Source organism: Pseudonaja textilis, chromosome 12, assembly GCF_049901715.1.
Source record: "Pseudonaja textilis isolate UNSWEBS1 chromosome 12, rPseTex1.2, whole genome shotgun sequence".
Classification (NCBI taxonomy): domain Eukaryota; kingdom Metazoa; phylum Chordata; class Lepidosauria; order Squamata; family Elapidae; genus Pseudonaja; species Pseudonaja textilis.
Window position 1 is genome coordinate 18,081,404 of NC_142001.1, and position 70,339 is coordinate 18,151,742.

Here is a 70,339-nt window from a genome sequence, read left to right on the forward strand (position 1 = left end):
GAGCTGAGCAGCTTCTCCTGCGCAGAAGAAGCTGAGCAGTTGAAGGACATGCCGGATAAGAGGCCTCAAGGCTGAGATTCCGACCAAAAAGTACAGCTAACAGAAGGGCACCATCTAACGGTTTGAGACTTTAACTGCAGGACTGGGAGCCAGATCAAGTGGCTTTAAGAGCCGCTCCTCGTGATTGGCAGGCTGGAGATTTTCCTTTTGGCTTCCTGAAACGGGAAAAATCATCTCTAATCTTATTAGAGGCAATGATGATGATGATGATGATGATGATGATGATGATATCCATTCAGTCATGTCCGACTCCTGGCAATCCTGTGGTCAGGTCTCTCTATATTTTCTGATCTTGCATTGCATAGAGTAGAGTAGAGTAGAGTAGAGTAGAGTAGAGTAGAGTAGAATACAAATAGAATAGAATAGAATAGAATAAGAAATGAATAGAATAAGGAATGAATAGAACAGAATAACAGAGTTGGAAGGGACCTTGGAGGTCTTCTAGTCCAACCCTCTGCTCATGCAGGAAACCCTATGCCATTTCAGACAAATGATTGTCCAATCTCTTCTTAAAAACTTCCAGTGTTGGAGCATTTACAACTTCTGGAAGCAAGGAGTTCCATTGGTTAATTGTTCTCACTGTCAGGAAGTTTCTGCTTAGTTCTAGGCTGCTTCTCTCCTTGACCAGTTTCCACCCATCGCTTCTTGTCCTGCCCTCAAGCGCTTTAGAGAATAGCTTGACTCCCTCTTCTTTGGGGCAGCCCCTGAGATATCAGAACACGGCTACCATACCACTTCTTTTTGAGTTGTTCTATGCTCTTGCCTGGTGTCAGCTTTGATGGTGTCCAGCCATTGTGTTCTTGGTGGGCCTGGTTTCCTTTGACCACTAGGTCTTCCCAACATAATTTGCTTTCTCCGGTGAATTCCCCCACGTAACATGGTTTGTTTATACTGGTCTCCAAACTGAAGGTGAACCTCATTGATTTATTGAAAGGCGCTGCAGCCAGCCAGATAAATCCATTGGGGAAAAAAAAAAATAGTTCTCCTGCTAAGCAGACACAGGACAAAAAAAGTGTAGGAGTTGCCCAGCTCAAACCTGAAATCTGGTTGAAAGCTAAGGCTTATTATACCCTTACGGTACTTAATCAATGATGGGGTTTTGCAGGAAACTCTGGTATAAATCAGGTCCTTTTGCTCTCTCGTTCTCTCTCCTCTGATATTTCCTCAATTCAGACATTCCTTTGGCTGTCCTGAGCAAAAGGCACTTGTGTAGCCTTATATTTCCTAATGTCTGTGAGAAAGAAATACCGGCCTACTATTTGAAGGGCCAGTAAGAGACACTGTGTACTTAACAAAAACTAGTCAACGATTTATTGGAGAGGCTACAATCCCAGGAATAGGGAAATCAAACAATTGGGAGGTTGGGGTGGCATGAAATGCTAACTTCTCGCTTTCATTGGCTTCCAAGAGGTTCATCCTTTTGCTACACAACTCTCTTCCTTGCCAACTTCTTGACCATCAGCTAAGCAGACACACCGATCTCCAGGAAATCAGTATTGATTTTTCTGCTCCATATAACCAAAGATAGTGGTACAGTCTCTTAACTGTAAGGAGAGAGGCTTAAAATCTACCTGTTGCTCTTATCCACCATTTTAACCATCATTGTCCGCCTTATTACTTCCGTACAACAGCGAATAAAAACTCAAATATTGAAAGGTTGACCCATTGCTACTGTTCAACCTCTGTGCAACCCTATCTGAAGACCACCTCATCTTCCGTAGTCAAAGCGGCAACCTTAAATCCATCTGTCTCCAAACAAGGTGCCCAGGAGAAAAAAATAATAACTGTTTTAAAACCAAAACGAGAAAATGTACACTGGAGGTAGGAAGATTACTGTTTTGTGCCTTCTTTTGAAGGCTTCAGTGACTAATGCTAACATTAAGTTGTCAATAATTCAGCAGGCCATCCAAACAGGTGACGTGTTTGTGAGCAAACACATTTTCATCTCAAGGAATGTGAGGGTTGCCCTGAAGAGATTAAAAAACAACAACAGGCAAATTCATGTTTATTATGTCTGTGTGGTAGGCCTGTGTTCCAGATGTTTCTCTCTTAGATTCAAGATTCAGTTCAGCTGAGAAAGGAGGAACAGAATTTGCAGATTAGAAGAACGAAAAGAAGAGGAAGGGGGAAAAAAAAACTAAGCAGAGATTAGAAGGTCCCACTACAAGGCCATCTTAGACTTCCAAGATCTCACCTTACATTATGCAATTTTGTTTACTGATGGAGCTAAATTTTAACTCTTCCTTCATCCAGGAGATATAAATTGGCCTATATGTTGGCTTTTTAGTTGTTTTCCTGCAGATCTTTCACTACCAGGTTAATATGAACTTCGTTAGTACAATTAACCTAGATATCTCTGTGGACCTTTGTCTGAATGGGCAGCATTATCTTGAAGCTGAATACTACTATCCATGGTGTCTATCACTTCTGTTTCTTGGATAAATATGAGTGACATGATCTGGATAAAAATACAAGAAGTCCCAGATTCAAGACTCATCAAACTCATCGTCTTTTTTCAATGATGGTCAACCAAAGATCCACAGAAAGTCCACAAGAAGAACCTGTGTAACTATCTTCAATTTGGCTTCCTGGCTTCCTTGTCTTCCTGGCAAGTGGTACTGAAAGATGTACTGTCTCTAACAGGAGATATAATATTTTAGAACTACAGCTAATGGTAGCCACATCCTCACGAATGTCTCCAATCTTTTGAAGTCATTCAAGTTCATTAACCTTCATTAAATCTTGGTAGATGCAAGAGTTCTTTCCATAAAATGTTGTTTCTTCTCCATCCTGATTTCATTTCATAATCTCTTTTAGTATTGGATGGACATTTTCTTTAAATTTGAGTGACTTCCTTGAAAATGAGCTGCACCACAGATTTTCCAAAATATATTTAAGAACATCACTTAGGTTCAACCTTTAACTGCAACATATGGAAAGAATGAGCAAACATAGGTTTGATTTTCATTTGCAAATTATATTAGTATAAAACAGAACTAACCCTTTAAGCTTAACTATTCAGAGGTATATTATATTGAATTCAATAGCCCTTATTCTTAGGTCAACAAGATACGTATCGCAAGGCAAAACTGGTTTACATTTGTTCATCTATTCATTTAGCTAAATAATTTCATCATTTGGGAGAGGCCATATACCATTTCATAAAAAACAATTACATATTTTGCATGGAACGATCAAAGAGCTATTCAGTTCACAAAAACACAACCCAGATTTAAACATGGGTTGGCCAAAATGTGGCTGGTTTTTTTTTTTTTTTTAAGAAACAAGCTTTGTATTACATTGCCTTAATAAACCACCTACAATCTGTCTTTTCTTTGCTTGTATATAAATGTAAAATCAATTAAAGGCTAGTTCAATAAGTAGCAACATTTCCTGCGGGTTTAACAGCCCTCCTCATAACCCAAGATGAAGAGAAAAAGACATACAATAACCTTTAAAAAATAGGTTTTGTATGTGGCTCTCTATATCATATAGTTATGATTAAATATACATTTCAACCAAAATCCCCAATAAACAAAAAATTTTTACATCCTATGCCACAGTTTTAATATATTCCATCTTGCCCCTAAGGAAGAGTTCCTTTGAGGATACAGTGACACAAAGTTGAGAATCTGGTTTCTATGAATGGTTATTACAAGTCCTAACCAAACAAAGGAACTACAAAAAAATATCTTGTTTCCTACTGTACATCGACAATGCTGACAATATATTCCAGACTTCTTAGATAAAAGATCACAATGGATAAAAAAGGTGGTTTTCTTTTTTTGTTTGTTTCACCAAGAATGAGGAATTGTACTCTTTGAAATGCAGTACTGCTTTATACTGTGCTGGTGAGACCAGCTCAGAATACCGTGTCCAGTTCACAGTCCATCACGATATAAAAATGATGTTGAGAGGCTAAGAAGGGTGCAGAGAAGAGCAATGAAGATGACTAAGGGGTTTGGAAGTTAAACCATACAATGAACGATTGCAGGAACTAGCTAGGCCTTGTATTGACCCAAGGGGGCATTGGCACAAAAGGCAACAGAGTCAAATAAGCAAGTAAGAGTCCCTTTAATACCTCCAACTTTGCCCCTAATGTATCAATAATATGAAAGTTAATGGTTTAGCAATATCTTTGTATGTATGGTATATGTAATACCAAAATGGCAGCATCGTTGCATATTTACAGTTATAAACAATAAATATATATATATATAGAAAAGAAGAGAAGGACTAGGGGAGACATGATAGCAGTGTTTCAATAGTTCAGGGGCTGCCCCAAAGAAGAGGGAGTCAAGCTCTTCTCCAAAGCACCTGAAGGCAGGACAAAAAGCAATGAATGGAAACTAATCAAGGAGAGAAACAACTTAGAACTAGGGAGAAATTCCCTGACAGTGAGAACAATGAATTAGTGGAAGAGCTTGCCTTCAAAAGTTGTAAGTGCTCCATCACTGGAGCTGTTGGACAGCCATTGGTCTGGAAGGGTGTAGGGCTTCCTGCTTGGGTAGGGGGTTGGACTAGACGACCTCCAAAGTCCCTTCCTATCCTATTATTCTGTATTTGGAAGACCCCCCCCACCCTAGAGTAAGAATTGCATCTGGAAGGCACCCAAACGGAGACGCTGACTATAAAAGGTTTATCTAACACGAACAATCCCATTTCTCCAAATGCTTTGATAATATCTGCTCCCTGAAGCTCAAAAATAGGATAAAACAATCACCTACTAAACTATCAGGATTCTCTTAGGATATTGAGTCTTTGCAACTGAGAAATAAATTTATTCGACTTCGTTGGCCCTGAAGAATTTGTCATTAGAATTCAAAAGAATTCCATTGCTTTTAACGTTTGTAAAGCAAAATGTTGGTGAACGGTATTGAAATTTGCATATCCTAATACTGTGTAGACATTTACAAGCCGTAGCAGGAAGTATACAAATGTAATACATGTTTAAACTGGTGCAATTTTAATTATGGATGAATTGCATTTTGTTTGCATGTTGGTTTGTAAAAGGCACACAATCTTTCAGTGTTAGTGAGGGCTTTGTAAAGCTTGCCTTGAGATTTGGTACAGATATGGAACAAGATGATCAAAGATGTATTGGAAAAAAAAAACCAATAATGTCACCAGCCAGATTAAGCCCCAGGATGAAAGAATTTAATCTTGTCCTATCTCCTGGTCAAAGCACATGGGACCTTCTTAGGTCTGTATGGAACTTCATGGATATCCTGATATCTCTTCTCTCTTTGTGTGTGTGTGTGTGATGGCAGTCAGTAAGGAGTGATTTTAGTTGAACATTTGCATTTGCTGAAATGAAATTATGAGCCAACAAGTCTTTGGGACAATTACAACCTAGAGGTCCATTCAAATCTATATCTTTCTCAATGGATTTTGGTTGCTCCAGATCCTGAACCCAGCTTGGAGCGGGGAGCACAGCTTAAACGTTTTTGTTAAATAAATTATTATTAAGATGCTCATAATATAAAACACAAATGAAAATAAAGGGGGTGGGGGGGAAAGGGGGAAAGAAAAAATGTGAAATAAAGGAGAAGAGAGGGAGAAAAAAAGCATTGACTTCCAACTTTGTTTTTAGCACAGTAAAACTACGAAATAAAACGGCAGCCTCAACATTCAACTTGTACACACTTAATAAGCAGGTAAACATTAAAATTAGGGCCTAAACTTTTGGTCCTGGCTCTTTCCAAAATAGGTAGTTCTGAAGACCGTCTCAAGGTGTCTTCCAACTGCTTTTAAGGACGTAACTAATGTTTAGAGATCTGCACTTTGTGTGTGTGTGTGTGTGTGTATGTGTGTTTGTGCATGTCATTCCACAAAAGCAAACCCTTTCTGAAAATTTCAACTGCCGGTTGGTGCAAAAAAAGAAAGCTAGGAAAATAAAAAAGAAGACTTCCTTGAGCGTGTGTACGTACGAGCTTTGAGTTGTGGTTTCAATGGACAATTTTTTTCGCGGGGGAGGCTTTGATAATCCTCTATCACTCTCAGCCCCTATTTGAATGCATGTCCCTACAAGTCACTCAACCCACAACTGTTTTCTGCCCCTCTGCTCCGCCTGGGTAAATGGATTCCCCGTGATTAAAAATCTTGAGCTCTCCATGGTTATCACGCACACAAGTATGCATTACACACACACCCTGTCACAGCAGGTTGTCATTATGTAGTCGCAGGCTAGGAAAAATAAATGCCTCGTTGAACAAGGTAGGGAAGGCAGAGATTTTTCACCGGCGGGGCGGAAAAAGCATGAACAACCGAGAGACAAGATAAAGCCCTGTTCCTTTTTAATCCCTGTTTTCGGAATATTTACGGAGGGAGAAAAATAAATACTTTAGGGGAGGAAAAAAGGGCTCCTTGGGGGTCTTAGCCTAAGCAGATTTACTCACTGCTCGCCTGTTGATGAGATTGTGGTTCCTTTCCTTTATGAGTTGTGCTTTTTTTTCTTTTCTTTTGAAAGCTGGGACTACACATTGTGACACCTGTGTCAACGCATAAAACATTCCTATGCCTGTTTCAGTAGTTGCCATAAAAAGGGGGGGGGAGGAAAGAAATCTGGAAGAGCAGTGCATTTTGAAATCGAAAGTACATCCCAACTCTTATCTTTAAAAGATTGTAACTAAACTACCAGAGCTTTTGCCCGTGAATAAATTTAATTGGAGAACGTGATTGATGACACCCAGCTCGTGAAGGTGCTCAATTGGAGAATCTGATTTATGACACACCCAGGAGGGAGGGGGAAAACAAGGTCACAGGGGACTGTAAATGATGGATGCCAGAGTTGGCTTCACGCACGGCAGTGCCAGTTTGTCGCCTCTAATGAATCCTTTGAAGTTTTTTGAAGTTTGGCTCAAGAATCGTGATTTAATTAGAGTGATTGCTGGAATGCTGACAACCTGCGTGAGTTGTTAGTTCAGGCTAAAGGGGGAAATATCCACTGATCCTTTAATGTTTCAATATTCTGAGTAGAAAACATGAAAAAATGGTGCTGCAGAAAGTTGCTAAAAGGTGGAGCGGTCTAATGTTGCAGTATATATTGAGACAAACACCAGTACGCACCCACACTAGCACACAATCCGTTGCTTAGAGAAGGGAAAGCTGAAAATCTATTGTTTCCCAATGTTGATTAAGGGCCCTATCGCAAAGATGAACTTAATAGAATATCAGGTTTATAGATTCCATGTGGAGAAAAACCAGATTTGTTAACCGATTGGAACCAGGAAGTTAAGACTTGTAGATAAATAAACAGATGGATGAATAGATGACAGATAGATGATAGATGGATAATACGTAGACAATAGAAGGATGGATAACTAGCTAGAGATAGATGATATATGATAGATAGATACATAGATAACAGATAGATAGCAATACACAAATGATAGAAGATGGAGATAGATAGATAGATAGATAGATAGATAGATAGATAGATAGATAGATAGATAGATAGATAGATAGATATACATAGATGACAGATATAGTAATACATAAATGATAGAAGATCGACAGAGATAGATAGATGGGTGGACGGATGGATGGATGGATGGATGAATGGATGCAAATAACAAATAAAAAGAAAATAACTTACATAGATTCAAACCTATCCAGAAATTCTACTTGGACACACAAATGGACACTGAGTGTCACCAAGCTTTTATGCTGTTTTTTTCTGAAAGGATTTTTGGGTAATGTATATGTTGACCAGCATCCAATCTTAAAGGCTGTTCTGTAAAATAGTTTTTTTTAAAAAAAAAAGTTTTATTTTTTTAGACAAACATAAACAAACACAACATAAAAACATCAAGCCATCTTCCACATACATACATACAGTGTGTCGGTTGGTTTACAAACTGTTTTGTGCATCTACTTCATAGTCATCACTTACAATTGCTTGTATATGTTCTCATATTATCTATCAAATATTCCTAAATACATTGATATCATTATTAATCAATCATTTGACTATGCTATTATTCATTCATGTTTTGCAAGATAATCCATATTTTAATTGATTTATTTTATGACAATTCATATTATCATTAAAATAGTTGAAGCGGAGAGAGTTTGACTAGCTTCAGTGATTACAGAATCATTTTGCTATCCAAAAGGGATTCAGGGACTCCAGAGAAATATAATGACCTCCAGCTTGGCTGTCCAACACCATCAAAGGAGATCTTTCCCACCTTTCCCGAAGTTGAAGGACTTCTTCAAGATCAACCGACATTCTAATTCTAATTCCTATACATATATTGCATGCAGGTCCCATGACATGAGAACAATGCCCCCCCCTCCCCAGTACAATATGATAAATAGAATTAATAACGTTGCTAAAATAAGATCCAGCCAACACGGCTAAAAATACAATCTCTCTCCATAAAATGTTCTTGGCTCCTGAACAATGTGGAGCAACAGAGTACAAATTGAAATGGTTTATTTGTGTCTATTCAGAGACGTTCCTTCCATCATAAATGGATTTGTCAAACATCATTAGCCTTGCCCTTTCAAACCAAAACCAATAAAACTTTTATTTGATTTGCTGGCCGTATATTCTTGGACACTCAGTAAAGTACATCTGTGGAATTAGTGTTACGAGTTTATTTTCTGAAACTGCCGTTTGGATATCATCGCGTTTCCTTGGGGTTCTGTCCCTCTTGATGTCGACGTCTACAAAGCAGGGGTCTGTTGTGGTTGTGCGGACGGCAGTGGAATTGGACAGTGGGGAAGAACGGGGACCAGTCCGGGAGTCTGGAGAGGACTCGGACAAAGGTCCTGCATCCGATGTAGGGATGGGGCCAGGATCATCTGGGAGTGGGGTGCTACCTTCGGAGCTTTGGAGTCCGGCAGCAGCGAGGCAGAGGAACCAGGGGAGCCTGTTCCCAATGTGCACTTGCACAGAGCTGCCAGAAGGCAAGAGCAGCTGAGACAAAAGGGGCAACTCGGGAGTAAGGCTTGGAGGTGATTGCCCCTCCCCTGAGGTATAAAGGAGGTGCAAAGGTAGAGGAAGCTTTGCAGGAAGCAAAGTCGTTCATTCTGTTCAGATTAATCCTTGATGTTCTGTGTGGACTTTGTACTTTGGTTGGTTTTTTTTGTAGTTCATTTGGCACGTTAGTTGTTGGCAGCAATTCAAAGGAGAGAAAGGTGGGTGTGCTTATCTCGAGGAACTGTTTGGGACTCATTAGGGGCTGGGAATGTACATAATTCCCAGCGTTGAAATAAAACAAGTGTTGTTTGGACTAAGCATGTGGTTAATTATGGTCTCAGGAAGCCTTACTCAGAACAGGATCTCCATATTTGACACCTTTAAGACTTGTGGACTTCAACTCCCAGAATTCCTTAGCTGGCTTGGGGAATTCTGGGAGTTGAAGTCCACAAGTCTTAAAGTTACCAACGTTGAAGATTCCTGCTCTAAGGTCATCACTGATCCAGCTCCTCGCAAACCTAGATCCCAAGACTGAGGCATTTCATCAGGATGTGTCAATACAGGAAGTCCTCGAATAACGACCGCAATTCAGTCCAACATTTTTGTTGTTAAGTGAGACAGTTGCTAAGTGAGTTTTGCTCCACTTCACAAACTTTCTTGCCACAGTTCTTAAGAGAATCACTGAGTTAAATTAGTAACATGCTTGTTAAGTGAATCTGGCTTCTCTATTGACTTTGCTTCTCAGAAGGACACAAAAGGGGATTAGATGACTCTGGGACATGCCAACTGTCATAAATATGAGTTGCCAAGTGGTCTGAATTTTGATTACATGACCACAGGGACGGTGCAACAGTCGTAAGAGTGAAAAAACGGTTGTAAGTCACTTTTTTCAGTGCTGTTGAACCTTCGGATGGTCACTAAATGAACTGTTGTAAGCTCAAGACTGCCTGGGAAGTCAAGATGGTTCCCCTAATGGGATGATCAGAGTTCCTTCTGTTTTATATCTGTATCTTTGACCACTCCAGTAAAGAGAAATCATTCCTTGGCTTCTGCGAAATCTCAAAAGTGCTTCCTTTCATTATTCTCCAACACACCAGCAATTTTCCCCCCTTTTTTCTTTTCAAAGTACAAGTTTATCTGTTTAACACAAATTGATACAATGGGGAGTAAGTTAATCCTATTAGTTCCCTGAAGATTCCCAGCTACAATTGAAGATTAGGGCTAATCTCAGTGATTGGCACTAATGTTATTGTTTTATTGTGTTGGCTTTTATACTTACTTTTTACTCGTATGTGTCTGTCTGTCTGTCTGTCTATCTATCTATCTATCTATCTATCTATCTATCTATCTATCTATCTATCTATCTATCTATCTATCTATCTATCATCTATCTTGTATATGTATCTACTTTCTTTCTATCTATCTTATATCTATTATCTATCACTCTAAGTTTGCACAACTCATCCACTGGTCATATCAGAAGATTTTCTTTTGTTCTGTTGAAAAGGATGTCAGAAATGGTTCATTTAATATCTGACTTCAGAATGACACTCCCGTTGTTTGCAAAAAAGCAAATAAATAAATCTTCCAGTTCCACTAGAAATGCAATCTATCAAAATAAAAAATAAAGATGAAAGAAAGGTAGGGTGGGAAAGAGAGAGAAACATATATATTTTTTTGCTTTAGCTGCCTGAGGCATACTTTAGTATTTGGTTGGTTGCCAAGCTCAATTTATTTCACTGTTTCACTTTTAATCGCTCACTTAGTTGAACGTAAGTAAAACACACACGCAGTCTTTGTTTTCAGAGTAGTTTCCTTGCCGCTGCTTCTGTCTAAATATATTGCTCGCAGCCTCACAAGCTGTAATAATTTGCTTTAAATTCTGCAGGAGTGAAATAAATGATTCCTTGTTCATTTTCACAGAACCAGGGTACCACAGTGTGGCTCAGAACCACGTCCTGAAGTAAGACAAGTTTTATTTCTGTGAAACACCACCACCACCACCAAAGCTTTGCATGGCCAGCACTTGGAAAACGTTGAAGGAAAACGTGATAACAACTTGACACGGGCATGGCTTTAAGATGGGAACTTAAAGAAAGAAACGGAAGGTTTAATACTTGTGGCTCAAGAACAAGCACAACAAAAATGAATGAAAACCACTGACAATCCAAACGGCCAACTTTGCAATGAGACCTTCAAGAAGAGATTGGACTGCCATTTGTCAGAAATGGTGTAGAGTCTCCCAGTTGTGTGTGAGGGTTGGATTAGATGACCTACAAGGTCCCTTCCAACTCTGATTATCTGTTATCTGCAATGACAAAGTTAAAACTGTTTCACATTTAATATGTGAGTGCAGCAAAATCGCACACACTGATTCCAAAGCTACATACGAACCGAGTTGCTAAATTAATCCACTGGTCATTATATAAAAAAATACCATTTACCTATATCTGAAAATTCATGGGAACACAAAGTGGAAAAAGTTGTCAGAACTTTTTGAGACGGTGAAGATCTTTGTGGGACTTTCGAATGAATACAGACGGATCGTCGTTTGGAACACAATGTGCCAGATATCAGAGTTGTCGAAAACCAAAGCGTACAATTCATTGATATCCCCGTAGCAGGAGACACCAGACTCGAAGAAAAAGCACTGGTGGGGGGTGCGGGGGAATCACCAAATATCGTGACCTGGCCATAGAAACTAGGGGATTATGGATGAAACATGTGACAGTGATACAATTGATATTGTTTTATTTGTTCCCTAGTATGATTTGACCTTTTATTAGTAACATACGACTATTACTAAGTGTTGTATCTTATGATTCTTGATGAATGTATTTTATTTTTTCTTTATGTGCACTGAGAGCCTATGCACCAAAGACAAATTCCTTGTATGTCCAATCACACTTGGCCAATAAAGAATTCTACATTCTACATAACAACAACAATAACAATATTTTGGGCATCAACCACTAGCATCAGTCAATGGTATTTGTGATGCGTTTTTGAATGTTCAGTTGACTGAGTTTCATGTTTAATGAATGAAATATATAATAGTAATACTTGGTTGATACCTAGGATGCTGGGAACAACCCAAATCAACCACCAATGCCAGTCAATGATATTTGTGATACATCTTTAAAATGTTCAGTTGACAGAGTTTCATGTTGAATGAATAAAAGCTTACGACAATAATAATAATTATAATAATAATTCAGGTAAACCTACGCCTAGGCAATGGGTAGCGGGGAGTTCGAGTTCTGCCTTAACTATGAAAGCTACCCAGGGGGCCTTGAGCTGGTCATTTCTCTCAGCCCAACTCACCTCACAGGGTTGTTGTTATGGGGGGAGGGAGAAGCCATATTGTATATGTTCGCTGCCTTTCAGTATTTGCAAAAATAACAACAAGCAGGATATGAATAAATAGATGTCAACTGGAAAAGGAGTTTCTCCTGTTATTTTTTTCTTTTTAAAGCTGTTTGCAGGGGGAGCAAAACAGTTCCAAGCCCTTTTTCCTTCCTCCCTCCTCAACGTGGTCTACCTCGCAGGGTTGGGGTTGTGTTTGCCTTCCCTTCCCATATAGGCAGATTGCTGGAAGGAGGAAGGAGGGGGAAGGCCCATTCTGCTCCCTCAGCCAGTTTGCATGGCTCCCTCCTTGGGACGACAAGTCCCATCCTCCACCACCACCACCTGGAGCAGCAGGATGCTCCGCTAAGGACGAGGTTGGGAATAAATAGGTGGTTCCCCCGGGGAGGAGCCCCCCCCCACGAACTACAACTCCCGGCGTGCCTCGCTAACGTCCTGCGGCGCAAAGGTTTCTGGGAGGTGTAGTTCGCTTACAGCTGGAGCCCGCTCGCAGGACAAGGAAGACGGGAAGGTCGCTTCTGTGGCTTCTTTCCAAGGTAGACTGCCTCTGGATGGGGAGGTGCAGCGTGCAGACACCCCTCCCCGTTCTCTCCAAGCTCCCCCGCCCCCGGGAAAGGTCCTTGAATCCAAATCAAACGGGAAGGGTTGCTTTCCAAGCTTCTCCTTGGCTTTCAAGCCTCTTCCTTTTGCAAAAAAACCAAAAACCCTCTGCAATGCAAATCTCGTCCTCCCCCCCGCCCATATTGCAAATTTGCAAAATTGCAAATCTCTCTCCCCCCCAAAAAGTGCATTTTTGCCTGTTGCAATTGATAGGAATTTTTTTCCCCCCAGCAGAGAAGGACTCCCAAGAGACCTGTGGGAGGTTGCAAACTTTCTTTTTTTTTGCAGCTGGTAAAGACTCTTGGGATACTGTAGGGCTGAGAGCAAAAACAGAGCAAGTAAAATGTAAATCTCTTTTTTTAATCTTCTGTACTTTATTTCAGTTTGCAAGGGTGTGTGGCCTTGCAGCTCTCCTTTGCAAATGCTGTGTCCCCAGTTGTATTTATGCTGGGTTGTGGGCTTGGAATGCAGAAGTGGGAAGGGTCAGATGGCTAAAAAAATGAGGGGGAAACATTATTTCAATGCAGGAAAATGCTATCTAATAAGGGACGGATTTTATTTGCAAAGGAAACTGTTTATTGCCTCCATAAAGTGATCAACTATCAAAACAATAATAAGCAACATCTGTCAAGGCCAATTGATTTTCCACAGGTTTGAAGCTCTTGCTCTGGGACAGTTCAGAAATGTAAAAACATAATTAAATAAAATTATGGTTGAGGTGGGCCCCAAATTGTAAATATCAAGTTGTTTCGAAGCTCTCTGTTTTTAAGATAAAAGATGGTAATGTATGAGTTGTTTTTTTCTAAACTAAACCCTCAGTATCAGGTTAAATGTATACATGAACATTTGGGTATCATTCATATTAATACAAATAGCCATAATAATATTAATATTTGTGACATTAGTCACTTATGCAGTCCTAGTATTAATACACGCGTTCATTTTAAAATACTTACTCAGTGTTTCAGTGTGCTTCTCTTCATGCCAATCACAATATTATTTGAGCAAGCATAGTAATGCCATCCTTCAACCTCTAATCTTTTCATCTAATTGTTGCATTTATTCTATTATATAAAAAAATCACTGTGCTGTGATTTGCTAAACATCCATCGCCGAGAAGTCCTAAAATTGGGCGTGATTTGTTTAACATCACCTTGGGTTTTTAGCAAAGGAAATTCTGTTTTCTGTTACCTTTGTAAGTCGAGAACTACCTAGTCCTTTAATTCTGATTTTATTCTCTTTGGGGTGTGTGTGTAGCAGAGGGAGAGGATAACCCCACGGGAAAATGAAGTTTGCCTGCCTCTCCTTCCGACAACCGTACGCCGGGCTGGTATTGAACAACGTCAAGACCATTGAGAGCCGTTGGCGTCCGGTGTTGGCCAGCCACCAAGATGGCACTCTTGCCGTCCACATCGCTTTCAGAGATTGGGAGGATGACAGCTGGAGAGATGTTCTCCTCAACAGACTTGGTTGGACTTCAGCTCAGATTGACGGTCTGTTAGCGGAGGGGGAGAAATTCGGCCGAGGGGTTATTGCTGGTGAGTCCAAATTTCCCGAATGCCATCACTCTGATTAACAAATAATTCCCTCAACACTGTCAAACTATTTACTAAGTTCAATCCTAGATAGCGACAGGTTTTGTTTTTTTTCCCCGCTGTGGGCGCAAGGAGAAAATATCTGTTGTGAACTCTGCATAGGTGTTAGGAAGGGCATCTGGCCAGTAAATTCTCATCTGAATCCCGTCGCCCTACCCCACCTCGATGCAAGGGATTGCAGGGTTGTTAAAATTTTTAAAAAAGATTGTCAAAAGAGAAAAAGAAATTATTTTTTGTGGGGGGGAATTAAATCGTGGCTTTGGGTCTTCAAATACAGGTCTCATTGACATCGGCGAGACTTTTCAGTGCGCTGACTGTTTGCCACCTGAAGACATTTTACAGTTGGAAAATAAAGCGGTTCTCCGGGATCTGGAAGGAAAATACTTGACGGTGATTTCCAACCCCAGATGGCTGCAGAAAGCCGTTCCTGCACGAGGACACAAGGACATCTGGGAGGTAGACATCCCAGAAGATCTGATTCCTACCCGTTGAATCTGGTTGAACTTTTCCCCTCAGAGTCGCTCTCCTGCTTGTGATGGGACTGAACGAAACAACCGTTCTCGGTTTCTATCACGGCAAATTTAACTGTACAGCTGTGTGATTCCTCATCGTTGGACTTGGGATAAATTCAAGTCTCCAGGGAACTCCAAACTATTCCAAAAGTGTTATGATTAGATGGCTATAAAACTGAAGTTCATTGAATTAGAAGCACAGAATCATTTTTTTATTTTAAAACATGAACTCTCTTCTTCCATGTGTACGTTATACAGTAACTTACATATCGTAACATCAAAGATCTGTTGAAGCAGTTGTTATTTATATTTTTAGACTTCAAATCGTGGGTGCACAATATTACTACAGGATGTCCCAAAGGTGCCTTTTCAAGAGACATCTTGACTTTCTGGTTTTTCTTTGAAGATGTTTCGTTTCTCACCCAAGAAGCTTCTTCAGTTCTGAGAGAAACTGAAGAAGCTTCTGAGAGTAGCTGAGGAAGCTTCTTGGATGAGAAGTGAAATCTCTTCAGAGAAAAACCAGAAAGTCCAGTTGCCTCTTGGAAAAAAACACACCTTTGAGGCAACCATGACCTGAATGACTGAGAATCTCCACACACATTACTATAGGATTCCCTTTGCTCAATTTAATGCTCCTTGACTTAAGACCAATGACTGAGCAAAGTTCTGATGGATCCCTTGCTGGAGAAGCCTACAAACCAAATAATACCCAAGGAGGAGAAATTTGTGGCCTTCCAGAATTGTTGACCTCCCCAACTCTTTGCATTCATACAGGCTATGTCATCTGGGAAGTCTTTCAGACACGTTTGTAGGACCTCAAGTTCCCCACTACTCATCCTGGGCATGCTTAGAATGGAAGAGTCAATTTTTCTCCCATATATTAAGACAAGCAATGGAGCCTCCAAAACTTATGGAATTAATGCTGTTTGTGTACTACTTTTTAATCTAACGGAACCCTATTCAAAATGCTAGGCATTCAAATCTCTCTCTCTCTCTCTCTCTTTCTCCCTCCATCCCTCCCTCCCTCTCTCTCTGTCTCTCTACAGTTTCATGTCCTATTTTTAATAGGTGCTTCTATAGTGTCTGTGTAAACACTTGAAAGCAATGGGAGAATTTGGCAGCGCTGAGGGAATTCTTCAAGTCTGAACAAATTAGTCTGAATCCACACTTTTCAAATATTCCCCCAGTGCCTTAAATTAGAGGGCTCTGAAGCTCTCAAATCGGTGAGCTGGAAAGGAAGTTTCAGCAATTCAAATGTAAATATAATTTGACTTTTTTTTTCCCCCACAGAACTTGCTCTCCTGCTTGTGAAGGATTTAGCAGAACAATGGGTCTCAATTTAGATCAGGGCATTTACGATGGACGTGTGATTCCTTATCGTTGGATGTGGAATAAATACAGAGCCCAGGGAATTCTGAAGAAAGCTTTAGATAGCATAAGGCTGGAGTTCATTTAATTAAAAAGCACTGATTAATTTATTTTATTTCAAAACATATTTTCTCTTCCTCCCCGTGCATACATTATCCGCTAACCTACATTCTTATCACATTGGTAGGGGTCATCTGCTTTGAAGCATTTCGTTATTCGCATTTTAGATTTCAAATCATCAGCACAATATTGCTACCGGATTTTATTTTATTTTTTGCCAAATTTAATGTTATTAGCACCATGTCAAGTAAAATAAAGACTTTTACTGCTGATAAAACGAACTCCCGCTTTGTTAATACGTAGCTGAAAAATTAGGAAAGTAAGTTGAAGTAATGTCTCTTTTAAGGCGACAAATGTTAATTGAAGAATGGCCCCATGGTTTATAAATAATGTGTCAGAGGTGACTTCCCATCCAAACTAAATATTTGCTAGGATTACAATACTCGGTTCTTAGCTCACAGCCTGCAATTCTTGATGTTAATTTTTGTCTAGCATTTTTATTAAAGAAATAAAAGTTCAAGTTTGTAACAGCCATGAATCTCGAAAGAAATGCATTTCAGGGAAAGCTAACTAAACTCCGAATCCTTTAGCCAATTTAAATACATTTAGAGTAAATTGTGCTTCAGGCTGCTCAAACTTTAACTTGCTGTATTAAAAAAGAAAGGAAGAAAGAAAAAAAACCCTAATAAACTGAACAGAAGAAAAAGATGAGCATTATTAAAACCAGTCACTACTTCATCCAAGACGAACTTGTCCTGTTGGACTTCACCAGATCTTCAAACTTGATTAAGCCCAGATCCAAGCTGAGAATTTATAAATTCTGAACAGGAAGGTCACAATAGCAAGAAGTTAAAATATATTGAGGAATTCACTGTTGGTCCTTTGACTTCCCACTGTCTTGGACTTCACCAGGTTCAATAAACTTTCCCCCCCATCTTTTAGAACACGTGAGCAAGATCTAGACACACAATAAAAATCTTATCGTTCAGCCAATTTTCATTAAACGAATCTCTGTCCCTTAAGCAACGAATTACACCATTTTAATAATAGGTGTATAATAACAACCTTAAGATCGAAATCTGTTCTGGTGATTGTTTTCTTGTTATGTAAACCCGTCAGATCCCAGTAGACTGAAAAGATTCGTAATAAGAACTTAGGAAGTGGTTAACTTTTAGGGATTCTCAACCTTGACTTGAAGATATGTGGACTTCAATGCCCAGAATTCCCCAACCATCACCCAGAATTCCCTAGCCATCACCCAGAATTCCCCAGCCATGGGGAATTCTGGGCATTGAAGTCCACATATCTTCCAAGTGGCCAAAATTGAAAAACACAGTTTCATTCTCCAGGATACTTACCTTGAGAATTGGAAGGGCAAGGTTCCCCAACGAATGGCAATGCCAACCCACAGGTAATTGTGATTCACCCACTGCAATACCATGTCACATATTGTTCCCAGAATCGATCTTTGCAAGCATCCTTCACACTTCTTTCCTTTCCAAGTTCTGGCACCACTGCCAATTCTCTAGAGTTTATAACCGGTCAAATTCTCAGTGATCTCATCTGCAGATTTTTAAAAACCCTTTAGGTGGCCGGCAGCTATTTTACATCAAATATTCCTAACCACAATCGGCCAACTTCAAAATGCTGCCTGCACAGGCCAAGAACTCTGAAATGAGTAGAGTAGAGTAGGAGTAGGAGTAGAGTACAATAGAATAGAATAGATATTGGAATGGATAGGATAGAACAGAATAAATGTTGAAATGAAGAATAGAACAGAATAACAGAGTTGGAAGAGACCTCAGAGGTCCTCTAGTCCAACCCCCATCTTAGGCAGGAAACCCTACACCACTTCAGACAAAGGGTTATCCAATCTCTTCTTAAAAACTTCCAGTGTTGGGGGATTTACAACTTCTGGAGGCAAGGAGTTCCACTGATTGATTGTTCTCACTATCAGGAAATTTCTCCTTAGTTCTAAGTTGCTTCTCTCCTTGATTAGTTTCTACCCCCCAAAATGATGTTTGTTTAGACTTAAACCCATGGCAACAGAAGTGGAAAGCTATCAATCCATATCAATGCAATTCCTTCCCTAGATTATTTCTCCTCAATCTATGCATTTAAAGAAGGAAACTTTTGAAGTTTCCCTCCTGTGTTATCCATGGTGAAAGAAATACAAAGAAAGTCCACCTAGGTAAACCAGACAGGAAGAACAAAGTTTATTCTTCAGCCCAGGCCACGGTTGGATTCCCTGATTTTTTATTTTTTTTTAAGTAGATGCAAAAACGCCTGCAGAAATTCTCCTCTCCCTTATTATTATTATTATTTTTTATCGATGGTACCCGGCATAGTCTGCTGTTTTGGGTCCGGGTCCTTTGGAAGCGGATGGAGGGTTGGACGTACAGTTGCAGTTAGGACAATGGTGGTACGAAGGAGTTCGGTGGTGATGGGAAGACCTGGACATAGAAATCGCCGAAGCGGCCGCTATCATCGGCATGGAGAACCACGGGTTGCAAAAGGGAAGGATGCTGGCCCAATGAGCTTGCATGGCGGATAAGTCCGGATACATGGTCGGGAAGGTGGGCAGCCCCATCATTGGCGCGAAGGGGCTGTTGGGGACGGGAGGTATGACGTGATACAAAGAGGTAGCCGAAGTAGTCGTGGTGGAATCAATCTCGTGGGTGTTGACTCGAGCGTGGTTGGGGTGTTGGGGCAAGTGGAAAGGTGCCAGCTGGTTGATCTTGTTCTCCGTGTCCTCAGGTGGCCCCTGGTCTGAAGACCTCAACGGAGCTGGAGAAGGAGCGAACCCACTTCTGAGACGGCCTAGTGTCCCACCAAGGCTTTTGGTCACGGGTGGCTTCCGGAGACCCAGTTTGTGCATCTTATCTTTGGGAGAAGTGCTCAGGAAACTATTTTCCCGGGAAGGAGATCCCAGGGAAGGTGGACCTTCTGGGCTTCCAGATCTGCTCTTCAGACAGATTTCGCCAAAATCTTCCTCTAGCGAGAAAGCAACGGGCGGCATGTTTTTGATTCCAACTCTTCGCTTGCACCTCGCGAGGAGGTGAGGACATCCTCTCTTAAAATTGGGGTTATGGTAGAACTGGAGCTAGAGATGGTGGGGGGGAAAATGGGAGGTGGTTAATCTTCTAAGGCAAAAGGAAAATGCGTAATCTCTGGTGTAAGGAAAGGAAGTAACGAAAAGCCAATTAAAAGTTTCCTTTGAGTTCATCGTGTCTTGATTTTTTTAACTTCTGACCCTGAGTAGAGGACATTTTTCCCAATCTCCCAACGTAAATCGCTTTGGGTCCTACACTCAGAGCAGCATGTAAATTCAGAATTCTTGGACACTGTCCAGTGAAGCTAAGGACTGAGGTTTCTAAAGTTTTGTGAAAAACCTATGGTAAACATCAGCTCAGATGGACGTGTTTTTAGAAGATGTAAATCTCTCTTAGGAGGACTGTGATGACCCTGTCGGAATCTGACTTGGAGGGGGAAGCTGAGCAGCTGACAGGGAGTGGGAGTGTGGCTCCATTGGCTGTGGAAGAAACTGGGGAAGGGCAAAGTCCGGCTGGGCAGAGCAGGGGAGAGGTGGAGCAAGGGAGAGGGAGTTCAGAGGAAGAATCAGGCCCACCCCCTCTTCATCCTAGGGCACACAGGGAGGAATGAAGAAGGGAACAACATGAGTTGCGTGGCTTACGGGGGAGGAAAGGGCCCTGATTCCCTTCATTAGCTGCAGCTGGGAACTGTATAAAAGAGGAAGCTGCGCACAGCAAACTGTTGGGAAAAAATGTGAATCTATTTTGTACTGTCGTGGCTTATCTGTGTTCCTGGCATCTTCCCAACTGTGTGAGTTTTGCCGTGCTTTCAAGTCTGAAATTCCTTCTCCTGCCCTGTCAAGCTAATTACTTCAGCTTGGTTTGTTTGGATTTTTAGTTACAGTTGTGTGCAACCCTTTTCTTGAAGAGAGAGGGGTATTGTAGCCTACAGAATAACAGGAGTCTAAAGTTAGTGGTGTTGCCCAAATGTTAGAGCAGTTTGTAATATTAAAAGATAAGGCAAGTGCTCTCTACAGAATGGAGGAGGATTTGGGAGAACAGCTAAAAGCCACCGAATTGTCTGCTCGATGGAAAATTATTAATTTAGCCGACATGAGCCACTTCAAAAATGATATATCCAAAACAAGACAAAGAGGCACATGCCCTGATATTGCCCTTATCCAGTGTCCTGTATCAAAATAATTATTCACCAGGATATTGAATCCTGAAGATGGATTATACCGCTATTAGTGCAATGCAATATAAAACGGGACATTTTTTTTAAATGTTCGCTCTACAAGTTATAATTGCAACACGAGTGTGCCTGAAGTACACTAGTCCAACCAACTTGAGCAAAACTAGCACCCAAGAGTTGTCTTAATGGCTTAGCAGAATGGGCTCCAGCTTTACTAAAATAAACCATCTTTATGGTGGTTTAATGGTAATGACTCACAGGTTGGAATAATCCTGCACACGAAGGCAGAGGACACTTACCTTTAGAAAAAAAGCTGTAAATGTCTGGGTTCACACAATCTATTGAGCCACTTTGCGTGAATTTAGCCACAATCAAGATATCTAGTAGGTCGTAAGAAACCTATCCTGCATTCAGTTAGCATCTTCCCTATGTTTGATTAAACAAATCTTCCATTTATGGGCATAGATCTTAGGAGAGGACCAGGAAAGATCCTGTTCCTTTGTCCATTAATTTCATGCATGTACTGGATGTTTTTTTGAATTGTGTTCATTCACAACGTCGACAATTCTTTTTGCCAGGAACCGCTGGCATTCTGTATCCGTGGGAGAAGGAAAGTGATGGTGTGAACCCAGCGTGATGGATACAAGAGGTGGAACCACCATTACTGGTCTGGCAAAAGACAGTGTGAACCCAACATGGTCGACACAAGAAGTGAAACCATTACTGGTTTGGCAAAAGACGGCATGAACCCATCGTGGTGGATACAGAAGGGGGAGCCATTGTTACTGGTTTGGCAAATGATGGTGTGAGCCCAACGTGGTGGACACAAGAGGGTGGAACCAGCATTACTGGTTTGGCAAAAGACGGCATGAATCCATCGTGGATACAAGAAGTGAAACCACCAATACTGATCTAGCAAAAGATGACGTGGACCCATTGTGGTGGATACAAGAAGTGGAGCCAGCAATACTGGTATGGCAAGAGAGGACGTGAACCCATCATGACGGATACAAGAGGGTGGAACCACCGTTAACGGGTTTGGTGAACGGCCTTACCTTGCTGAAGGCGTACGCGGCCTTTTCTTCCGCTAAAAACTCGACCAGGGAGGCCGACCGTTGGAAGTTCTGCCTCATCTTGCTGAAGCCATAGAGGTTCAGCTGGCGGATGAAGCTCTTCATGCAGTCCGTCTCAAAGATGCGCATAGGCCCTTTGCGCTCCAGCACCTCCTTCTTGAACAGCTCTTCGTCAATCACCACGCAGCTGCCCTCGTCATCCCACCAGAGAGACTTGAACTGGTCGCTCTCCACAATCTTCCAGAGCTTCTTGGGGAACGTGAGCGAGAGGAAATCGTTGTCTTCCAGACCGACTTCCTCGCAGAGCGACAGGCGGGGCCGCTTCGCCCAGGGCCCGTCGCTCAACGCTTGGAAGGCGTTCTCTTCAAGCATCGACCGCAGGGCGAAGTCACCGGCGGCGGTTTTGTCGTGCAGGGGGGTGGCGGGGAGGGGAATCGTGGGAGGAACGGCCGCCTCATCTTCGTCTGAAGCGGGATGAGTCTGCACAGCCGGAAGAGCGTCCAATTCCCGGTGATCAGCCAGGTAACTTTCAGCGGTCGCCATTATTATGCTGGTTGTCGAACCATGCCGGAGTAAAGTGCCGGCAGGTCTATTTAAAAAAAAATATAGAGGCTATCCAGCAGGAGCTTCAGGAAAGAGTTCTAGAACATCACAATGCTTTTAGCTGGGGACGGGGTGTGACATCACACAATGTATGCTGGTTTCCTAGCAAACGAGATCACAATGACAGGAGGCTTATGTTGCAGCTGCGCTTTAAGGAGAAGAGGGGATTTTTTTTGGGGGGGGGCGAGAGGAAGAGAGAGGAGGTGGACTAAGGACCTTAAAATTGCCATTAAAAGAACAACCACCAGCACCATATAAGATGTTTGAGGCCGAGAGTGGAGACATGGCAAGATCCCACACCAGGGATTTTTCCTATGCGCTGTGGACTCTGAAAAGGAAATCCAGACAAGAATTCTGCATCTTGCCTCCAAGCCAACCTCATTTAGCGTTTGCTAAGAAGGTGCAAGTTGATAAAGAAATAAGATTTGGGCATCTAAATGTACTTTTCAGTGCTAAAGGCAGTGGTGAGATTATAACAACCAGTTTCGTGTGCATGCCCAACATTTAGAAAAGGCAATTCTTAGCTATAATACTTACCTTCTGCTGCAGCCCCAGTGAGTAAAACAGCTGATGTGTGTGAAAAACCATTCTGCCGCACGAATCAGCTATGCGCAAAAGGAAGGAAATAAAAGCCCAGGAAAAGGGCAGAGACCAAATGATCACTGGAACTACCGGTTCGCCTGAACCAGTATAACCCCATCCTTGGCGAAAGGGCATTTTCCCAGGAGTATCCAACTGTGGCAACTTTTAAGACTTGTGGACTTCAACTCCCAGAATGCAACTTTAAAGCACAGCTGACTCCGGAACTCTGGGTGTTGAAGTCCACAAGTCTTAAACCGCTAAAGGTTGGACACCCCAGATCTAGAAGCTAAAGGTTGCCCGACGGATGCTGCATCAAACGAAGCGTCTTTTTCCATTAAGGGTATTGTAGTGATCCCCAATTCTCATTACGACTTCTCTTTCTGTCCTCTCTTGTGTATTCTCCTACGGGACACATTTTCCTAGCAGCTTTTCCAAAGCACCTGAAAGCCAGACAAAGGATGGAAACTCATCAAGAGGAGATTCAACCTAGAAATAAGGTTGAGAACCATCAACCCATGGAACAGAAGAACCCTCAACCCATGGAACAGAAGTTGTCCTTGGAAGTTGTGAGAGCGTCATCACTGGAGGCTTTCAAGAAGAGACTGGACTGCCCTCGGTCAGAAATGATGTAGGATCTCCTACTTGGGTGGGGAATTGGACTAGATGACCTACAACTCTGTAAATCTGTTAAATGTCCTTTCTCGTTCTCCCCACGTCACATTCATTTTTCTGATCCTGATGGAAAAGTTCTACCAAACTCTCACGCCAGTAAAATCCTCCTCCTATAATAGCTCTTGCTGACCCTTCTACCCCAGATATTTGAGCTGGTTAAGCCACTGCAGGCTGACATTTTTCACTGTTTGCAAGAAAAAAGGCTTGCAAAAATCCCGCAGGTGGGTAAGCTTGACACAAAAACACACCACTCAAAAAAAAGAAAAAAAACCCTTGGGGATGCTTTATTGAACAGGTCAAAAGGTGAGGCTGTGAGAAATCAGCCTTTGCCCAAATGTAGTGTGGAAATTTTTTAAAAAGAGCTGAAAGCCTCTCTCCACCCCACCGCAGATGGTACAAAGATTGAGGCTATTCACAGAAAAATTTACATACCTCTTCTGAGCCCAATTTAATCCAGAATGAGAAGTGCCAACAATCCTAGGCGAAGACTCACGTCTGAATAGTAGTTCATGGGCTCGAGGGGGGAAAATTCGAAAGGTGTGAACGACTTTTGCCTAAGGTACTTCAACCCGAAATAGAAACCGAGAGGAACACTCAACGGGGCCACGCACCAGAGATTACGCATTCCGTACAGCCTTTTAAAAAATACTTTTTACATACATATTTATAATGTACAGACTCATCTCCGCCCCCCCCCAGCCCCAATATATTACATGGCCAAGAGTTTATATAAATACTATATACAGGAAAACATGACTTCCACCAAGGAGGAAGGTTCGTACGTGAAGAAACCTTTTCTGCTTTCTCCAAAATACACACCCATCCTCTGCAGGAGTGTGTGAGCGCAAAGCCCTACGTGGGCCTTTGTCCAGGGGGAACTGTGGACAGGAAAAACTCGGGATAGGTGGGACTGTGAAGCGGTATTAGCAGTGGCAATCTATGACTTGGATGCCGAGAACTGAACTCAAACCTAAGGCTGCCGTTCTGTGAACAGGGACTCAGCCGTTCCCACTGCTGAACCCGGCCAGATTTACTTCCTGCTTTTACTAGGTGATATTTTGCACCCCAGGATGGACACTTGTTAAGGGAACGACATGAGTGCACATCCACAGTGGCCCCAATCCCTACCCATCCAACCAAGTAAAACCAAGGCATGAATTAAAAAATAATAAGGGTTGGCCGCGGATACCCAGAGGCGATTAATCGCGGGGAGACATTCCGTCCTGTGCAAAAAGTTCCATTTTTAATCCGGCATGTCGATGTTCAGTTTGGGCGGCGGGATGACGTACTTCCCGGGGCTCTGCGTAATCACCACCCCGGCTTTCTTCCGAAACATCGGAGCGATTTTGGGAGCTTCCGGAACCGGCGTTTCTTCCGTTTCCTCGTTATCTTCGTGATGCAGGTCATAAGAAATGTTGCCATACTCCCTCAGGAATGGGAAGATCTCGAGCAGGAACTGGCAGAAGTCTTTGCGAATTCCGAACCACCCTGCAGGGAGGAACCGGTTGGCAAAGTCACTCGCCCGTCCAACCTGGGAAGTCCTGCCTCTTCCCCCTCTTTGGGGGAAGGGTCCTTGGTGCTCTCTGAGCTTGGTTTGTTTTCTTGCAGGCGTTTCGTGACCCAACTAAGTAACACAATCAGCGCTGGTAAGGGGTGGGTTTTTGCTCTCAAGTTTATATTACAAAGTCTGCACTATTATTAGTGTTAATCTTCTTATCACTCCTTATCATCCATCCCCTCCCACTTGTGATTGTAGGACTGTAACTTTGCGCTTGTATCCTTACGATTTATATTGACTGTTTCCTAGTATGATTTGATGGCTGATTGTACCCTATGACTTTTATTAAGTGTTGTACGTTGTGATTCTTGATTTTTAATGAATGTATCTTTTCTTTTATGTATACTGAGAGTGTTTACACCAAGACAAATTCCTTGTGTGTCCAATCACACTTGGCCAATACTCTATTCTATTCTATTCTATTCTATTCTATTCTATTCTATTCTATTCTATTCTATTCTATTCTATTCTAATTACTCTACTCTACTCTACTCTACTCTACTCTACTCTACTCTACTCTACTCTACTCTACTCTACTCTAGTGCTTGCCCCATCAGTCTTGGAGATCCTTTGGTTGGGCTGTTTACTGGCAGGGAAAGGCACTAGAATGTAAACTGAGAGCAAACTCCGCTCCTTACTGGCACTGATGATGTTACTTAGACTAGATGGGTAATGAAACATCAGCAAGAAAACCACCAAGCTCAGAAAGCACCAAGGACCCCACGGTTGTCTCCCTCCTTCTCCTCTCTGCCAACCCCGCTCCCTTCTAGCACTGATGATGTTACCTAGGTGGATCACAAAACGTCTGCAAGAAAACCGCCAAGCTCAGAGAGCACCAAGCACCCCGCGGCATTCTCTCCCTCCTCTCTACACATCTCTCGCCCTTCTAGCACTGACATTACCTACTTGGGTAATGAAATGTCTACATTCTACAAGAAAACTGCCAAGCTCAGAGAGGACCAAGGGCCCCAGAGTTCAACCCCGAGCTACATCACATTATCCTTTATTCTTCCCCTTGAATCAGGGTTGGCAGAAGGAGACTGAGTTCTGCCGTTGCATACTTACAATGATTGCCCCCCTTCTGGCCAAAGGTGGTTGCCATCAAAGTTATGAGCGAAAGCCACAGCGGAACGAATACAGGAATGTAGGAGAAAGTGTTATGGCCATCCAGCCTGTGCACCAGCAGGATCTAAAGCAACAAAAGGACGGCTTCAGTAATCTGGAGGGAGCAGAAACTTCGCTAGCAATAAATCCTTGCAAGCCGTAGAAATAATGGGGCAGTTTTTGAGAGGAGGAACCGTGAACAATATTCACAAGATTACTGATAGATAGATAGGTAGGTAGGTAGATAGATAGACAGACATAGACAGACATATATAGACAGATATAGAGATAGATAGATAGATAGATAGATAGATAGATAGATAGATAGATAGATAGAAGATAGGTAGACAGACAGACATAGACAGACAGACATATATAGACAGATATAGAGATAGATAGATAGATAGATATGGTTCAACCTACTTCGAAGGTGAGCAACGGAACCACGATCGTCATCCAACTGACGGCCATCGTAATGTGTGTTCTTCTCTGTTCGGCAATCACGTCCATTGAGCGTAAGAACAAGACTGACCAAACGATATAATATAGCACAACCAAACAGAGAAAGGACATCAGGATCCACAGAGGGACACAAACAACCTGGAAATTAAAACAGGTGGGAGAGGGCAGAGAGAGAGAGAGACACTTGTCACTCAAAAGGACCGCTCATTTCCATTCTATGCATCCAACGTTTGAAAATCTAGGTTCTAACAATGAGTAGGAATATGCTTTGAAATATTTGTGTGGGGGTTCCGTTTAACATTGATGACGTTACATAGTTGGGTCATGAAATGGCTGCAAGGTGACAGCCAAGCTCAGAGAGCACCAAGGACCCCACAGTCATTGTCCTCCTCCTCTTCCAGTCTGGAAATCCTACTTCCTTCTAGCACTAATGGTGTTGCCTGTGGTCATGAAAGATCTACTCAAGCTCAGAGAGCACCAGACCCCATTTGGCAAATCCTACTTCCTCCTAGCACTGATGATGTTACCTAGTTGGGTCATGAAACATCTACAAGGTAACAACCAAGCTCAGAGAGCACCAAACCCCCAGTTCAACCTTGCAACTACAAAAATTCTTTTCTATTGAGGTGTTTATTTTGGGCAAGGATGATGATTATTATTATTATCTAATCCCATTAAATGCTTCCTCTACCATTGTACCTCCAGTCTCACCTACAGGCTGGAATTTCCAAGAGGAATATCGTTCAAGTACTCATTAGATCTTCCCTTACTTAACTTGCTCGGGTGACGAGGTCGAATTAGGCGCATTAAGTTCGCCACTCCAAAGGATTCCTCTGCAACTACGTCAGAATGTCAAAACCTATACATTGCTTATTTTGGCGTGCCAGCCACAACACCGACCTAAAAACCCTGACATTCTGAAAAGAGAACGAGGTGTAATCGCAGTTTACGTACAAGCCATGGCCACTTGATGATTTCGTCCAATCGGAGGGCAATAAATATGAACTGGAGTATATTGACGGAGCACAGGATTTCCAGCTAGGAGAGAACATAAAAAGCAAACGTAGTTAAGGGTCAAATGGATTTTGCCGCAACCAGCAACAAGTGTCTTGCTTGAGGTAGCAAAGCTACAAGTACCTAGCAATTTAATACAGGTAGTCCTCAAACTACGACCACAATGGAGCCCAAAATTTATGTCGCTGAGTGAGAAATTAGTCAAGGGAATTGTGGCCCCATTTTTACGACTTCTCTGGCCACATCTGTTAAGTGAATCGCCGCAGTTGTTAAATTAGTAATCTGGTTGTTAAGTGAATCTGGTCTCTCCATTAATTTTGCCAGAAGGTTGCAAAAGGGAATGACGTGACCATGGGACACCGGCAACTGTCATGTGAGTCGGTTGGCAAGCATCCAAATGCAAATTAATTATGTAGAAGAATATATTGAAAATAGCATTTTGTAATGTATAGATAGATGATTCATGAGGTGTTTGAGAAAATATAATGCGGAATCTGAAAAAAATATATTTGTGTTATATACTAGATAGGGAGATTGATATTAAGGTAGAAGGAAGGTGGTTAGCTTGAATTATTAACCAGAGGGGACAATTATATTTACAGATAAAGATTGGTAAAATGACAAATGTGACAGATAAAAGTAATATGAGAAACAGAAATGAGATGAGAATTTTAGATAACATTGTAAAATAGGATATGAGAATGTATTAAGATAACATGAATTGGAATAGCTTAATGTTTAACAATAATGATGATGCAATATGAAACTAAACAAATATGACAAACAGGTAACTATGGTCGTGTTTGTATTGAGATGGGAAACCTGGAACCAGACTGCTTGCCAAATGAGAATTTTTTATTTTAAAAAAATAAGAAGCAGGGAGCAAACGCAAATTACGTGAGCATAGGAATGCTGCAACGGCCGTGTGAAAAATGGCCATAAGCCATGCTTTTCAGTGCCGTAACATCGGTCACAAAGTGAACTGTTGTAAGTCGAGGACTACCTGTTCATCATGAGTCCTTTATGAATCTTCAAAAGATGATTTGCAAAAAAGGCTCCGCTGCCTCTCTAGCCTCTGGGAAACAGCCACCCCTCTTCCTAGGAATCCAGACTACATTCCACCCCACAGGTAGCCCGATACTTCTAAAGGTGTCCCACCGTCCCACAGAGCCAATCAATCATGCACATCTGTGTACAAAACAAAGAACCTTTCACAACCTCACTAAAATTCAGGACTAGCTTTGAATGATGACCCACTCCTCAAGTTTTCTGACGTGGACCCTCCTCACCTCCAGAGACCGGTCATGGCGGAAGCCCCACACGCAAGCAGCCACTGATACCGGAGACACGAAGAAGAGGGGCATGAAGACCAGCAGCCAGAAACGGGTCCCTCGCTCGATTCCGTCGCAGACCAGAACTTCAAACATCAGCAGGAGGAGGTGGATGCCAACGGCAATTAACATGGCTTTGAACTCCACACACGTTTCCCCTTCTGCTCTAAAGAGTTAAAAAATAAATAAATTCAATTCCGCTAGTTCACCCCTACTACAGGTTCACCCAAGCGTTTCCTGACATTGGACTGAGCTTCGTCCCTGGAAAATGACCCATTTCTATATAGTAAGCAGGCGGAAAGAAACAATGAAAACAATCTCAAACAATGAAAAAACAATAGCAATAGCCCTTAGACTTATATACCGCTTCACAGTGCTTTACAGCCCTCTCTAAGCTGTTTACAGAGTCATCCTGTTGCCTCCCCCCACCCAACCATCTGGGTCCTCAATTTAACGACCTCGGAAGGATGAAAGGCTGAGTCAACCTTGAGCCAGTCAGGATCAAACTCCTGACAGTGAGTAGTCTGCAATACTGCATTCTAACCACTGGGAGGGCGGGAAGGAAGGAAGGAATAGCAATAGCACTTAAGACTTATATACCGCTTCACAGTGCTTTTACAGCCCTCTCTAAGCAGTTTACAGAGTCAGCCTCTTGCCCCTCCAACAATCTGGATCTTCATTTTACCCACCTCGGAAGGATAGAAGGCTGAGTCAACCTTGAGCCTGGTGAGATTTGAACTGCCAAATTTCAGGCAGCCAATAGTCAGCAGAAGTAGCTTGCAGTACTGCACTCTAACCACTGAGCCGCTGAGGCTCAACAAAACAACAATGCAAATCTTAGGTCTATGGAAGAGGCGATGCCCAGCACAGAAAATGAATTATGGATGGATTCACACAAAGTTTTAAAGATAGTGCTTGGATTCCCGTTGCATGCTGAATAACAAACTGCAATAAACCTGTTTCCATTTAGGCTGTGGTACCTAGTGTGAATCTAGTCTATTTATTTAGTTTGAACAAAAAAAATCACATCCAAGGGATATTTCCTAGACCAGTAGCTGCAGTTATATACCAAGTCAAAGATGAACCAGCTTCTTTGGTAGCTGGATCACAAAATGTCTACTTTAACAGGTAGCCCTTGACATACGACCATAATTGAAGCCAAAACTTTGGTCACTAAATGAACTATTGTAAGTCAAGATGGGTCTTACCTGAATCTTCAAAAGAATTTGCAAAAAAACCCAAGACTTGTAAAATACATTTGCAAAGCAAGTACGTGTCCCACTTACCGATATTGTGGGTTCCGGGCCCATACGCCAGTCCCTACGGAGGCACCCACTATAACCATTAACTTCCACAGCCATATCGGAGCAAACACAGCCCAGTAGCTCCATTCGATCTTGTCATCCAGCCGGAGAGACAGCAAAATTGAGAACAGCAGCAGGCAGGCATAAATAAGAAATTTGCTGTGGAAGAGGGAAAAAAGGGGGAAAAAAAGAGGGAAGATCAATTTATGACATTATCGCCTTTGGAATTGTGGTGCGTAGTTTGTGTTTCGAAAACAATGTCATTCAGAAGAGGTGAACAAAAGGAGACAACCAAAGTTTTTAACAGACATTTAACAGATTAATAGAGTTGCTAATAACTTGAAACGTCTGATTTTAAAACCCTTCCGGCAGCTGCCAGGGCACTTTTAAATTATAATCTTAATTTCCCATTTATGCAAGACCAAAGATAAGTTTTAAGATCAACATTTCCCAACTGTAAATATTTAAAGGTATCTAAACTTCAACTCCCAAAATTCCCCAGCCAGCATAGACTGGATTCACACTAGGCACCACAGCCTAAGTGGGGTTGTACAGCTGGCTATTCAGTGTCTAACGGGAATCCAAGCACTGTCTTAAAACATGGTGTGAATCTGGCTATCACGTCCACCCACAATTCGTTTTCCATGTTACAACTGTGGTCGTTAGTCCAGGGCAGCAATTATTTCATCACACCAAAATATTATCTCTCAGCTCCACAAATGGATTTTGTGGTATCCTACACAACATGAGTGGTAAAATCAGACGTCAGGTCCTGATATAATCTCCCTTTAATGCCATGTTTGCCTTCCTCTCCGTTTGGAAAAAAAAAGGAAAATTCATTAGCAGGGAACACTGGCTTCATTCCAATGCCTCCCACCAGGAAGCTGACTCACACACACAGCAGCTGTCTTCAAACTGTCATTATTCAGTCAACACAAAGGAAGGAAGATGATGAGCTAGGAAGCCCAGGCAGAGAAGCTCCGATTCAGCAGCAATTACAGATGTGCGACGAACAAGAGGCTTGCAAGGGCGACAAGGTGACAGCGAAGCGATAGAAAAAGCTCGGGAGATGGATTCTTGCGGTGGTTTGCTCTGTTGCTTTAGGCTCCTTATGATTATAAGTGAAGGGATTTTGCGGGGTTATTGCCACTTCTCTTGCAATTCTGTATTTACTGTAGTTTCGTACGAGCCAAGAATGGGAGGTTTCTGAATGGAGGACAATGAGCAAACCTGGAGACGCTCTTCGAGGGTAATAAGCCAGGTTGGTAATTTTTGGGGAGGGCCAGAGGTGTCAAGGGCTGGAACAACCCTGATGGGGAGTCGAAGGAAGTGCTTGGGCAAGGTCAACCTAGAGACACCCAGTTAATAGATCGTCTTAAATTCCTTAGGCCTATGGCAAAGAGATGGAGCACTTTGCGCTCTCGGAGCTTGGTGGTTTTCTTGCAGACCGTTTCATGACCCAACTAGGTAACATTATCAGCGTTCATGCATTTGGGGTTTGCTTTGCTCTCTGTTTAAGACTAGAACACATCGCCCTCTCCAGTAGCCAGAATTCAGATAAACAGGGATTAACCCCTGACAAACGATCAAGCAGGAAACAATCTCCCAAATCAGGGCTCTTCAAAATTGACAGCTTTAAGACTGGTGGACTTCAACTCCCAGCATTCCTGAGCTAACATGACTGGAGGAGGAATTCTTGTGATAGATGATACATAGATTGATAGATAGGTAAATAGGTCGGTAGGTACAGAGAGAGAGATGATAAATTGATAGGTGATAGATCAGGGGTCTTCAAACTTGACAGCTTTAAGGCTGGTGGACTTCAACTCCCAGAATTCCTCCTCCAGTCATGTTAGCTCAGGAATTCTGGGAGCTGAAGTCCACAAGTCTTAAACTTGCCAAGTTTGAAGACCCTTACCCTAAATCATGATTATAGTCATCAGAAAAATACATTCATCACAAATCATGAGATATATTACTTAGTGATAGTCACAGGGTTAAAATAAACTTAGGGTTTAAATAAAATTAAAATTTAAAAAAAGAGAACAATCTTCCCAATGAAAAGCAATAATTTGCATGGACAGGGTCTCTTCTTCCTTGTTCAGTTCCCACAAAGCTATGGCAGTGACACAACTGGGAAACTTTGTTTAGAAGAGCCAAGCCAACTCCAAAGGCACAATTTGTATTCCACACTTGAGCCGTTGTGTAAAAACTGCTTTAATTCAATAGCCTGTTCTTTTTTCTTTTTTGTCAGAAGGCTGAAGAGGCCAGGAATGACTCTTAAATGAGTGAAAATGAAGGAGGATAGAAAGTGTACAGGGTGTAAAGAGAAAAGGGAATCGACATTTTTTAAAAACAATATCCCTTTTATGAGAAAAGCAGGAAGGTTTTATCTGTCTCTGGAAGGCAGAAGCAGAAACGCTCTTCCATGTGAGAGAATAAAAAAGGGGAAACCACCAATCCTGAAAGCACCTTCCTGTTTAATTCTTTTATTTGCATCGTTTCTTCTATCCCAAGGACACAGTGTGAAGTTCTACGACTGCTGGTTGAAACTACAGTTTTACTCTGTAAAAAAAAAGGCAGTCTACGCTCTCTCAATGTTTGATATTCCCCCCAAATGCTACAAGCATGATCAAAATCTGTGCTACTATTCTGACACCAGAATCATGCTTTAAAATAAAAATTTTAAATGCAGTGCATTGTTTTTAGATGGTTTTCTTGGTGCAATCGACATACTCTATATTCCAACAGGTAAGAAAAAAAAAATACTGGCTGTGGTTTATGGGAATTGTAATCCAGACCTACCCCATAGGTTGGATCTCTTTCCCCCACCAGCCCTAAATACTGGCTGTGCTTTATGGGATTATAATCCAGATCTACCCGATAGGGATGGGTCTCTTTCCCCTACCAGACCCAGATACTGGCTGTGCCTTATGGGGACTATAATCCAGACCTATTCCATAGAGATGGGTCTCTTTCCCCTACCAGACCCAGATACTGGCTGTGCCTTATGGGGACTATAATCTAGACCTATCCCAATGGGATGGATCTCTCCCCCCAGCCCAATATTGGCTGTGCCTTATGGGGATGATAATTCAGATCTACCCGATAGGGATGGGTCTTTCCCCCACCAGACCCAAATACTGGCTGTGCCTTATGGGGATTATAATCCAGATCTACCCTATAGGGATGGGTCTCTTTCCCCCACCAGACCCAAATACTGGCTGTGCCTTATGGGGATTATAATCCAGACCTATTCCATAGAGATGGGTCTCTTTCCCCTACCAGACCCAGATACTGGCTGTGCCTTATGGGGACTATAATCTAGACCTATCCCAATGGGATGGGTCTCTTCCCCCCCAGCCCCAAATACAGGTCGCCTTTCCACACATCCCCCACTCTCAATTGCCCCTCCCCCTCTGACCCCGCCCCTTTCTCCAGGCCCCGCCCCTTTCCGGCCTCCCCCTCACCTCGGGTTAAAATCTTGAAACAGGCCCCTCAGGTTCATGGCGCTCCTCCTCCCGCCCTCGCCGGTCCCTCTGCTCGGTCACCACGGCCCCATGGCGGCTCCAGTCCGAAGCCTCCCGGCGAAGGGTGGGGAAAAAACGAGAAGAAACCCGGCTCCCGCCTCAGCTCAGCCGACCATCCGCCACCTCCCCTTGCCTGCGCCGACTGGGTCTCACTGCGGCTGCGTCGAAGCCGGATCGCGCACGCGCGAGGGGGGGGCCCGCTCAGAACCTCGGGGGAGGTCCCGCCCAGCCCCGACCTCTCAAGCGTCGGGGAGTCTTTCCTTCCGCGCCTTGGCGCTCCGCCCCCCTCGCTTGTGACGTAAGAACGCCTCGAAGCCGTGCCCTCTTATGGGCAGCCCGTTGCAAGGGCTGGCAGCCTTCCTGTGCCAGGATGGGTTTTTCTTTTTTAAAAGGCAGATTCCGACAAGTGTCCAAATACGTGTCTGGAGAGCATGCTGTTTGATTTGGGGGTGGGGTGGGGGTCAGCAGAAGAGGAATGCATTTTGTTTATTGCAGAGGGGAAGCATGGCAATTTAAAATAAAAATAAAAAGAGGACTGATCACGCATTCCTGGAATTCCTGGATGAAAAGAATGCAAATGCAACAGGGAAATAAAATAATCGGATTGCCAAACATGGTCGGAAAAGATATTTCTGAGAGGTAAGATCCCGATTTTGTCTTGTTCGAATGAGTTGATTGCATTTCTATGCTGACTTTTCTCTGATGTGCAAACCTGTCCATTTTATCTCTCTTCTAAATTCTCTTTTTTCTTCTTCCAAATTTGCCTGCGACAGCTATAAGTATCAGGGTTGCTGTAGGTGTTTATTGATTCGTGGGGGCAAATGAATGGAACCATCCAATGCCAACAGTTGTGAGCCTCAACCTTCTCATAGAACAGCTCAGCAGGGCTGGTTCTTTGGGGGATGAGTGCCACCTGGTGATCCTCGGGTAGAAGGACCGATAGAAGAGAATCTGCAAGAAAACAAGCAAGCTGAGAGACCACCAAGGGACCCCTGGCTTCAACCCTGAGTTACAAATATTCTCCTTCGTTGGAAACCACAATGCCCAAACTTGCTTGCTGGTGGATTGCCAGTATTGGTGGAGATATGATTGTTCTTCCTGGCATTTCCTTGATTAGAGGGATTATTTTCTGCTTGATGGTTTTGTCAGGGGTTAATTCAACCTGGAAAAAAGGAGAAATTTCAACCCATGGAACAGAAGTTGCCTTCGGAAATGGTGGGAGCTTCATTGCTGGAAGCTTTCAAGAATAGAATAGAATAGAATAGAATAGAATAGAATAGAATAGAATTCTTTATTGGCCAAGTGTGATTGGACACACAAGGAATTTGTCTTGGTGCAAATGCTCTCAGTGTACAGAAAAGAAAAGATACATTTGTCAAGAGTCAAGAATCATAAGGTACAACACTTAATTATAGTCATAGGGTACAATAGAATAGAATAGAATAGAATAGAATAGAATAGAATAGAAAGCAGAACAACAGAAGAGAACAGAACAGAATTCTTTATAGGCCAAGTGTGATTGGACACACAAGGAATTTGTCGTGGTGCAAATGCTCTCAGTGTCCAGAAAAGGAAAGATACATTTATCAAGAGTCAAGAATCATAAGGTAATACACTTAATGATAGTCATCAGGTACAATAAGCAATCAAATTGGACTGCCATCTGTCAGAAGAAGAGATTGGACTCCCACCTGTCAGAAATGGTGTAGAGTATCCTGCTGGGGCGGAGGGTTGGACTAGATGACCTACAAGGTCCCTTCCAACTCTGTTATTCTGTTATTATTATTCGGAAGATAGCAAGTAGAAGATAGATACTGTAGAGCAGGGGTCTTCAAACGTGGCAGCTTTAAGACTCGTGGACTTCCACTCCCAGAATTCCTCCTCCTCCAGTCATGTTAGCTCAGGAATTCTGGGAGTTTGAAGCCCACAAGTCTCAAACTTGCCAGGTCGGAAGACCCTTGCTCTGTCTATCGTGTAACCCACTCCCCAAGTTCTACTTCTAGAACGGGCACCTTGGTGAGGGTTTGGGGACCAGGGAGAAGCAGGTGACTTCTAACTTAGTGCTTTTAAAAGGGGAGGCCTTTCATCCTTTAAGAATAACCGGAGAATTCCCACCCGCCCCCGTCCGATATGTCCCAGGTCTTTTTTTGACCTGAAGGCACCCCCCCGCCCCTCCCCCCCCCCCGACACGCGTGTGCTGGGCTCCCACGAAAAGATTTGCAGAGACAAAGCTTGGGCGCGCACCGGCGCTTCGTGCGCGCAAGCCAGCTCGCTTTGCAACCTCAGCCGCCGCCCCGCGGGTCGGGGTGGCGCTTGGGAAGCCCTGCCCGCCGCCACCGTTTCCTCCTCCTCCTCCTCCCTCCTCCTCCGGAGCCTGCCTGGCTGGCTGGCCGGCGAACACCTTCCCCGGCGGGGCTATGGCTCCGGCGAGGCTCCAGCTCGGGTTCCTTGGCGCCTTCTGGGTCTGGCTGGGCTCCCTGATGGGCGGAGGTGATGCGCCTCTCGGATCCGTCCGGTTGGGTGGATGGGTGGAAGGAAAGCCTGCGCACCCACGGGCGGGGGCGAGGCGGTGACCCCCCCACCCCCGAGAAGGTTCCCACGACCCTCGGGGAGCCACCCGCTCTCTGCAAGCAGGAATCTGGGCAGGGGGAGATGCCGTTTGGGAGGTGGGGGAGAGAAAGAAAGAGCAAGGGAGGGAAAGGTTCAGGAAAGGTCCCTTCCAACTCTGTGACAATTTTCTTTTTCTTTTTTTTCCTGCGATTGCTACTTTTCTTTTTTGTCTCCTGCGATTGCGACGTTCTTTTTTTTTTTTTATTTCCCTGCTTCTTTCGGATCAGACGGATTTGCATATTTGCAAAGTGGGAGCGTTAAAATTGGGCTTGCAAATGGATTCGAAGCTGCCCCGCTGGAGGGTGCTTGCTTTGCCTTAGCAACGGTGTTATTGGTTTAACGACTGCATTGATTCGCTTAACGATTTCATTGGACTGCCATTGGAACAGCTTGGCCCTTGGAAGTTGTGGGAACACCATCACTGGAGACTTTTAAGAAGAGATTGGACTGCTATTTGTCAGAAATGGCGTTGGGTCTCCTGCTTGTGGGGGGGGGAGTTGGACTAGATGACCTACAAGACCCCTTCCAACTCTGATTATCTGTATTATCTGTATCTGTATAATCTGTACCTGAATGCAGAAGTAGACGAGCAATTTAACCACTGTGGGTGGCTGTGAGCAGCTGGTCTCAGCCGCAGCTAAATAACTCTCTTCTTTTATTTTGGTCAGCGATTAAAACCAAATTCATCTTTTTGGGTTGTTCCATTTCAGCGTTCAAAGCCACTGACTCTTCCAGGGGTCTTCTGTTAGGCTATACTTTTAATAAATGTGTTTAGAAATATCTCTCTCCTCCCACAAGAGTGCTTAAAAATGTAGGGATGATTCATAATAACATGATAAAACCACTGTTCACTTAAACCAGGAAATATGCAGAAACTGCTCAAAAATTTCCCTGTGTTAAATTCCTCTGGCAGTGTCTCTAAAGCAGAAGTGAAGATTTTTTGGGAATTGTAGCTCCCCTCTCTTCTCAACAGTTTCCCTTCCCTTCTCAATAGTCTTCCTTTCCTTTCCTTTCCTTTCCTTTCCTCTCCTCTCTCCTCTCCTCTCCTTTCCTTTCCTTTCCTCTCTTCTCCTCTCCTCTCCTCTCCTTTCCTATTTTCCTTTTCCTTTCCTTTCCTTTCCTTTCCTTTCCTTTCCTTTCCTTTCCTTTCCTTTCCTTTCCTTTCCTTTCCTTTCCTCTCCTCTCCTCTCCTCTCCTCTCCTCTCCTCTCCTTCTGTAGGGCAATTCGAAGAGATGATTAAAAGATCCAAATCCAATCTGATGAACTCTGTGCATTATCCCATTTGAAGTACGTTGTTTATTTTTTGCCATGCCTAAAACCTGCTTCCTGAAGTTTAGAGAAATAAATCATCTTCACCGCACGGTACTTTAAAAAAAAAAAAACCAGAAAAAAAGAGAGTTAAGAAGCTTAAAATGATCCGCTTCACCTTAGCACCCTGTTCCTGATTCCCCCATTAGGATTGGCTGAGGATGCCCAGAGGCCCATCCGTGAAGGCTTAAATGTTCTCTTTGTGGTGGTGGATGACTTGCGCCCTGCCTTGGGGTCTTACGGGGACCCCCTGGTGAGATCACCCAACATTGATCAGCTGGCTTCCAGAAGCATGGTGTTCCAGAATGCTTTTGCCCAGGTAACGGATGGTCATCTTCATCATTTATTTCATTTTCGTGGGAGAGGGTGGTGTCTTGGTTAGTGCCTGGCTGTCTGGAGCATCGTCACAAATCAGGTTTTCCTTCCTCCTGTCATGCCTCTGTTGGGATCTGATTCCGAGGGGGAAGTCGAGCAGCTGACAGGGATTGGGAGTGTGGTTCTGGTGGCTGTGGAAGAAACTGGGAAAGGACACAGTCCGGCTGGGCCTGCAGAGAAAGACCCAGGGCCACCTCTTCTTCATCCTAGGGCACACAGGGAGGAACAGATAAGGGAGCAACGTGGGTTATGGGGGAGAAAAGGGCCCTGATTCCCTTCATTAGCTGCAGCTGGGAAAACAGGATATAAAAAGGGTGTTTGCACACAACTCCTTGCTGGAAGCAAAGCGTGAATTATCTTTGTCAAGTCTTATCTGGTTTCCAAGTCCTCCCAACTGTGTGTGTTTCCTTATCATGCCCTGTCTTGTTAATTGCTGCAGCGTGGTTTGTGTTGGTTTTTATTTATAATCTATATGTACTTTGGGTTTGGACTGAATTTCTTCCCTTTAAAAACTGTTCTTGGGAGAGTTTTTTTTCTCTTCCAGCTGATGATAACTGGACATTCGGGGCCAAGTTGGAGGAATTCAAGGGACTTTACCTACTTTTGTTGCTTTTGTGCCATGCCCTGGGTCATCACACCTCCAGATCAACCTGTGGGCTGTGACTGGTTTCCAATCGGGTCTCAGAAATGGCCGACGAGCACGAAACCATCCAGGGGTGGGATGCAAAAATCCCAGCAACTGATTCTCTGCCAGGTTGCTGGGTGTCAACTCATCAAATATTCCTCTGGTCTTTTCAGAGTTGCCAACAGAAAGGTAGCGGGGAGCAGTGCGGCAGCTTGGAAACCGCAGGTGCATTCCATAAATAGTTTTTCAAAGATAGTAATTAGGTGACCGAAGTTTCTGCCGTGCAAAATTCTAACTAGAGAACACGATTGATGACTGTTGGCTCTCTCTCTCTCTCTCTCTGTTTTTTTCTTTTTTTGCCTCCAGCAAGCTGTCTGTGCCCCAAGCAGAGTCTCCTTCCTCACAGGCCGCCGACCAGATTCCACCAGGCTGTATGACTTCAACTCGTACTGGCGAACCCACGCAGGAAACTTCACCACATTGCCGCAGTACTTCAAGGAAAACGGCTACATCACCATGTCCATTGGGAAGGTGTTCCACCCAGGTGAGCTTTCCCAAGACCTGCCCTTCCCACCCCCCCACCCCAGGAAAGGGTTTGAGACCCCAATCCAAGGATTGGGTCCAGCTTTACCTGCGTTTCACCTTTCTGTTTCCCAGGCATCTCCTCAAACCACAGTGACGATTATCCGTACAGTTGGTCCTTTCCGGCTTTCCACCCGTCTTCTGAAAAATACGAGAACACGAAGGTAGACGGACGCGCTGTGGTCGTAGACAGTCTGTGGTCATACAGGTAGTCCTCGACCTACAACCACAACTGAGCCCAAAATTTCTGTTGCTAAGTGAGGCATTGTTGAGTTTTTGCCCCATTTTAAGACCTTTCTCGCCCCAAGTGGTTCAGTGAGTTGCTGCACTGGTTAAGTCAGGGACACGGTCGTTAAGTGCATCAGGCTTCCCCGTGGACTTTGCTCATTAGAAAGTCACAAAAAGGGAATCACGTGACACCCCGCCCCCCGGATGCTATAATGGTCATAAGTAAGAATCAGCGGCAATGCGTCCAAATTTTGACCACGTGACTGTCGGGATATTGCAATGGTTGAAGGTATGAAAAACAGCCGTCCGTCACTTTTTTCAGTCCTGTTGCAAGTTAAACGACCCCATAATCCCTTGCGGGATGGAATCGGGGCAGCTGAACGGAGCTGAGTGTTTACTGGCCGGATGCCCTTCCTGTCACCAGTATAGAGTTCTATTCAGCAGATATATTCTCATTGTGCTCAGAGAGAGAAATACCTGCTTCTACCTAGGATCGAACTCACGCGGCCTCCTGACGGTGAGGCTGACTCCTGCAGTCTTTCTGTAGGCTTGTTAAGTTTGCCCTGGTCTCCTTCCAACGGCCAGATTTGTTTTACGACGGTTGCTGTTTGCCTTCCAGGTTTGCAAAGGCAAAGATGGAAAGCTTCACGCCAATTTGATCTGTCCTGTGGAGGTTGCCGAGATGCCCGAGGCTACTTTGCCAGATATCCAGAGTACCGAGGAGGCCATCCACTTGTTGAAGAGTCTGCAGGGAATCAAGAGGAAGTTTTTTCTGGCTGTCGGCTATCATAAACCCCACATCCCATTCAGATACCCTCAGGTAAGAAGGTTTCTCTGCAGGGGGGAAAAAGGGGAGATCTTCCCAGGAAGAGTCTCCAAAAAGTTCCCTCCCAGAAGGGTATAGGAATAGAATAGAAATAGAAATAAGAACAGAACAGAATACATATTGGAATGTAGAATAGAATGGAGTGGAGTGGAGTAGAGTAGAGTAGAGTAGAGTAGAGTAGAGTAGAGTAGAGTAGAGTAGAGTAGAGTAGAGTAGAGTAGAGTAGAGTAGAGTAGAATACAGGAATAGAATAGAATAGAATAGAATAGAATAGAATAGAATAGAATAGAATAGAATAGAATAGGTATTGGAATGTAGAATAATAGAATTAGAATAGAATAGGAATAGAATTAGAATAGAATAGGAATAGAATAGAACAGAACAGAACAGAACACATCACATATTGGAATGTAGAGTAGAATAGGATAGGATAGGATAGGATAGGATAGGATAGGATAGGATAGAAATAGGAATAGGGAATAGAATAGAACAGAATACATATTGGAAAGTAGAATAGAATAGAATAGAATAGAATAGAATAGAATAGAATAGAATAGAATAGAATAGAATAGAACACATCACATATTGGAATGTAGAGTAGGATAGGATAGGATAGGATAGAAATAGGAATAGGAATAGGGAATAGAATAGAATAGAATAGAATAGAATACGTATTGGAATGTAGAATAATAGAATTAGAATAGAATAGGAATAGAATAGGAATAGAATTAGAATAGAATAGGAATAGAATAGAACAGAACAGAACACATCACATATTGGAATGTAGAGTAGAATAGGATAGGATAGGATAGGATAGGATAGGATAGAAATAGGGAATAGAATAGAACAGAATACATATTGGAAAGTAGAATAGAATAGAATAGAACACATCACATATTGGAATGTAGAATAGAATAGAAATAGAAATAGAATAGAATAATAGAGTTATATAATGGATATAACTATGATGTACAAATGCCACATATTTTTTTTTTAAGAGACTATACTGTATGACTATGAGAATAATGGTTATGATTATGGTGTATAATACTACAGATATTTAAAAAGGATTTGATACAGCCAGTATTCTGTTGTTGCAAAACTGGAAATGGGAGGTAGAATAAAGGAAAACATGCAATAAAAATATTTATTAAAAAAGAAAAGAAAAGAAAAAGCCAGTTTGGATTATCGCTTCTCTCCAGAAATTTCTCAAATTGTACCCGTTGGAAAATGTCACCTTGGCTCCTGACCCAGCAGTTCCTAAAAAACTTCCTTCCGTCGCCTACAATCCCTGGACAGACCTAAGGCGGAGAGAGGACGTGGCTGCCTTCAATCTCAGTTTCCCTTATGGGCCCATTCCAGAACACTTCCAGGTAGAGTTTCCCTTACGGGCCCCTTCGGTTGCGTTTCCATGAGATGATGGTTTGGCTGTGGTCTGAAAGACGCCGGTGGGATAAGGGAGTTGGATGTCCAGTCTCCCATTTTCCTCCTTCTGGTAGTCCTCGACTTACAACAGTTTCCTTCAGCAACTGTTTGAACGCCACTGTTCTCTGCCCGGTTGCTGGGTGGGTGTGGCCATGGTGGGTGTGGAGTTCACTCAACAACGGCAGCAAAGACAAGTTGTAAAACTCACTTCACGCAGTCTTGCTTTGCCCCAGTCGCTTAGCTGTGGTCATAAGACAAGGACTATCTGTATTAATGATGCACAGACGGGTGCATTACAAACCAATTACATCCTGAAAGACCTTCTAAGGCCTCTCAGGGGGCAGTTTTTATTGATGACCTATCAGCCACCACTCATTTTTTTGGTCCCCTATTTTGCAAACTTGTTTTGTAGCGGAAGATTCGCCAGAGTTATTTTGCCTCCGTCTCCTACGTCGATACCCTGGTGGGAAAGTTGTTGAATGCCCTGGATGAGGCAGAGCTATCTCACAACACCATGGTGGTTTTCACCGCGGACCACGGTAAGACCTCCGTGCAGCTTGGTGGACGGGGGAAGGGAAGTCCAAATAAGGAAAGAGGGAGCCTGGCTAAGGATTTGCCTGCGATTGCTCACGCATACGATGGAGACCATGTCTTTTGTCCCTGCATTCAGTCTACAAATATCATTTCAAATAGTTGTTGAGGCTGCCGAAGTGGTGGCCATAGCATCAGGCACACCGTTCGCCTGTTCTGTACCTATCAGGTGCGAACAAACAAAACACGTGTAGAGTATGAAATAGCAACTTTATTGCATAACGCCTATTTCACAGGAATCTTCCCAGGACTAGATAAGGTTAAACGTCATTCAAGAGGGGTGGAACTTGCGGAGTGGTGCGGTGGCCTCGAGGTGGAATTCTCGCCTCACAATCGGGAGGCTGGGAGTTTGATCTTAAGTAGAGGCAGATATTTCTCTGGGCATTATGGAAATATATCTACTGAACAAAACTCATTGGTGTCAGGAAGGGCATCCGGCCATTTAGCACTCTTATGCTTACGTAATGATTCCAGGCTAATTCCCTGCTTGACTCGTCTCTGCAACTCAGCCATTCTCTTTCCGAGATCAGCTCCTACCTCGTTCTAAGGTTGGCTGAAGAGCTTTGGAGATTTTAAAAGCCTGGTTGTTCTTTGATGTCGATCCTAATTAATGTTTTATATCCAACTCTTGATTCTTCGTTTTTTTTCCTGGATGGATCCACAGGATCTCTCTCAGTGCTGTCTCCCCTTCATGGTTCTTGATTTCATTTAGGCTGGTCATTGGGTGAGCATGGCGAGTGGGCGAAATACAGCAACTTTGACGTAGCCACCCGAGTGCCACTGATGTTCTATGTGCCAGGAGTGACAACTCCAATCTCTTATCCAGGACAGAAACTTTTCCCATTCATTGACCCCTTTGCTCAAGATTCCTGCTCTGGGCTTCCAGGTAAAAAAATCCAGCATTAACAGTACAAAAATTAAACGTTCGATGTCAGGACTTCGACAATCCCCCCCCCCTTCAAATCATGAGTCTCTAGCCCAGTGGTGGCTAACCTTTTTCGGCTCCTGTGCCAAAAATTGCATGCCCCCAACCCCTTCCCTGCACTGCGCCTCACAGCTGATTTTTGGGGCTGGTTTGAGGCCTTTTTCGGCCTCCCAGAGGCTTGGAAAAAGCCTCTGCAAGGCTTTTCAGGATGAATTACAGGAAGTGATGAAACGGGCCAATAATTCGTCCTGAAAAGCCTTGCAGAGGCTTTTCCCAAGCCTCTGGGAGGCCGAAAAATGCCTCAAATCAGCTGGGAAAAAAATCAGCTTTGAGGCACGCGCGTGTGCAGTGGCTCGCGTGCCAGGACAAATGGCTCTGCGTGCCAGTTATGGCACGCGTGCCATAGGTTCGCCATCACGGCTCTAGCCACATCTCTCAGAGTTTAAAAGAATAATTTATTAGGAGTGAACATGCTGGCACTACCTGGGCACAGCCGACTCTGAGACGCATCATTCATTTCCCCCTTGACCCTGGTCTCCCCTCACCCCCTGGATGTATATTCTCCAATGGGACACATCCATAGCCAAGAGTCATCAATCAGGCTCTCCAGTAATCATCTTGCGCACCAAAAGATTCAGCCGCCTAGCAATTATCTACGAAAATATTTTAGGAATACTTTACCTTCCCCCAATCCCTTTCTGCTGACAGAGAGAGCTAAGAAGGCTCCTCCTCAGTGATTCTCTCAGAGTGTATCTTTGGCCGTGCGAATAGTTTCTTTAAGTTTTCTTTTAAGTTTCTGTCTATGGGTGAAGAACAACCAAGGACAGAAGCGAGGATTCAAAAATCCCAGCAACCGGTTCGCTGCCGAGTTGCTGGGTGGGTGTGGCCATGGTGGGCGTGGACTACTGGAACTTTTTTGGGGGTGTGGGGGGGCGTATTTTGCCTTCCCAAGAGTCCAGAAGTTCCCTCGGGCCTTTGAGAGGGCAAAAACAGTCTCCGAAAGCCAGAAACTGGCCCATTTCCAGATTTCCGGAAGGCCCATTTTTTCCCCCCTCCCAGAGCCTCTGCGTGGACCCTGCACTTACCTGCATCAAAAATGGTCCACCTGGAGACTCCTGGGCGGGGATGGGCAGGCCAGCCGGTCGGTTCAAATACCGTTTGGCGAACGGATGCTAATTTAACCTCCGGTTCACTCGAACCAGTACAAACCGGTAGAATCTCACCCCTGGATAGAAAGAAGTAACTCCAGGTATCGTTCTTGGACCTGACACCGCCTACTCTAATTTTTCCTCCTCTCCTACTCCAGGAAAACCCAAAGAAATAGTTGAGTTGGTCTCTCTCTTCCCGACGCTTGCAGAACTGGTTGGACTGGCCGTTCCACCTGCGTGTCCTCAGCCCTCCTTCCACGTGCCTCTTTGCAGTGAAGGGAAGAGCTTGGCGCAGTACTTCCCATCCTCCAGCGGGGAGAAGAAGAACCATGGCTCCAAACGAAAAGAAACCCCGGTTGCCTTCAGCCAGTACCCGCGTCCGGGAAACATCCCTGCGCCGAATTCTGATTTGCCGTTACTTCAAGATATACGAGTCATGGGCTATTCCATCCGTACGGATGATTGCAGGTGTACTGTCTGGTTTGGGTTTAATCCCAACAACTTCACGGTCGACGTGAAAGATATCCATGGGGGAGAACTGTATTTTGAGAAAAGTGACCCCAATGAAGATCATAACCGGTACAACGAATTCCTGCGTGGATTCCCGCTTCCGAAGCGTTGTCCTCTAGTCGATTGTTTGAAATTGGGGGTCAATTCAGTGAACCTCTGCTAAGGCATTGACCTCCCTGTGGCTCATGTGTATGTCCTGCTTTGTGTTATATACACAAAGACGCCTCCAAGGGTGACCATTTTTGTATCAAAAGGTTTTAAATGCTGATATAAGAATACATTTGAATATGTATATATATATGTTCATGAAAAGAAATCTCCTGTCGTGTCTGTTGAATAGTTCTGGAGAAAATGATGATGATATTAGAAAAGAGATAGTTTAGTTTAGTTTATTGTCATTGCACCTCGTATAATGAAATTAAATAGCATCTTCAGTATACATTATGACTGAAAATAAACATAACGCACCTCCTTCACATTCTATGCACTGAATTGAAGACCCCTGATATTTCATTAATATTGCACTATACAGCAGAATTCAATAGACTTTTACTGCCCTGGGATAGAAGCTATTTTTCAGCCTATTTGTCCTTGTTTTATTATCCTGTACCATCTGCCAGATGATAATAGTTTAAAAAAAGGGCGTGTGTGCCCAGGATGAGATGGATCTTTGAGAATGTTTTGAACTTTCTTAAGGTAGAAAACAAATCAAAATTAAGTAGTTGAGTGATCTGAGTGAGATTCTGGGCCTGTTCTTTTGGAGATCAAGAAACTGGGAATTTGAGCTGGGAATTCTGGCAGGTACCCCCAAATACCTGGAGGGACCAGAATGGGAAGTCTAAATTACATCCCCAGGAAGCTAGGGATTCCTTCTTTTTAGGTTTTTGTCAGGTGCAAAGAATAGGACCACATGGGATTAACTCCAGTTAAGCTGAGGATTGATTGCTCATGTTTATACACAGGAATGTAGTCAACAAATGGTCATCAGTAAATTGGTGCTGGATAAAATTCAATGGAATTCAAGGCAGAGGTGATATTCAGCAGGTTTTGTCCAGTTCTGGAGAACCAGTAGTGGAAATTTTGAGTAATTCAGAGAAGTGGCAAATCCCACCTTTCTCTGGCCCCACCCACATCTATTCTCCTCCTCCCATTGAGTCCCAGCTGATCGGCTGGGTCTTCTTTGGTTGCCCTGTACAGGAGAATGGAGCTGGAAAGCAGGTTAGTGGGGTGGGGAGGGAAGGGGGATTTTGCAGTAACCTTCCCCCTGGAGAGGAGAGGGAATGGAGATTTTACTGTATCCTTCCCCTGCCACGCCCACCAAGCCACGCCCACCAAGCTGTGTCATGCCCACCAAGCCACGCCCACAGAACTGGTAGTATCCTATCACTGATTCAAAGGGTGTTGGACTTGGAAAATTTGTGGACATGTAACGATTCTAGGCTAGGTCCTCTCTTGACTCCACTGCCAAGGTCTCCCTTTTCTCCTACTGTTTTGGAGAAACATCTGACTCATCAAGAGGAACAGAAGGTCCACAGTCTTATTCCAGATCTATTAAGGTTGTTCTGATCTCCTTCTTTCCACATGGTTTTGACTAGCTAATTTTCCTGGAAGCTGTTTTCTAGTTTCCCGGAGTTTCTCTGTTTCACCCAAACTGTGCACCGTTTGTACCCTAGAATATATTTTGGAAAGAATGAGCCTCTCCACCAAAGGGCAGCAGCTGTGGTTGACAAATCTTTCCACGATACGGTTCGTCAACAGTAGATCCCCCCAAACAAATCTATTGAAGATGGTTTTGTGGTTGCCTGAAAGAACTAAAACAGAAAAGAGCTTACAGGCCATTGTAGGGCTTAATGCCCTCATTTATTTAACTGTAAGAAAGAAGCGAGAACAATAAAACAAAAGATTTATTTTGTGATTTTTTTTTAAGGGCTGGTTTTGTAATGTCAGCCAAAATAGCCAGAGAGGGATATCAAAGTTCAGCTGGTGACAGAAGGGTCTATTTGCTTATATATTTTTAACTCTAGTTTGTAAAATTATTTCTCTGTTGAGTGGGAAACTCAGTTGGCTTTTGTTCGGAGGAGAAAATCCTATTTATTTTATTGGTATAGCTGCCCTTTCCAACAGCTGATGGGCAGCATGCGTAATCAGCAAGATTATACAGGTGAGAGGCAGGATTCTCGAAACTTCATTTGCTTTTTTCTAATAAGCCTGGCAAGGGAGCAAGCATCCTCCCAAGGACTCAAGATCCTAGAAAAACAAAAATGCCGACGGCTTAAAGTGATGGAGGGAAGGACGGGGGTAAAGAGAAAATGCAAAGCTATTCTCATTGAATAGATGGAGATGCCACTCTTGACCTCTTCCATGGCATCAGTTGGAGCAGAAGGCATTTTGCCCACATCAACAAAATTTGCTCCCTGTCTAGCAAATCAAGAGTAGTCGGACCTGGAGATTCCCGCAGTTAAACAGGAGGCAAAAGAGCCTGGTTGACAAAACACTTTTGTTTAGTTAATAAAGTGAGATTAGCTTGAATTCATTCCTTTTTTTTTTTTTTTTTGCCTTCCCTCCATGCAAATGATACGAAGCATCTTAAGACTTAATCTGGTCTTTCAACCTAACTTAAAAAAAAAAAATTCTTTTGCGGGAAGTTTGTGGAATCGAACCGAAAATCCTATCACTTTACAAGATTTTGCAGATTTAGAGTTGGAAGGGACCTTGTAGGTCATCTAGTCCAACCCCCTGCCCAAGCTGGAGACCCTACACTATTTCTGACAGATGGCCATCCAGTCTGTTCTTAAAAGCTTCCAGGAACCATTGGGTTTGCCGTTTTTTAAAAATCTACCTGTTTCATGTTCTCGCAGTTATGGAAACACCCCAAAATGTAGTAACAGCCCCTTGGGCTTCGGACCAGGTTTTGCTTATTTGAAGGGAGGTAATCTTAGATTGAGGGGCTTTATGACTCAAAGGATGGATAAGAGGATGGCTGTTTTTCAGCCCTTAAAATGCCAAATTGCAACACTGGTTAGGGAAGGATATGGGTGATGCATAGAAGTGAAGTTATGTATATGGGACATTCAAGTAGTCTTCTACTTACAACCATTTGTTCAAAGTTACAACATCATTGAAAATTTGCCTTGCAACACAGGCACAAAATCCAGAAGTGATATCCTAATTAAAAATACAATATTCCCCTCTTCGAATAGAACAATCAATCTAACCCTTAGTTCTTTACCTGGCCTGCTGTTGAAATAATACCTATTTCTATTTGCACTTAATAATCTTTACAAACGATCACCATTTATATTAACAAAATTCACATCATTCTTTCAGGTTCTTTAACCTTAAAGGGAAAAATATGGTTTTTTTCCCCATCTATTTTAAAGCACTACGCTTTTTAAAAAAAGAATAAAAAAATAAAAATGGAAACTTTGCCTGTGGTTTTGCTGATGAGATAGATTTGTTGTTATAGAGAGCATTAGTTATATACTAACATGTAAAAGTAAAAAGTTGAGGTTGTAATGTTATCTTGTACAGTGCTAAAAAGAGCGGGAAGTCTTTTTTTTCTTCCGTTTCTTTTTCCTTTTCTTAATTTCCTATTTTTCTTCCCCCCCCACCTCTCTTTTTCCTTCCCTTAATTCCCCATTTTTGTTTCTCTTTGTATGTAAAACATGGACAAAACAATAAAAGTTATACGTGAAAGAAAATTCGTCGTACAATTACTCCTTGCCATTAAAACTGTGGTAACATCCCTTACAGTCATGTTTTTCAAAATTCAGGATCTTGGCAACTGGAATGTATTTGTGACTTTCTCAGTTGACTTTCAACGAGCAAAGTCCATGGGAAAAGAGAGACTTGTTTAATGACCGTGTGATTCACTTAACAACCACAGCGGTTGGCATAACAATTGTGGCAAAAAAAGAAGAAGGTAAAATTGGACGTGACTTTCACAACAGCCATCTTGCTTAGCAATAGAAGTTGGCTGAGATGGACTGGGGAATTCTGGGAGTTGAAGTCCACACGTCTTGTTGTTCTTAGTTGCGAAGTTGTGTCTGACGCATCGCGACCTCATGGACAACGTTCCTCCAGGTCTTCCTGTCCTCATCCATCCCCCCAGAGTCCATTTAAGCTCACATCTACTGCTTCAGTGACTCCATCCAGCCCCCTCCGTCTCTGCCGTCCCCTTCTTCTTCTTTTTCTCTCAATTTTTCCCAGCATTCGGCTCTTCTCCGGTGAGTCCTTCCTTCTCGTGAGGTGGCCAAAGCCTTTGCCTTTTATCTTCAGGATCTGGCCTTATAAAGAGCAGTCAGGATTGATCTCCTCTGGGACTGATGGTCTTGCGGTCCAAGGGATTTGCAGGAAACTTCTCCAGCCCCAGAGTTCAAAGGCCTCCATTCTTTGGCGCTCAGCCTTCCTTACGGTCCAACTTTCACAGCCATACATTGCAGCTGGGAAAACCACAGCCTCGACTCTAAGCACTTTGGTTGGCAGGGTGATTGATGTCTCTTCTTTTTAGAGACACACATCTTATTAAAGTTGAGAAACAAAAGTGTTATGCCTCTGAAAAGCAGCAGGGTGTAAATCTAACCGCATCCACTGGAGGTCACTAGGACTATAGAGAAAAAAAATGCTTTAATCCCAACTCTTCAAAGTCCAGAATTATTATTATTATTATTGGCTCTAAGGTAGGCTAGTGAAACATGGATGCTAAACTCACAATCGAGACAAAAGCTACAACGGGTTCAAAGAGCCATGGAAAGATACATGTTCGGCATCACAGGACAAGATAGACCTGCACATGGGTGAGACAACAAACGAAAATATACGATGCCATCAAAAGAATTGTAAAAGAATTGAAATGGGCTGGTCACGTAGCAAGACGAACTGAGGGCAGATGGACCAAGGTGGTCGTAGAATGGATCCTGCTTCATCAGAAGCGTCCATGAAAGAGATCTAAAACAAGATGGATGGATGACATCAACAAGTATCATTATTTTTTAACAACCCCATAATCCTTTGTGGGGTGGAATTGGGGCAACTGAATGGAGCTAGCAGAGTGCTTACTGCCCGGATGCCCTTCCTGTCACCAATGCGGAATTTTGTTCAGCAGAACAAGTTGAAGATTACTTGTATATCATCATCATCATTATCATCTCCTTTTAACAACCCCATAATCCCTTGTGGGGTGGAATCAGGGCAACTTAATGGAGCTGAGTGTTTACTAGCCGAATGCCCTTCCTGCCCCCAGTGTGGAGTTCTATTCAGGAGATATATTCTCATTGTACCCAGAGAGGGAAATATCTGCCTCTACATAGGATCGAACTCACAGCCTCCTGATTGGTGAAGCAAGAGCCCCACCTCTAGGCCACTGCTTCACTCCAGACAAAAATCAGCAAGTATGGTGGCCCCAGTTGGCAACAAAAGCTCAGGACCATTTTGGTTGGAAACACACAGAACAGGCTGTCATGCCCCAGTTGGACACTGATTCCGAGGGAGAGGTGGAACAGCTGACAGGAAGTGGGAGTGTGGCTCTGGTGGCTGTGGAGGAAACTGAGGAAGGGCACAAGCCAGCTGGACATTCAGAGGAAGACCCAGGCCCACCCCCTCCTCATCCTAGGGTATGCAGGGAGGAACAGAAAAGGAAGCAACATAGTTTACGGGGGAGGAAAGGGCCCTGATCCCCTTCTTGGGCTGCAGCTGGGAAGACTGTTTAAAAGGGAAAACTGCACATGGCAAAGTTGCTGGAAGCAAAGCGTGCATTATCTTTGTCGAGGCTTAACTGGGTTTGGGCGTCCTCCCAACTGTGTGGGCCTCATTATCTTTTGGAAGTCTGCAATTTATTATCCTGGTCTGTCGTGTTAATTACTTCAGCGTGGTTTGTGTTGGTTTTTTTTTATTTCTACTTTATCTGCATGTTGTGTTCAGACTGCATTTCTTCCCTTTGTAGACTGTTTTTGGAAGAGTTTGATCTCCTGCCGAGGATAATTGGATATTGTGGGCCAAGTTGGAGGCGTTAAAGGGAATTTATCTACTTTGGTGACTTTGTTATTTTTGTGCCATACTGCGGGTCATCACACAGGTCTTCATTCTGCAGTGGACAGACAATAGCTAGAATGAGGTGATGGGGAATGGCTCATTTATCCCTTCCTTTTATCTGATGGCCAGTATGGACAGAGGACAGTCCTTCTTCACTAACATGACACACACCTGTGCAACATATGACAGTGGCTCTAAAGGTCATCTGAATTCATGGAATTGCAAATGTAACTTAGGACAGCAACTGGAGGACATTGAGAGAAATATGGCATGTGTTGCTGTGCAGAAGAATCACAATTTCAGGTTGTTAAGTTTTGGGGAGCCCCTTACATACAAAGCCACTAATAACTAACCAACCAACCAACCAACCAAGGTCAAAGGACATATAATAGGAAGTCAAAAATGCACAATTCTGTCCCTTAATTGTTGACTTTACAGGATGCCTCTCCATCAGTTTTTGGACACAGAATTTCAACCTGTGACAATTGAGATTGTGGTGCGTTTTATTTGATTTCTTTGACACCAAAGTGAGTCCAGCCACTCCTACAAATCTTGTTCTCCTTGGAAGTTTTTCATCGCGGGGGAAAAATAACTTACACATCGGTCCTATTTTTGCCGGAAAAATTAAACGCTTCTTTGCCCTTGGCCAGATCTTGTCAACTGGCTAATTCTTGAACTTAACACCAAATCCAGTTCGTTATTTTTCTTCTGATTGCATAAAAATGTGGAATTGCAGCTTTTGCACACAGATAGAAACCAGCAATCCGGCAATCCATGTACAGAGCACTACAAAACTGAGTTAGCAGACTTATACGTTTAGAGTGAGGAATTGGCAACCGTTTCGAACCTCCAAAATCAAAGGAACCATTTTTCCCCCCCTCTGAATTAGTATCGTTGGGAATTAACAGCAGAAACGGACTAATGAGCAAAGGTCATTTTTGTTGACTTCCAAGGTTCCTTTGATTTGATGTAATTTGACAGAGTTCCCGCCACCGTCTGTCTCTCTCTCTCTTTTCCAGGAGAACCGGTGGCAGAAATTTTAAGTAGTTTGGAGAACCCAGCAATCCCACCTCTGACTGGCCCTGCTATTCTCTGCCTCCCATTGAGTCCCAGCTGATTGGCTGGATCTTCTTTGGTTGCCCTGCACAGGAGAATGGAGCTGGAAAGCAGGCTAGTGGGGGTGGGGAGGGAATGGGGATTTGGCAGTATCCTTCCTCTGCCATGCCCAACAAGCCACACCCACAGAACCGGTAGGAAAAATTTTTAAAATCCCATCACTGGTATTGAGATGCACCTAAATTGGAGTAGCTGGATCGCAGGTCTTATTAAGTCGTCTCTCTAGCCTGGATTTATCGTTGATTATGACCTTCCGACAAATGGAACTTAGCCAGCAAGATGGCGAAGGAGGCAGCCTTCGCCATCATCATTTCCCTACATCTGGCATCACGATAAATATTTGATGGCTTAAACACCCAATCCCTCTTTATGGAACTCATCCTGCCTTTCCTTGGGGTGGTAGATTATTGTTTCCTCATTTGCATTTTGCATGTTTCCTTTCTTTAAAAATGGCAAATGTAATTGCCTTCCCATCCATCCAAGTGGAAAGCTAAATAATGAAACAGATATTGGATTGTTTCCCAATCAGTGAAAATGATGGCTTGGCTTGATGGGATCCAGAGATGGTTGTTTGGGGGCGGGTTCCTTTAAAATCAATAGGATTAATTAGAATTCATTTCAATTAATGTAAGCGACGCTTCACCTAGGACTAAATTTAAATCCAACGAAAGTGGGGTTTTTTTTAAAAAAAAAATTATTGCGTGCTTTATTAGCGAGGGAAAAAAAAGTATTGTAAAATCATTTCAGCATGAGTGAGGAGAATAACCATTATGCAGAGATCAATCATATAAACTAACCCACTTGCTTGTCCAATAGTTATGCAAAATAACACATCTCAATATGTCATAACCCAGTTAGAAAATCCATCTCTCTAATTTCTCCACCTCTCCCAGTAGTGAAGGGGAAAAAACACCGTGTTTCATTTCCAAGTTTCTAATATATTTTGTTCTTCTGCATAGCCTAATCCATATGTCCATTTCGAGCAACTTAATAAAAACAGGTGCTTCATTTGCTAACTAATGTTACTTCCCCTTTCTCTTAAATCCTGGCTCCATGTTGAATTAGTAACATTCCTTGTCTCAGATCCAGGAATTGTAGCAAGTATCTCCCTTATTAATATTTTAGAGTTCTGGTGTCGTAGCTCTCATTATTTTTTTGGACCAATATGATTCCAGTGGGTCTTCCTAAGTGTTGAATCCATTATTATCTAAACTAGTGTTTCTCCACCTTGGCAATTGTAAGATGGGTGGACTTCAACTCCATCCTAGATGCAACTGATAAAGTCTTTAAAAAATCTTCCACCCACCCACCCACTTATCACCTATATATCTCTATTTCTCTCCCTACTCAATATACATCCATCCATCCACTTCTTTCTGTCTCAACTATCACCTATCATCTATTCACTTAGAGAGGGCTGTGAAGCACTGTGAAATGGTACATAAGTCTAAGTGCTATTGCTCTATCATCCATCTATCTATCTATCTATCTATCTATCTATCTATCTATCTATCTATCTATCTATCTATCTATCTATCATCTATCTCTGTCTTCTCTTTCTCTTATCTCTCTATCCAACCATTATTTTTCTTTCTTTCTTTCTTTCTTTCTTTCTTTCTTTCTTTCTTTCTTTCTTTCTTTCTTTCTTTCTTTCTTTCTTTCTTTCTATCTATCTATCTACCTACCTATCTATCTATCTATCTATCTATCTCCCTCCGTCTGTCTGTCTGTCTTCTCTCTCTCTTTCTCATCTCTCTATCCAACCATTATTTTTCTGTCTGTCTGTCTGTCTGTCTGTCTATCTCTGTCTTTTCTCTCTCTCTCTCTCTCATCTCTCTATCCAACCATTATTTTTCTATCTATCTATCTATCTATCTATCTATCTATCTATCTATCTATCTATCTATCTATCTATCTATCTACCTACCTACCTACCTACCTACCTACCTACCTACAATGGTCTGTCTATCTATCTATCTATCTATCTATCTATCTATCTATCTATCTATCTATCTCTGAAAACAGAAATAGCCAGCATGAAAGATGGTTTGGTGACTTTGGGCCAATCACCAAAAGATTCATGAATTCTAGTCTCATTTTAGGCATGAAAAACCAACAGTGGGCCAATCACCAGGAGACCTGTGAGTTCTAGTCCCATGACAAACCAGTTGTGTGACTTTAGGCCAATCCCTGGGAGAGATCTAGTCCTGCCTTAGTTCAGAAAGCTGGCTGTGTGACTTTGGGCCAATCACCGGGAGACTGGGAGTTCTAGTTCCCCAGGAAAAAACAGTTGAGTGACTTTGGTCGAGTCCCTATCTCTCAGCCCAACCCAGCTCTACAGGGTTGTTGTTGTGGGGAACATAGGAGACGGAGTTAAATACATTATTCTCTTTGTTATTCATAAAAAAACAATAAAAGTCACGATAAAAATAATCTAAAATTAAATTTAAAAAACTACATCAAAGGAGAGCAATTTAAAAAGTGCAGATTAAATGTTGGACTCTTTACCACCCTGTGAAAAATGGCTAAACCCTCATTTATTTTTCACTTGCATTTTTGGGTACTTTACTTTTCCTGTCTTTCAATTTTTCCTCCTCCCACCAATTCTCCAAACCACAATTGTATATTTTGGTAAATTCTGGGAATTGAAAGGTCTTCTGAGGGAAAAAAAAAATCATGATAATAAGATGTCCAGCCTTCAGCCTCCTGACCACTGGTTCTATTCTTAACAGATTTGTTAACAGATACCGTTACAAATATAGTTTCACTCACATAAACACAAACACATCCGTTGTTTTCCTTGTCTCTCTCTCTCTCTTTCTCTCTCGCTGCCAGATAGGCAGCAGACACAATAAATATTTAATAGCAATTCCTCTCAGGCATATTTGGACCCTCCTAACATCTCATTATAATGTCTCAGAGAGGCACCCTTATTTTTAGTTGCTTAATTATGTTAACGAAGAGCTGAGCCGAGGAGCTGCTAGGATCGCAAAACGATTAAAATCGCTTCGGAGGTCTTTGGCTATGTCATTATGGTCCCCCTTTTAGTTTTTCTAACAGCCTTCCTTAATTTTCTTCTTTTTCAAAACATTTATTTGGTAAGTGCTTTACTGTATTTTGCAAACAACGACAACAAATCTGCCCTGCTTTTTTCTTCTTCTTCTTCTTTCTACCACCTCTTCCCAGCCAAGTAATATGGCCCGGAGGAGGAAGGAAATGTGCTTGAAAACTGCATTTTGAGTCATTAAACTTTTAAAGGAATCTTTGGTTGATGGACTCAGTTGTCCCAAAGGTGCTTTTTTTTTTTCAAGAGGCAAGTGGACTTTCTGGTTTTTCTTTTTCTTTTGAAGACTTTTCGCTTCTCACCTAAGAAGCTTCTTCAGCTCTGAGAGCAGAAGAACCTTCTGAGAGAAGCCAAAGAAGCTTCTTGGATGAGAAGTGAAACCTCTTCAAAGAAAAAAACAAGAAAGTCCAGCTGCCTCTTGGAAAAAGCATGTTTTTTTTTTCCGGGTTTAACTGGGAGGGCTGTCAGGAGAGCATCCTTATTCCTGTTTCAGATTTTCCCAACCTTGGGAGAGAAAAAATAAATCACCCAGACACATTTGCAACTTTGCAATGCTTAATTATAAATGTTGTACCTGAAGCCGTCGCTGAAGAAAAGAAATATTGGAAAGCATTTCCACGCCCTCTGGTAATTGAAGGTATTCCATATCCTTTTTATTTTTATTTTTAAAGAGAAAAAGTTTAAATCACAGGTGAACACTTGAACGCAGGTAGTTCAACAGAAGCTTTGGGCTGACAGCTAATAATTAATGAACAATGAACGGTGTTCTTCAAACTGTCACTGTGATTAGCAGGATTGTCTATTGGAAAGGGAAAAGATTTTGTTAATGTGGCAGACGGCAGTCTGGGAAACATTAACGCTTCGCAATTCCCATCGCGTTTCTGCTAAACGTTTGACGTGACAGCTTTCCTTCTGTGGGATAGAGGAGAGCTCACTTGCCTCGCAACACAGGTGTCCACCGCAACTATGGAGAATTGAGCCTCCGGGCCATCTATCTTGCTCTTCTCTGCATCCTTTCTAGGGTCAGATTAACGGAGTTGGAAGAGAGATTGGAGGTCTTCGAGTCAGGGTCCCCTTAGCGGTGCAAATCGGTGTGGAGCCTTCTTGCAACTGTTGAAAGGACCGTGTTGTAGACTGGAGATAGGTGATGTTGTATCCCTTTCCCATCTGTTCAATTTTGACATAAATGGCCTCTTTAACCCCTCTTTCAAACTACTGGCCCTCTCTGTCCAAAATACGGACTTTGTTGTCTTCAAAAGAGCGGCCTTTTGTCTTTTAAACGTTCCACCTCATTAGAAGGCAGAATCCGTTGTTGCAATAACCCCAAGAAGGTTATTACACTTAAATTTGTTGATGTGTACCCAGGCTGCCTTAGGTACACTGAGTAGAAACAAAACAGAAACTCGTCCCCGTGTTCATATCCAACTTATTCTAAGTCTTTTTTTTTTTTAAAGCTTCGCCACTTCGTGGCTCTATAAAAAGCTTCCTCGGATAGAATCAGCAGATGGCTCCTTACTCGTGAAGACTGTTAGCGGGAGAAGCAGATGGCAACCGAGGAAGAGAAAAATCAACTCCCATTTCTGAAATGGGAGAAAAATGGGACCAGCAACTTTGCCATTAAAACAAACAAACCCCCCAAAAGAAAAACTCACATGTGTGCAACTCCGAGATAGGAAATATCTTTTCCTGCTTTTTTTTTATTTTTTTCCCTGATGGGAAACAAGAACTTTTCTTTTTTAATTCAACAGAGATCTCAACTTTGGTTTTAACCCACAGGGCAAAGTGGATGGGTTTTTTGTTGTGGCTGGTGTTAGAAATTCCTTTGAAAACAAATCTGAAGGGGCTTTAAAAATGGATGGATAGAGGAGAGAGAGAGTGAGAAAGAGAGAAAAGATAGATAGATAGATGAGCTAGATAGATAGAAAGATAGATTATATAGAGAGAAATAGAGAGAGAAATAGAAAGATTAAAAAGATAGAGATATATCCAATTAGTGATGTTTTTTTAGCGTTCTTTTAAACCACTGTTTCCCCGTTTGAAAGTTTTAAAACTGCTCATGTGTTTATTTTGTGGCAAATGTTCTGAATCTCAGAAGAAACCAAACAAAGAGATAGGATGGAATAAAACAGTAAATGTATGCTCACAGATTGAAGAGATCAGTATATAATCATCAACCAATAGGATTGTAACCTAAAATGGATCTTCTGATCAGTTTTAGTATTGATATGAAGGTATCAATATTTTTATCCGGTATGCTTTTGTGTCTAAATGCAACACAAGACTTGTACTTCAAACAGCCTCTTTGTATGGGGTGTTCTTACTTCTTTCTCCCTCTCCCCGCCTCCCTTTCTCCTCTCTCCCCTCTCTCTCCTTCTCTCTCTCCCTCCTCTCCCTCCTCTCCCTCTTCTCTCTCCTTCTCTCTCTCTTTCCTTCCTCTCTCTTCTTCTCTCTCTCCTCTCTCTCCTTTTCTCTCTCCCTCCCCTCTCTCTACTCTCTTTCCTCTTTCTCCTCAGTCTCTCTCCCCTCCTCTCTCTTTCTCTCTTTCCTTTTTCTCCTTCTCACCCTTCTTCTCTCTCCTTCTGTCACTTTCTCTCTCTCCCTCCTCTCTCTCCTTCTTTCCTTCTCTCTCTTTCCATGCTGCCTTCCTTTTTAAGGTCTCCCACTCTACTTGGGAACATGCAGAAAAGTCGGACTTCCCCTACAGCTGAGAATGTTCCGCCGTGGTTCCTTTAATGGAGTGAAGACACTGCGCTTGGGATGCTGTGCTACTCGGTGAATTTAATGGCTTTATGAAGATAAATGTTGGCCTTCCATAGCTCCTTCTTGTCAGACTACATTGCAGCGCACCCTATTGCTAGAGGAACACGTTCCCATTGCGTTTTGTGGCACATCTGCATGCGCCGACTATCTAACTCTCTTGCCGCATGAAATTGCACTTCAAGCAAGAAATAATCACGTTTCTGCACTCCCTGGCACATTTTTTCCCCCCTCACAAATACGAGGAAATTCAGCCTTGTGGCTCATGACCAACCTCCTAAGACATTTTGCATAATGAAGAAATTGTGGATGCTTTTAATTTTGGAAGGATGCCTTCCAGATACGAACCCAATAGCATTAATAAGCAAAACAGAAATATCTGTGGGGGCTTTTTTTTTTTTGGAATTAAAAAAAATCCATACAGGTAGTGCTCAATTTATGATCAAAATTGACCCCAGGATTTATGCTGCCAAGTGAGAAATTTCTGAAGTGAGTTTGCCCCCCTTTTACGGCTCCTCTTGCCACAGTTGCTAAGTGAATTGCTTCAGTTGTTAAGTTAGCAACACGGTTGGTAAGTGAACCCAGTTCCCCCATTGACGTGGCCCAATATAAGCCCTACCCCAAAATAAGCCCTAATTAAGATCCTGCCCACTCCAGAGTAGACGAGTAAAAATTAAGCCAGGGTGAGGATGAGGGGGTGGAGCTGCCCTACTACTTACCTTTGGACAGTTGTAGCCAGGCCTCACCCACCCCGACACCTGCCTTACCAGCCGATCTCTTTGCAGCTGGCAAGGCTGGCAAAGGCTTTCCTGAAGGCTTCTGTAGCCGATAAGAAAGCTCAGGATCGATCCAGAGCTCTGTTATCAGCTGCAGAGGCCTTCAGAAAAGCCTTGCCGGCCACAGAAGATCCTAAGGCTTCTGACAGGGAAAAAGAGACCGGGGGCAATGCATGCAAGTGAGGTTAGTCAGTGGATGACATCCCCCCAAAATAAGACGTAATGCCTGTTTTGGTGGCAAAACAAATATAAGACAGGGTCTTATTTTGGGGGGAACATGTGTAGATAAACTTACAACAGGATGAATGACAATTGGAAAGGTATTATTTTTCCAGTCACGTGTTCCTGTTAGTGTTCTGTATTTAAAAACCAATGCACAGTGAAATCACAGTGAAATCACCCCCATTCTGAAAATATAATCCTGTCTCTCCAGGTTTCTATTGATCTCTCCAAGATTGTGTTCTCTTCTCGGCTTCCTGCTTCTCTCTCCTCCAATTCACAATGATCTCTCTTTCAAAAGCAAGAAAAAAGTGGAGGGGAATCCATTATCTTGGACGACACCGGCCATTTCCAACCTTTCCAGCACAGCCCTGCACGGCAACAACCTATGGCTCTCTTGCAGGTGATTTGCGAAATGAGGACAATTAAAAGGCAACCTGGAACACAAAGAGATTGAACCAGCTGTTGCTTCTGGTGAAATTCTGGGAGGTTTTGCAGAGGGAGGATGGCATTTTGAAGTATAATATCCATCAATCACATGGAAAAACTCTTGAAACAAGATGACCTTTTAAAAAAGGCCTGTAGAACATCAATTAAAATTTCAAATTTAGTTAACCGGAGGGAAACTCTTTCTGCTTTGAGTGTTGTGGTGGTAGCAATATGGTCAACAATATAATTGATGGATAAGTCCTTTTCTCCCAGCTTCTTGAAGTGTAGAGCATGTCTACACTACTAATTGGATTGGATTTAACAGTCATCCTGGTTTTCCAGGAAAGCCTAAGCTAATTGCAAAGGAGAGATTGGGAATGTTTCTGTGATGACCCAGGAGGGGAATACAAAATAAACACAATCACAAAAACCCAGGGAAGCCCCTTTTGTTCGCTCACTTTGCTTCTAAGTTCCAAATATCCTTGACGGAAGACAAAAAAAAACCCCTCCCACACAAGCAGTTACAAGAAGATGGGAAAAAAACAACACAAACCAGGCAAGATAAGGGCTGGAGGATGTCTGCAGATAACAAAACACACACTGGGAAGGATGCCAAACTCAGAGAGGAATCATAAACTTGAGATATTTCCATGCTTTGTTTCCAGCGTTCGCCCGTACGCATGCCCGTCATCTTATTCAGTTGTCACAGCTGCAGCCCATGAAGAGAATCAAGGCCTTATCCTCCCAAGTAGACCATGTCTCTCCCTTATCCTCTCCTCCCTGCGTGCCCTAGGATGGAGAGGGGATGGGCCTGGGTCCTCCTCTGACTTCCCAGTCAACCTCTGCCCTTCCGCAGCCTCCTCCACAACCTCCGGAGCCACAATTCCACTCCCTGTCGGCTGTTCCTCCTCTCCCTCAGAGTCAGTCCCCACCAGGGGAATGACAGTTTCACCAAAAACAGTCCGCTTCCAAATCAAAATATGACTCCTAGGATTGTTGAAGATGGGGAAGATTGTTGAAGTGGAGATCAATTAAAGTGATGCTAATTCCAAAATTGGAGGGGCTGCCCCAAAGAAGAAGGGAGTCAACCTATTCTCCAAAGCACCTGAAGGCAAGACAAAAAACAGCGGATGGAAACTCATCAAGGAGAGAAGCAACCTAAAACTAAGGAGAAATCTCCTAATAATTAGAACAATCAGTCAGTGGAACAGCTGGCCTCCAGAAGTTGTAAATGTTCCAACACTGGAGGTTTTTCAGAAGAGATTGAAGTGGTGTAGGGTTTCTTACTTGAGTAGGGATGGACTAGAAGACCTCCAAGGTCCCTTCCAACTCTGTTATCCTGTTATTATAACTGAGATGAGTCTATGGAAACACCTCTGTATGCTCATAGGCTGCGGGAAAGTATGCTAACTTGTAAATACTGGTTCCGTTTCAGAGTGTTTCTTCATGAATGTAGAACTTCGATTACACTCACCAGCAAGGGACTAAGAGCATCTCAAGTACAGCAAGTATAGTACTTGCAAAATAAATGTTAGTCTTTCGGGGTGGTCCAGACAAGAAGCACAACGTGAATCCTCTCTCTATCTGGAGTGTAAGGTGATATTATCAAAATCCTGCAAAATACCCCTAGAAGAGAATATTTGAAGCTCGGGGTTGAACTGCAGCATCCTTGATGTTCTGCCAGCTTGGTTGTTTTCTTGTAGATTTTTTTTTATATATTGTGGGGTCCTTGGTGCTCTCTGAGCTTGGTGGTTTTCTCGGAGATGTTTCATTATCAAACTTGGCCAAATCACCCAACAGGGGAGATTGGTGGCACAAAAAAATTAATTAAGCAAATAAATCAATAAAAGAAAACTAAGTTCAGAGACATTCTAGGTCTTCACATGCAAGCCAGAGCTACAAACATGCACTTCTAGCAGTAGATTTTTCATTACCTAGCACTGATGATGTTACCTAGTTGGGTAATGAAATGTCTGTAAGAAAACAACCAAGCTCAGAGAGCACCAAAGACCTCACAGTCGTCGTCGTCCTCCTCCTCCTCCTCCTCCTCACCACAAGTCCTTCTCTTTTCTAGCATTGATGATGTTACCTAGTTGGGTAATGAAATGTCTGTAAGAAAACAACCAAGCGCAGAGAGCACCAAAGACCTCACAGTCCCCCTCCTCCTCCTCCTCCTCCTCCTCCTCCTCCTCCTCACCACAAGCCCTTCTCCCTTCTAGCATTGATGACGTTACCTAGTTGGGTAATGAAATGTCTGCAAGAAAACAACCAAGCTCAGAGAGCACCAAGGATTCCACAGTCCTCCTCCTCCTCCTCTCCTCCCCACAAGTCCTTCTCCCTTCTAGCACTAATGATAGCATATATTTGGGTAATGAAACCTCTACCAAGAAAACAACCAACACTGAGGAAGCCACAGTCCAAAATCATTTAGCTCTTCTTCTCCTTCTATTCTCTGGAAACCTAGGGAGACCTATCCCTTCTCCCCTCATTCCACGGGACCGAGATACCTTTTGCATGTCCATTGTCCAGTCTACAGATCTTCCTTCTGTCTGCCAAGTTCATTTCTACCAGTGGTGGGATTCAATTTGTTTTTTACTACCGGTTCTGTGGGCGTGGCAGGGGAAGGTTACTGCAAAACCCCCTGATTAGCAAGAACAAAGATTGGCAAAAAAAGGTTAGCCTCTGTCAAGACAATACAAAGAGTTGTAAGTAACTTTAAGGAAGCCGTGAAACAATAACGAAAGGTGCCACCGTGTATTAATATGAAACAGCAGTCACTTTAGGCGTTCCAAAATGGGCTCATTTCATTCAGTTATGAAAGCAAACAACAGATTTTTTTTAAAAAAAGTTATTTTTTTCTTTTTAGGAAAAGATCGAAATCTATCATGAAATACAAAGTCAGGGAAATCCAGACTGCTATTAAAACTGACCGTGATCGTATTATGATGGCGATTATTATTGTTTTAATGTCAGAAAAAGAGAGGGAAAGAGGGAGAGAGGTGAGGAGAGAGAGAGAGAGAGAGAGAGAGAGAAAGCATCTGAAGAGACAAAGTTATCTTGCAGTTTAGTCCACCTCTTCAGCGATGGGTTTCCATGGCAACAAATCAAATACCATTTCCTATCATTGCTCTTGTCAGCTTCAAGAGAGAGAGAGAGAGAGAGAGGAAAAAAAGCAGGAATTTAGCATTGAATAATTATAAAGAGACACCCAGATCTTGCAGACGGAGGTAAACAGTTCCTCATTGGGACACTGTTTTATTTCTAAAATTCCAATTAACCTCCCATCAGACGGGAGAAATCAGCACTTCGGTGGATGGCAACTGGGGTGTGTGTGTGTGTGTGTGTGTAGGTGCCAGACAAGTGGAAAGCCTTATTATGAATAGTATTAATAATAACAATATGTTAAAAGAGGACAAAGGAAAGGAAAAGAACTCAATCTCCCGATGCTACCAAAGTTTGTACATTTATACAGAGGAACCTGAGTAGAAATTCAGGGTTCTCCTGGAATACTGAGATAGGAACAGCAAAAGTGATTCCATTTGACTTCTAATTTCTGAAAGACTTGAAAATATACTACAGTGAGATCCTGCTTACTCTCCCACAGCCAATGAGCTATCTAAATTCATAGGCTCCAGCGACATACTTCTGTGAACATCGCCGAGGAGTTACACTTAGGAGCAAGTGATCAGTAGCCGTTTAGAACTTCTGGAGTAAGTTAAAGCTATTTTGGGTCTGTCTGGTGCTTTGGAGAATAGCTTGACCCCCTTCTTCTTTGGGGCAGTCCCTCAAATATTGGAACACTGCTATCATGTCACCCCTGGTCCTTCCTTTTTCTCTAGACATTGTTTCTTCCTCAGATGCCTCTCACTTCCTTCCTTTTTCCTTCAATGAGCACTACGATTTTTAAATGTATAAACCCAAGGATCCTCAAACTTGACAAGTTTAAGACTTGTGGACTTCAACTCCCAGAATTCCTGAGCTAATATGACTGGAGGAGAAATTCTGGGAGTTGAAGTCCACAAGTCTTAAACTTGTCAAGTTTGAAGATCCTTGGTATAATCGTATCAAGAATTGCTGCAAAGAAGTTTGAATATTTTGATATTTGATGTTCTTCAAGGTTTGTTGACATGGTGCATGAATGTATTTTATTTTTTTCCTCCTGGAAGGGGACTGTGTAAATTTGGAATAAATTTAAATGGGGGGTAAAGGTGTGAGAAATTGGCAGCCCTTACCTTAAAGCTCCTGGCACTATTAATCTGCCCATTAATCCTAGAGAAGAAATGACCAGCCTAAGAGAAATCATGATGGTATTTCCTACAAGTTCTCTTAGACACTGAGTTGACCTAACAATCCTTGTGCAGCTGGAACAGGGTTGACTTGGAGACCACTGACATCCATAACACTAATTTAAAAGTATCTTATCCGGAAACATGGTGCAATTGATGGTGATTTTGGTAATACTGGAGTTCATAATTTTATGATATCCATTGTAGGATTTTTATCCATATCTAGAATTAGTTCTCAATTTACAAAAATGCATTTAGTGATTGGTCAAGGTTACAAGGGCACTGTGATGACCCAGGGCATGGCACAAAGGCAATTCAGCCAGAGAATAAATATGGGTCCCTTTATTAGCTCCAACTTTTCCCCCAATGATCTGGTTACCTTCCGGTCTGGAGAAAAAACTCTCCCACGAACCTGCAATAGCCTTTGGCTGCAGATATTCCAGTCCAAATGTTGTAAACAGAAACTTTTAAGTTATAAATCCAACAAGGCAAAATAAGGTAATTAAATCCGGCAGGGCAAGATAAGAAGTACCAGAAGTGAAGTAACCAAGCAGTAAATCAAACCAGCTGGGAGGATGCCAGGTTGGTATGTGTTCAGGATCACAGACCAGAGTACCCTGAAGAATCAACTGCAGTGAAAAGCTGCATTCAAGGAAAATGGTTGCTTTTCTCCTCCTTTTCTTGCTTGGAGAGAAGGTTGACTCTATTAAATAAAAAGAAAGTAGCCCCACATCCCATTTAAAAGCCAAGTTTTATAGGAAACTGAGTAATGGCACAATGATGGTTATAGGCGCCGATAAATACTGGAAGGGAAAGGTAGAAGTGAATTGTCCGTGTGAGAGTAATAAATGCAAAGCTCCAGAAAAATAAAGATTAAGTACTTTGTTAATTAATAGCTGGGGATCTACAGGCCTTAGGCAAGGAGTTTTGCTCTTTGACCCACCAGGAGTGGAGCTGACAGCAGGTTCATAAATTTCATTTCAAAAAAAAGTTTGTAAGTAAATGATTGATCATTTTCATATGGAAGACTTTTTTTTTACAATCGTGGTTTTATACTTAGGTTTCCCCCTAAGTATAAAAAAAAGCAGAAAGGTAACATACAGTAAGAACTTCATTCACTGGTTTTGCTTTAAACCGTCTCCTCTGTTTTTAAAACAGTGTCATGGGGTTATTATACTCTTTATTTATTAGGCATGGGACTTATATGCCACTTTTAATGAAATGAATGATTCTCCTGAATAGTGTTCACCCTATATACTGAATTGATCAAGATGTCCATCCACTCATTCATCCACCTACCTACCCATTCTTCTTTCCATCCATCCATCCATCCATCCATCCATCCATCCATCCATCCATCCATCCACTCATCCATCTGTGATGACCTGGGGCGTGGCACAAAAGCAACAAAGTCACAAAAATAGGTAAAGTCCCTTTAATATCTCCAACTTGGCCCCCAATGTCCAGTTATCCTCAGTTGGAGATCAAACTCTTCCAAAAACAGTCTACGAAGGGAAGAAATGCAGTCCAAACCCAAAGTAAAGATAATTAGAAATAAAAAAACAACAACACAAACCATACTGAAGTAATTAACACAACATGCCAGGGTGATAAATTGCAGACTTCCAAAAGATAACGAAGCACACACAGTTGGGAGGATACCAAAACCCAGATAAGACCTCCACAAAGATAATGCACACTTTGATTCCAGCCAGGTGCTGTGTGCAAACACACGTCTTATATCCTGCAACTAATGAAAGGGATCAGGGCCTTTTTCTCTCCCGTGAGCCACGTTGCTCCCTTCTCCATTCCTCCCTGCGTGCCCTAGGATGAAGAGGGAATGGCCCTGGGTCTTCCTCCAAATGTCCAGCTGGACTGTGCCCTTCCCCATTTCTTCCACAGCCACCAGAGCCACACTCCCACTCCCTATCAGCTGCTCAATCTCCCCCTCAGAATCAGGCTCCAACAAGGGCATGACACCATCTGTCCGTCCATCCATCCATCCATCCATCCACCACCCATCTATCCATCCATCCATCCATCCATCCATCCATCCATCCATCCATCTATCCATCCATCCATATACCCACCAACCATCTCTAATCTATTCAAGTCAGCCTTCATTTTTCAAGCAACTGCCTGGTTAAGTCCCTGAAGTTTTCTTAGCAACATTTTTCAGAAGCAATTGGCCATTGACATCTTCTTAGGGCTGCTATGAAGTGACTGGTCCAAATTCAGATTTAGCTGAAAAGAGAGTGATTGGTTTGCCAAAGATACTCAGTGATACTTGGATGGATGAAGGTGGACTTGAAGTTGGGTTGGGTATTGGGCCAGTACCACCACACACATTGGTCCTCATGCATCTTGTGTAAGGCATCCAGAAAGTATCTATGATATCAATCACTCCGAGAAGTTATCTCTCCAATTGATTTATTAGAAACAGATCTGGCATGTCAAAAGCAATTTCCCAAGTGAAACTTTTTTCAGGAGTTACACAGAATCCACCTTCTCTCCTCCCTTCTCTCCTCCCACTTCTACACTTCATAAATCACAAGAACCAATTAACTGCAACTGGAAATTCTTAATATGACATACAGAATAACCTTGAACTTTTCAACTCCTCTAACTCTCTACAAAAAATGTGGCAGCTGAATTTCAAAGCTGACATCTTGCTGCATAGATCACCTGTTGCTTAGATAGTGCAAATATTTAGCTTTATAAGAAAACAATCAAGTAATGTCTCCCTCATTCAAGGTCCGTTTTGTGACACCAAGCTGTGCTGAGAGCAATTCTTTAAAATAGCTCAGCAGTAATTTCTTGATCATAAACCCATCTTCTCCAAAACATGCTCCTTGGAGGGAAAATTAGTCTCATCCTCGAGAGAGAGCTGAACAGTCGAAAGGGGAATTTTGGGGAAAGTATTTTAGATCTTCATTTGACCCAATCAATCCTGAAGTAGGACCGGTTTCCATTATGAATGGTCTTTCGCAGAAGGGTGTATTAATAGGATAAATCATCAGCGCGATTCCTTTCCTGGATGCGCTGGGAAATTTAATTGCTGATCACAGGTTAAATATTATGGAACTGTGGAACAATCATTTTGAAACATTGAAGGAGCAGCCGGAGAAATATAGCTGTTTAATTTTAATGTTCTATAAAGCTGATTTTCTTCTTTCTGTGGGGGACGGGACAGAAAGAGAGAGAGAGAGAGAGATGGAAAGAGAGAGAGGAGAGAGAGAGAAAGAGAGGAGAGAGAGAGACTGTTTAAAAGATTCATGTGCAGTGAATTGGGTGAATGATACATTAATTGATTAATTAATAAATAGGAAATGTAGTCAGATGCGCTGTGGTGTCTCTTCTTTAGACATTTCATCGTTGCTGATCCAAAACTGCTTTTGTGTGTGGTTAGCTGATATGTTTTATATGTTTGTCTAAAATATTCATTGGCCTCCTTTCAATTAAATGTCAAATTTCCCCCCAATGGCCCACCATGGAAACATAAGACAATCTAAAACCATGTATTAGAACAACTCGGACAAAGGAATATTAGACTGCAGAGCTCTCTCTCTTTTTTTTGGTTGGTTTTAAAGGAACTGTAGAAAATAAATCAGGAAATAAAAATTCAGCTCTTACCTCCATTTGTCAAGCCTCAGCTAAAATATCTATTTCCTCAGAAAGATCCATAGGGCAGCTAAACATTGTAAGAATTACCTCTGGTAGTTGTATTATGCAAAGCTGAAAGTCTTTTTTTCCTTTTTAATTGAGAGAGGGGGCATGTTATTATTATTATTTTTTAAAAAATCCATTTTTTGGCCTTGCAGACAAATTTTGCCTCACAGACAAAATACTGATGATGAAAAAATGTGATTGGAAGAGGAACAGCTGAATATTAAAGCTCCATTTCCAATTATTATTATTATTATTTTGGAATCTAGGGTTTTCTGATAAATAATTATTGTAAATCTTGAGTTTCTCTTGGGTTTTCCACTTAAAAAGATGAAAATAAAGGAAACTCCTATCAAATATCTGACTCAAGAGATTGTCCTAGTCTCTGTGTCATCAGAAGAACTTGCAGATGTGATTAGAATCACCTAGAATTTTTTTTATAACAATTCCAATCTGTAAGTAAGGGCTATGCTACAACTCTCTTTTGAGCTGGTTACAGCTTGTGTGTGTATGTGTTTGTGTATAAAAAAGTCAACAATTATGCTAATCCTACCTGTGTTGGATCTTGGCTGAGGGTATTTGCTTATGAATAGAGCTAGCTCTCTCTTTATCTCTTAAGTCCCGGCATCTGCTGTGGGCTATTAAGGAAGGTGAGAGCTGCTTTCCAAGAGCACGTCTCTCCATTTCTCATCTGGGGAAATATAATATTTTAATATTTCTCAAAATATGTCATTCTTCTAGGAGAGGGTTGGGTGCTAACTTTCTACACTGGTGTAAGAGCAACAGAGTGAATTACCACCAACTTCATCCTCAGCACTTAATGGCTTTTTGTGAAGAAAAAAAAAATGACACCTGGAGTTTAGACCAAGAGACAATGAATGTCCCATCTCCACTCCGGCCTCAAACTGTAGCATTGACAAACGGCGAGTTAAGATGTCTTTGTTCTGATTTGTTAACTGGAATTGCTTTGTCAAGGAGCAGATTCATAGTCTGAATTTCCCTCAAGGAGTTAGCCAGGGCCTGAGTCTGCATTCGAAACAGACTGTAGACAGGGTTGGGAATATTAATCAACCTTGCAAGCAACCTGGAGAATTTGCGAAAACCAACTGTGGGGTGTGTGTGTGTGTGTGTGTGTATGTGTGTGGTTGATTCCAGACGTTGCCAGCAGATGTAGCTATTCTCACTTGGAATGAAGACCCCCCAACATGTCGGATTGTAACTATAGAGGACCCTTAGGTTCTCCAAGTCTTTTCGTTTCAGTTCTTCTGTCAAAAACGTGACTGTTTGGAGTGGTTTTTTTTGCCCCAAGCAAAGGAAGCTTTTGATGTCCCGGCAACGGCTTTGACCAGTTGTCACTCAACTCTCAAACATGTAGTCTATTTTAGCTGAAAAGCCACTCTTAGCTTCTGAAGCTGGTGACAAAAGAGACACTTCAAAAAATAAAACAAAATGGCAGAGCCAGGACAAAGAATTAGGCCAGACAAGGACAATAACAACATTTGATGGATCGCGACTAATAAAAGGCCCGAATGACTGTTTCGTGCACAGCCTAGGTCACTTAGGATTTGGTCATGACCATTCATACAGATGACTTTGAAAGAGATCCGGAAAAATTCTTTGGAGGACTTGAAGTATCAAGGACACCAAGTCTGGATCCCTGTGTTGAGTTCTGAAGCACAGGTGTCATGGTGTTGTTTTGAACGTGTGAAGGATCAATGGTATGAGGACAAGGTCTTCCTGTTCCGGGTTTGTCGATTGTTTTTTGAGGCATCAGACTGAGCACTGACAAATGCAGGATGCTGGACTAGGTGATCAGTAGGTGGAATAGAATAGAATAGAATAGAATAGAATAGAATAGAATAGAATAGAATAGAATAGAATAGAATAGATATTGGAATGAAGGATAGGATAGGATAGAATTAATATTGAAAATGAACAGAATAGAATAACAGAGTTGGAAGGGACCTTGTAGGTCATCTAGTCCAACCCTCCACCACCGAAGCAGGAGACCCTACACCATTTCTGACAAATGGCAGTCCAATCTCTTCTTGAAAGCCTCCAGGGATAAAGCTCCCACAACTTGCAAAGGCAACTTCTATTCCATGGGTTGATGGTTCTCACTGTTAGAAAATTTTTCCTTATTTCCAGGTTGAATCTCTCCTTGTTCAGTTTCCATCCATTGTTCCTCGTCTGGCCTTTGGGTGCTTTGGAAAATAGCTTGACCCCTTCCTCCTCTCTGGGGCAGCCCCTCAAATATTGGAAGACTGCTCTCCTGTCTCCCCTGGTCCTTCTCTTCCCTAGACCAGCCAAGCTCAGTTCTTGCAACCGATCTTTGTATGTTTTAGCCTCCACTCCCCGAATCATCTTAGTTGCTCTTCTCTGCACTCTTTCTTGAGTCTCAACATTTTTTTTATAGTGTGGTGACCAAAACTGGATGCAGTACTCTAGGTGTGGTCTTACTAAGGCTTTATAGAGTGATATTAGTACCTCATGTGATCTTGATCGACTGATCTCTTATTAAAAGTAGATAAAATCAAACGATTCATTCCACCATTTTCCTTTCCATAATATTAAACTGCATTTAATATTACAGAAAGGTAGCAAAATTTTGAAGGCATCAGATGCATGGGTGGGTTTTTTATATTAAAAAAAGGAAAACTTTGGAACCTGGCTTTGATAAGGTGCCTTGGCTTATTGATTAGGGAACACCAAAGCTTTGGACTTGGATCCTATAGGCCCTGATGTGATATCCATGCTCCTTCTGATGTCTCCTAGATTTCATGTTTCTAGATGCTACAGAATATCCCCAATATTCAATCTGCTGAGATAAGATTGGATTTACACCCCATTCTTCAGTTCACCAGAATTTGTAGCAGGACTTACAACTCACCC

The 70,339-nt window shown here is 42.6% G+C and overlaps 4 protein-coding genes and 2 long non-coding RNA genes across 9 annotated transcripts; 3 read left to right on the forward strand and 3 right to left on the reverse strand.

Moving 5' to 3' along the window:
* The first annotated feature begins 12,568 nt into the window (after positions 1–12,568).
* Positions 12,569–15,358, forward strand: EOLA1 (endothelium and lymphocyte associated ASCH domain 1). 3 transcript variants are annotated; one of them, XM_087941169.1, is made up of 4 exons: positions 12,803–12,891; positions 13,244–13,300; positions 14,213–14,493; positions 14,828–15,358. In XM_087941169.1, exons 3-4 carry the CDS (start codon positions 14,241–14,243, stop codon positions 15,040–15,042), a joined length of 468 nt encoding a protein of 155 aa, XP_087797295.1. In that variant the 5' UTR covers positions 12,803–12,891; positions 13,244–13,300; positions 14,213–14,240; the 3' UTR covers positions 15,043–15,358. The 3 variants fall into 3 exon arrangements, with proteins under 3 accessions (XP_026572331.1, XP_087797295.1, XP_087797296.1); XM_026716546.2 differs by lacking the exon at positions 13,244–13,300 and having other exon boundaries at positions 12,569–12,891; XM_087941170.1 differs by lacking the exon at positions 13,244–13,300 and having other exon boundaries at positions 12,829–12,914.
* Positions 15,359–18,816: 3,458 nt separating this feature from the next.
* On the reverse strand, positions 18,817–22,333 carry LOC113446757 (heat shock transcription factor, Y-linked-like). The gene is made up of 2 exons (XM_026716543.2): positions 21,773–22,333; positions 18,817–19,593 (listed from the first exon to the last, which is right to left on the reverse strand). The coding sequence occupies exons 1-2, from the start codon at positions 22,331–22,333 to the stop codon at positions 18,817–18,819; spliced, it is 1,338 nt and encodes a 445-aa protein (XP_026572328.2).
* LOC148124793 (uncharacterized) lies at positions 19,449–23,496 on the forward strand. Of its 2 annotated transcripts, XR_015745082.1 has the most exons (3): positions 19,449–19,548; positions 21,296–22,312; positions 23,402–23,496. It is a non-coding gene; the product is annotated as an uncharacterized LOC148124793 (long non-coding RNA). The 2 variants fall into 2 exon arrangements; XR_015745081.1 differs by lacking the exon at positions 23,402–23,496 and having other exon boundaries at positions 21,296–22,835.
* Positions 23,497–23,909: 413 nt separating this feature from the next.
* Positions 23,910–34,105, reverse strand: TMEM185A (transmembrane protein 185A). The gene is made up of 7 exons (XM_026716544.2): positions 33,891–34,105; positions 30,403–30,579; positions 29,075–29,282; positions 27,726–27,809; positions 26,733–26,909; positions 26,271–26,394; positions 23,910–25,135 (listed from the first exon to the last, which is right to left on the reverse strand). Exons 1-7 carry the CDS (start codon positions 33,926–33,928, stop codon positions 24,891–24,893), a joined length of 1,053 nt encoding a protein of 350 aa, XP_026572329.1. The 5' UTR covers positions 33,929–34,105; the 3' UTR covers positions 23,910–24,890.
* Positions 34,106–36,299: 2,194 nt separating this feature from the next.
* Positions 36,300–45,420, forward strand: IDS (iduronate 2-sulfatase). Its single transcript, XM_026716616.2, has 9 exons — positions 36,300–36,440; positions 38,019–38,188; positions 39,236–39,413; positions 39,527–39,615; positions 40,299–40,499; positions 41,708–41,878; positions 42,343–42,469; positions 43,234–43,407; positions 44,753–45,420. Exons 1-9 carry the CDS (start codon positions 36,368–36,370, stop codon positions 45,265–45,267), a joined length of 1,698 nt encoding a protein of 565 aa, XP_026572401.2. The 5' UTR covers positions 36,300–36,367; the 3' UTR covers positions 45,268–45,420.
* Positions 37,942–39,595, reverse strand: LOC148124794 (uncharacterized). Its single transcript, XR_015745080.1, has 2 exons — positions 39,501–39,595; positions 37,942–38,450 (listed from the first exon to the last, which is right to left on the reverse strand). It is a non-coding gene; the product is annotated as an uncharacterized LOC148124794 (long non-coding RNA).
* Positions 45,421–70,339: the final 24,919 nt, after the last annotated feature.

Excerpts from the sequence above, each read along its gene's own strand:
- EOLA1 (XM_026716546.2), top strand. The coding sequence starts at position 14,241 with ATGAAGTTTGCCTGCCTCTCCTTCCGACAACCGTACGCCGGGCTGGTA. Across the intron at positions 14,494-14,827 it reads CGGCCGAGGGGTTATTGCTG|GTCTCATTGACATCGGCGAG; the intron begins GTGAGTCCAAAT and ends CTTCAAATACAG.
- LOC113446757 (XM_026716543.2), bottom strand. The coding sequence starts at position 22,333 with ATGGCGACCGCTGAAAGTTACCTGGCTGATCACCGGGAATTGGACGCT. Across the intron at positions 19,594-21,772 it reads CCGCGTACGCCTTCAGCAAG|CTCCAGTTCTACCATAACCC; the intron begins GTAAGGCCGTTC and ends CACCATCTCTAG.
- TMEM185A (XM_026716544.2), bottom strand. The coding sequence starts at position 33,928 with ATGAACCTGAGGGGCCTGTTTCAAGATTTTAACCCGAG. Across the intron at positions 26,395-26,732 it reads TTCCGTTGCTCACCTTCGAA|ATCCTGCTGGTGCACAGGCT; the intron begins GTAGGTTGAACC and ends TTGTTGCTTTAG. Across the intron at positions 25,136-26,270 it reads CCAGAAGGGGGGCAATCATT|GGTGGTTCGGAATTCGCAAA; the intron begins GTAAGTATGCAA and ends TCCTCCCTGCAG.
- IDS (XM_026716616.2), top strand. The coding sequence starts at position 36,368 with ATGGCTCCGGCGAGGCTCCAGCTCGGGTTCCTTGGCGCCTTCTGGGTC. Across the intron at positions 39,616-40,298 it reads AAAAATACGAGAACACGAAG|GTTTGCAAAGGCAAAGATGG; the intron begins GTAGACGGACGC and ends TTTGCCTTCCAG. Across the intron at positions 40,500-41,707 it reads TCCCATTCAGATACCCTCAG|AAATTTCTCAAATTGTACCC; the intron begins GTAAGAAGGTTT and ends GCTTCTCTCCAG.